Source organism: Polyodon spathula, chromosome 16 (genome assembly GCF_017654505.1).
Source record: "Polyodon spathula isolate WHYD16114869_AA chromosome 16, ASM1765450v1, whole genome shotgun sequence".
Lineage (NCBI taxonomy): Eukaryota > Metazoa > Chordata > Actinopteri > Acipenseriformes > Polyodontidae > Polyodon > Polyodon spathula.
Window position 1 is genome coordinate 14,586,795 of NC_054549.1, and position 65,336 is coordinate 14,652,130.

Genomic DNA, 65,336 nt, shown 5'->3' on the forward strand with positions numbered 1-65,336 from the left:
CGGCCTGACTCCTCTTACCAAAGCGCTTTCTTCGGTTTCTGTGCATGATGCTGTTGAAGTAGTCCCTGCTCTCCGATGATCGCTGCCAGTCTGACAGGACTAGAAAGGCAGGGCTGGGGTGAAGGGCCATCTCTCTGTCCCACACCTGCCCCTAATCCATGGCTTCCACTAGATTCAAAAGGCATAAAGCTACCCGGTATTATTTGTATTTTAAAGTCGCTGCTGCAAAATAACCAGTACCGAGCCTCAGCACCTTGCTTTGTTTACTTTGCACGGCATGACTCGTATGTTGTGACAGCTCATGAGTGATTACCTGTTTTTGCGTTTGAACTTTATATATTTTTAACGTAAATAAATAAAGTTTAATTCGACGAAACGTAAAGCGCAGTAATTAGCTTTGTAGTGCTGCCTTCATTAAGCCCGATTCGCAGGGGACTAAAAACCATCTAATAAACAGGTGGTTTCAGATGTTTTACCGACAACGGTAAAATGCAGTCCCGGGCGAATCGTACATTATTATCCACATAACACCGAATTAAAAAACATGCCCATACAATACCTGAAGCCTACGACAAGCGTTTTTAAAAAAAAAAAAAAAAAAAAAAAAAAAAGCGTCAAAAACATGCGGAGAAAACGAAAGTTCTCTTTAGTATGTGAACCAGTATGGAGATCTAGCGCCCAAACCTCACTCTTGCACTTCACAGCAACAGCGGCTCTCCAATTCCTCTGGGGGTGACGTCTTCACTGCGCGCCCTTCTTTCTGGCATCTCCACGTTGCTATGGGGAGACAAGGCGACGGTTTGTTGGAAACCAGATATATAATGGAAGATATATATATATTTTAAATAAACACACATACAATATATTTGGCAATAAGTTACAGTTAAGGAGATGGAGGGTGAGCAGTTTACATTTAAAACACTTATTTCTTGTCTGTATGTTGTCAACCTCACTTGAATGGAAAGTTAATTTTATTTTGGACACTCAGCGCAGCAATGCTGACTGGTAAAGTTATTTTCTAAAATACAAATATTAAACAACAAAGTCGTCCCACACCTGCCCCTAATCCATGGCTTTGTTTGGGGGGGGGGCATAAAGCGTAATATTATATCCTTAACCATAGGAACCTTTTTACCAAAAATACTAAAAATACTTCTTGTTCTTTCAGTCCCACTTACCTCGCATCAGATCTGTTATTGTATACAAAATATAGGGGATGGAGAGAAATCAGACACCACACAACTTAAGTTAAATTTGTTGTTTATTTGTATTTAACATATAAAAGACGTGCTATGTACACATACAGTATTCTTAAAAACACCTCTCAATTATAGTATTAAGAGTCCATTCGGGTGCATGCCCAGTTCTAAGGATCTGTCGAGCAGCAGGTGTGTGTTCAAAGAGAGCGGGCAATGTGTTGAAAGGAGGGGGTTCTCAGCGGTAACTGTGCTATTGCTCTCAAGGACAGCGGTGTCCTGAATTACTGCTCTGCTTCTGGAAAACAGAGGGGTATTACAAAGGGAGGTTATTACTTTACAAAAACAGACCAGACTTAGAGGTTTACAGTGTCACTAACATAAAATGCCACATTATAAAATTAAATGAACTAAAAACAAAACCACCTTACCAAGATTCTTTCCCACTGGCAAGATATTACTTGATTTTGGTGTGTAATATATATAATTTCTTTTTTATTGGTTTTAAGGAACCACAATAACCAAAGTAAAACATCAACACACTTTGATTATCATCACTAGATACTACCCAAATCAGGGGGTGAAATTGCAGCAATCCACTGCTCCTTTTCTTAAAAAAAAAAAAAAAAAAAAAAAAAGGATTTATCATTCATATAATCAAAACCACTTATTTACAGTTGCTATTCTAGCCATTTAGAATCACTTCAAAAAACAGAAGTCAAAGCTATTGTTTATATTCACTTCTGTGTAAATATATGGTGGGAGACTTAATTTGCAGGTTTTTGTAGCTCAGAAGCTCATTGTTGCACAGCAGCATGGAAGAGAGAGAAAACGCCTCTTACTTGCTGTGAGCCTGCAGGATGAGGGCGCTGGTCGAGCCCACATGGTTTTCAGCGAGGTGCAGAAAAAAAGTTTCACTGGGCAGTCCCAGGGATTTCGCCAGCCGCCGTTCTGCCTTCACACTGCTAGTCTTGGCATAGTCCAGGAAACTGAACCGCCCCTCCCTTGACCAGGCAGGAAAGGAGGAGGAAGAGTTACAGCAGTTCACAAAAAAACACAGGCAGTAGGACCAAGAAAGAAATCCAACCAGCTTCCAAAAACATTGTACCAAGCAAAACAAATGTACGGTTCTACCTTCGACCCAGTATCAGGGTAGCTGGTGGTTCCAATTACTGTGCTCGAGGCCCCATTTTGAGCATTTCCATAATTTGTTCCAATAACCATGTTAAATTAGTATTTTGCAAGAGCACTAAAAGCCATTACATATCTGCTTTGCTACAAGTCTTTTCTGTTGTATAGAACTTGTTGTTTGCAAACAATATCCAGTATCAGGGACAGGGGAGGGTGGTTCAATGTGCTTACTCCTTTTTCCCAGAAATCAACAGCAGGTCGTTGAAGAGATGGAGCTGCATCGGTTTAGTGGCAATTTTGATTCTGGAGCCCCCATTGGCTTCCTCCACCATGACCTGGAGCAGCTCTCCTTGTTGCAACAGACAGCGCCCCCTAGTGATCAATGGGATGGACTGCAGGAAACAAGGCCTGGTCAACTGCATAATCAAAGCAGAATGCCATGCAGTGCAAATACAAGTAGAACCTTCTGTATTAAATAAAATCATTTAAGATTTTCTAGAAACGTTTCAAGCTTGTCGAGATATTGCTACTTGATAGAGGATTAAATACTAATTATACATGTATGCGCAGCATAGTTATGCCAACCAAGTAGTGGTATATACAGTGTTAAATGGATTCAGTATACTCAAATGACAACATGTTGCTCCTTCATCTGGTGGCTTAAATAGTTCCAATATTAACATCATTATCGCTGCAAAGGTGCAATACAGACTGCTCCCCTAGTGGAGCAAGTGAAATACTCATTCTTCGTAGCAGATGCTAATAAAAGTTTGCATGTTCCTAGAGGACTCGAACAACCTGCTGCAAAGACCAATTTGGTGCAGTGGTATTAAAAGGTAGCTTAGCTAGTCAAGAAAATTGTTTGGTTGGAGAATACCCTGACTTTGCAAAACACCATTTGCTGTTCAAGGAGCACCAGCTCCTCCGTCTGCTTCATTCTCCTGACATTGTCATTGCACTCCGACACAATCTAGTGAAAGAAAGGAATGGAGTCAGGACAGACAGAGACACAGTGATCAGGGAACATCAGACTGACTGATGCATGCTGCTGCCGCCGCTGCTGCTGGTCACCTACCTCACCCACAGCCCTGATGGCCCACTTGAGTGATGGGATTACTGGCGACTCAGGATCAGACAACTTCAGGATGCTCTGAAAGACAAGAGCCAGAGTCCACCGCCAGAAAGCAGTGGTTAGCAAGGAGACATGGTAAAAGTAGAAATCGGAGCACGGTACGCTGTGGAAGGCACTTGCCACAGTGGTAGTCCACTTAGCTAAGCAAGGGCGCTGGAACTAGGGGTGCACCCCCTTGGCTTTGCATGGCTCCTGTCATATACAGGGGTTACAGTTTTGTTCAATGGCTTTCAGCACCCCCACTTTAAAAATCATTCCAGTGCCACTGTAGCCAAGTAGCTTTTTTGATTGAGCATTTCAGTCCTGAAAAATCACTTTGCAGATTACACCAAAACCAAGTGGGTGGTTTAAAGGGGGCGGTTTAAGGGGGGGGGGGGTCCTTACTGATTGTAAAACCACACAAACACTCAATAGTGGTACATTTCATTGTTCTAAAAACTTAGTAAATTGAAAACACTGTTCAGACAGGCTTTTGGCTGAACTGTTTAACAGTTCCTTTTAGGATTTCCAAAAGTGAATCTGTAGTCCCTTTGCCTAATGGAAAGCAAAAATTTCACTAAACAAAAAGCAAATACTTTAAGCATCTACAAAGACTTAAATAAAAGGAAGACTACAGATCTGTGCAGTGTTGACAGGGGTGGACTCCCATTGTATAGCAGTTTGACCCATTACAGTTTACACTTGTTGCCTAGAGTTTGTGGCTTATCAAGCTCTTCCTAAAACCGGGAATGGGTAAAACCACGATGCAACAGGAGTCTTATTTCCATGCCTGTGATGATGTTGTTACCTCCAGGACGATCTTGAGCCGAGCGATTCTCTGGAAGGGCAGCACCAGGAAGGACTTGAGCGGCTGCCTCTGACACATAGGCTGCTCCTCCAGCCTCCTCACCACTGTCACAAACTTGACGTTCTCCCGCCTGGGACCACAACACGAGACCATTACAGCAACAGTGGAGGGCATTGGCAGTGGGGGTTTATGGGTAATGGGACTGGCTGAAAGGTTTGTCATTTACTTGTGCCTTTGAGGGCTTCCTTTTCCATGCTTTAAATAAACAAACATTGGGTGGGGGCAGACACTGACTGTATAAGCATACCTGAAGACATTCAATAATATCAATTAATGCTGCACGAACCGAATATTCAGATCAAGCTCCTCACAAGTGAGGATCACTGGTGTTTATTGGACTAAAGCACCAATCCAAATGAAGAAAGCTGTTTGGATTTATGTGGATTGCTGTTCTCCAGAGAGCAAGAAAAGCAGCAGTCAGAAATCCAAGCAGCTGTTTCTTAACTTGTTTCACTTTGAATGGTAAATTATCCCAGTCAACACCAATGACCCTCACCTGATCATCACCCCCTGATTTCTGCACAGAGCTCATCCGAATAAATCAGTCCGTGCAGCACAATCAGTTCTCAAAGCCTTCTCCACTGAAGTCCATCCCAGTGTGATCCGTTACACTGCAAGCAGTAAGCAGGCTGCAAGGCAGTGGGGTCTTACAGCAGGCGCTGGGCCAGGGCCTCCTGGTACATCTGGCTGGTGACGTAGGGGATGTAGACCCTCCTGAAGGCCTCGCTGTGCTTCATGATCAGGTCACTAAGGTCTGTCATGACCAAGCTCTCCTCAAGGCGCTGCTCCAGGTCCAGCAGGAAGCTGCAATTCAACGAGACAAACAGGTATAACCCACGCAGAGTGAAATATCTCATACCATCACCAGAAACAGACTCAGTGCTGAAGGTATATCAGTGTTTCCTTCTACTTAGAAATTGAGTAGTCTTTAAAAACCTCGCTTTGCACCAAAACTTAAAATGACCATCCCCTATATCCAATCTGCTGTATGTAAACCAGGCTATTCAGATTCCTATATGGGGGGGGGGGGGGGGGGGGGGGGGGGGTACTTGCTACAGCAGGTGGAAGAATTGAAACCATAACAATTGGTAGATCCTAATTCATCAAGGTCATGCTCACAAATATGGGCAATTCAGTGCGATTCGGATGTATTGATCGTTTCCTCATCAAGGTACGGTACCTCTCGCTGACGCCCCTCACTTCCAGCAAGTTGGAGAAGAGGGTGTGTCTCTCCATGGAGTGCAAGGTCATAGCCAGCTCCCGCGAGCCCAGGAAGTGACTGACCACCACTGTTAAGCTCTTGAGGTAGGAGGCTTCTAAGGTGATCACTTCAAACATGGCCTGAACAGAGGAATTCAAAATCACCTTCCACAATAAGAGGATCAAAATACACTAAACACTGCATAGCCAAGATTACGGATGGACCAGTTAATGCAAGATACAAAATGCATAAAAATCAGTTCTATGGTATAATTACAATTGCAGTGGCTTGCGAAAGTATTGACCCCTCTTGGCATTTTTCCTATTTTGTTGCCTTACAACCTGGAATTAAAATGGATTTTTTGGGGGGTTGTATCATTTGATTTACACAACATGCCTACCACTTTGAAGATGCAAAATATTTTTTATTGTGAAACAAGAAAGAAAAAAAAAAAAAACAGAAAACTTGAGCATGCATAAGTATTCACCCCCCCCAAACTCAATACTTTGTAGAGCCACCTTTTGCAGCAATTACAGCTGCAAATCTCTTGGGGTATGCATCTATAAGCTTGGCACATCTAGCCACTGGGATTTTTGCCTATTCTTCAAGGCAAAACTGCTCTAGCTCCTTCAAGTTGGATGGGTTCCACTGGTGTACAGCAATCTAAGTCATACCACAGATTCGCAATTGGATTGAGGTCTGGGCTTTGACTAGGCCATTCCAAGACATTTAAATGTTTCCCTTTAAACCACTTGAGTGTTGCTTTAGCAGTATGCTTAGGGTCATTGTCCTGCTGGAAGGTGAACCTCCCAGTCTCAAATCTCTGGAAGACTGAAACAGGTTTCCCTCAAGAATTTCCCTGTATTTAACGCCATCCATCATTCCTTCAATTCTGACCAGTTTCCCAGTCCCTGCCAATGAAAAACATCCCCACAGTATGATGCTGCCACCACCATGCTTCACTGTGGGGATGGTGTTCTCTGGGTGATGAGGTGTTGGGTTTGCGCCAGACAAGGAGTTTTCCTTGATGGCCAAAAAGCTCAATTTTAGCCTCATCTGACCAGAGTACCTTCTTCCATATGTTTGGGGTCTCCCACATGCCTTTTGGCGAACATCAAATATGTTTGCTTATTTTTTTCTTTAAGCAATGGCTTTTTTCTGGCCACTCTTCCGTAAAGCCCAGCTCTGTGGAGTGTACGGCTTAAAGTGGTCCTATGGACAGGTACTCCAATCTCCGCTGTGGAGCTTTGCAGCTCCTTCAGGGTTATTTTTGGTCTCTGTTGCCTCTCCGATTAGTGCCCTCCTTGCCTGGTCCGTGAGTTTTGGTGGGCGGCCGGTCTTGCCACTTTTCTGTGGTTTTTAGAAACAAGTTATTTTTTTCATTTCACTTCACCAATTTGGACTATTGTGTATGTCCATTACATGAAATCCAAATAAAAATCCATTTAATTCCAGGTTGTAAGGCAACAAAATAGGAAAAATGCCAAGGGGGGTCAATACTTTCACAAGCCACTGTACACAGATGTGTCAAGGTTCAAATGACATTAGAATTGCACATTGCAATTGACCTCAGGACAGATCAGCAGTGTGAAAGCGGTGTTGAAGAGCTGGCCGTACCTCCTGTAGCCGTCTCTGCTGCAGGGAGAGCTGGGTCAGCAGGCCAAGGCTCTGCACGTCTGGGAGGTCCTGCCAACAGGAGAAGCTTGAGTCCTTGCGGGTCTGACTGGGAGAGAGCAGGCTAGACAGACAGGCACCCAGCCAGCACATGCTGCTCGGAGACGACTTCATGTCCTCCAGATGCCTGGTCAGCCAGTAGTCCTGGTACAGGGGCTCTGTAGGGGCAAGAGTAGAGAAAAAAATATGGTTAGGGTTTTTGAATTTTATCGTTATGAAGCAGAGTAATCTCATTCCGTTAGACACATTATTAATATACCCCTGCTTAATTCCTATGAAAAGAGAATCCCTTTATTCTTTAAGGAAATGTCTATATTTACAATAGCTGCACAATATTAATAAAGCAATCCAAGGGAGTAGAAACCTTGCCATTATGAAAAAAACAAATTCAAAGTTTTGACCAAAGACAGAAATTAGCATTATTCTACACAGGCTTTGAAAACCCAACAGAAGGGCTCAGGCAAGCCTGTGACTACCACTACAGCTCTGCAAAGGACTCACGTGCATGGATGTACTTAAACTTCTTCCTGGTCCGTTTCTCAAGCAACTCCAGTTCCATTGAAAGGAACGTCTCATCCCTGAAAGAAAGAAGTCATAGAAATGCTATCCTTTGTGTAGGACTATTCAAAGTTTCTACGCATGCAAGATATGTGGTTGCAGAATAACTGGATCTGCTTAATTTGGATTCTCAACTAGGTTTACTACTGAGCTACAAACACCCCACACTGTCCTGACTGACCAGGCATCTGGCAGGGTCAATCCAGAGTCCTGGTCAGGGCTCAAACCTTCAGCAGAGTCCCGATGGCGTGAGAGAGAGGCTTGAGATGGACAGAGACAGGCCTCAGTCCAGTCCCAGTCAGCAGCGATGGATGCCAGAGCAGCACTTATTCTTCCAGGGAGCTCTGTGGTCATGTCTGCTGGAAAGATGTACAGTATAGCTAGTCAGGGATAGGAACTTTCCTTACAGGGTCAAAAATTGCAGCGAGCAAATGTCAATGGCAAAACATTGTCGCAAATGATATTGCTTATTTACATTACTTTGAGTCCAACATGTCAATAAGCAGAGTTAGAAACTCAATGCACAGTCCTGGATTATAGGACTACCTTTGTTTAGGTATTGTATTGAAGACCAGGGCCTGAATCAAATCAATTTTAAATAGTACTGTCATATCTATACTTTAATGGCAAGCAGGCCTCTACTTATTGTACTGCCAATGCGCTCATCACAGCTTCAATAAGTCCCACAGAGTCTGTAGGGTTACCAAAAGGAGTTTTTCAAGCAGCTATAAAAAGTAAGACAGGGATCCGAGTGCACAAACACCCGATCATGTAAAAGTTAATCATGGGGTGTCCCAAAACCCAGTACTGTGCAGGACTAGTGCGAGAGTCAAGCCTCGACGAACCAGGCTTCTTGGCCCTGAAGGAGGGTAGGCCTGGTTTGGGTTCCCCCCCTTAGCCTTCTGGCCACCCTCATCCTGTCTCCTGGCCTGAGGTGGGGCGCTTCACTGCCCCATGACGCTGGGGTGTGTCCAAGGTGGTCCGTTTCTTACAGAACAGGTCCATCGCTGTTGGGAAACACCAACACTACATTTATTACTGTAGGCATTAAAGCATGCATTTAATGTGGAGGACTACTACAAAATTACAGGCTGACAATCTCTCCTCGGATTGGTTAGAAGACGTAAGAAAGCTCAGGCACGTGTCTTTCTGACACTAGCCCTGGGATCCAATTTAAATCTCATCGCAGTTATCCTTATAGCAGCTTAAGAAGAAGCCAACAATAATATAAACAGTGATAAAGTATCCTGATGGGTTTGGACATTATCATTTATAACACTGCTGTTATTTATAAGCTTTGAGAAATTTCAGCAGGAATGCAGAACAGATACCTTAAAGTTCAACTTTAAACAATGTGTGTTTTTGTTTGTTTGGTTTTTACCCTCCACACTTTCCAAATAAATATTTAGCTAAATCTAATATTCTAGGACCTATAAAAACACCTTTTTTAAACAAAACTACAGCAAGAAGACACATTGCAGAAAGTATCCACAAGATATGCATGATGTTCTGAAGCAATAACCAATACCATCCAATTGAATTTGTGGAACATTTTTAAATTCTGCTGACTTAGAATAGATTGTTTTTTTTTTGTGCTGAAATTATTATTATAATTTTTTTAATTAGAAGAACCGTTTTTTATTTGTACCAAGATTGTAAAAAAACAAAGCAAAAACTAAAAATACATATTACTCGACTGCCATATATTGAAGATTACGGGCAAGGAGATAAATAGGATTATTTCCTACCCCATTAAAGCAATAATAATAATAATAATAATAATAATAATAATAAATAAATAATAAATCTAAATAGCAAACGCGATAGTTTATATATTAATACTATACCTTTATTGTTTTGTATATAGATAAGACTTTCTTCACTTTTTAAAGATCACAGTAGACTTTAGCGAAGATAGGTAAATATATCAGTCTCAGTTTTGAGAGTAGGCCCCTGTATTTAATATGTTCTGATTATACACCGCCCTGACCAAAATACTTGATCTCAACAGAGCGCCGCCGGTCGTCAGATTTTCTGATTTGATGAAAGTGTTCAAACGAATACAAAGACCCGCACCAGCCGTGTCTCTCGACTGTTGTTAAAATAGAAAAACGAGTCTCACCCTCCCCCTGAGATTATAAAGCTTAGGCCCAGGTGTACTCAATTAAACATTACACACTTACGATAATTAAAAAAAAAAAAAAAAAAAAAAAAAAAAAAAAAAAAAAAAATAGTAATAATTAGAAAATTGATTAGACCTTTTTTACTTGTTTTCAGCTCTTGGACAGTTGCATATTTCAAGTTAGCTGTAACATTTGATAAGTAACTTGAACTCTGCAGCTGTTTAAGAGCTGAAAACAAGTAAAAAGGTCTAATTAAGCAAATTATCAGTTCAATTAAGGGTCTAGTTAAGTAATTGAGAGCTCGGTTGGAACGAAAACCAGCAGCCACAGGGGGTCCCCAGGACCGAGTTTGAAAAGCCCTTGAATAGGATATATTTTATGCATCTAAAATAGGTCTTTTGTGTGTTTCAGGTTCCTCCATAACATTCCGAGGTTCGCTATATTGAATGAGCAAGCTGCAAATACTGAAGCTGAACATTGAACATTAATAATGGATTGGAACGCATGCATAATTGTCAAGAACAGATTTATCATGCCCACAGAATCGCAAAAACTGTGATGCCTTTAAAGTTCATGCCTTCCTCGGATCTGTTCATGAATTTCAGGAGCTGGGTGCTTTGCTGGTTCATGTTGATTTTGGCAGTGATGGAACACCATATACATTCATGGGTAAAAAGGCATCCTGGCATCTGTCATGTCACCAGAAATTTTACAAATCAAAATTGGAGAGGGCAAGGAATAGGAAGGAGACAACGTGAAGACCCGGGAGCTGCGATAAGAGTTGGTAGCAGCATGCTGTTTGTGCTAATTAGAGATTAAAAATGTGATTTTAATGTCATTCACTCCTGTAAGTAAGTGATATAGGCCTATACATCTGTATGTAAGGATTCAAATTGTTTGCCTTGGGGGTTAAATGTATTATCTGCCCTTAGAACGTCTGGAAGATCCATTTGGAATAATGATTACAGAACCCAGGAGAAACATTCTATTTTATTTACAACAGCTCTTAATATATACATTCAACAATATACAGTAGTATATAATAATACAAAACAATAACTTTCAACCATGCAGAAATGAAAGTGTTACTGAGATGACAGTATTATACACTCATGAGCTGCTGTACACCTCAGTTAGAAAGAGTTGAATTATTAAACTGTAAGAAAAACACACATGCGCGAAGTGTTATTAATTATCATCATGTGATAGAGTAAGTACACATGATGCACCCTGTACCTGAGAAGACACCAGCGGCACTGACAGACACACAGCCGCTATATAGCTATTCTATCAGTGTGTTACATGACTTTAAACGGAGGCTGCAATGTTTGATTGCACAGTCCAAAATGAAAGTGAAATGCTGTTTATGGTTAATATGTTGGATATTTAAGTATATTATTAATATGGCGTGCGCAGACAGGTACATATCCTCGACCTGACAAAAAAAGTCTGGGTTAAGATAATATTATTATTATCTATTTTGGCCCACATGGTACAATAATAAGTTGTCAGAATAACAATGCAGGAGTGGAATTAAGACTCCTATTGTATAGCAGTTTTACCCATTCCAGGTTTTACTACGAGCTTGATCAACCACAGTGTATAGGTAACAAGCTCAGGTGTCTCGTTAAACTCCCAGTAAAACCAGGAATGGTTTAAGCTGCTGTGCAATGGGAGTCTTATACCAGTTTGCATCTAGTACTAGTACAACTAACCCCTTAGTTGGATACCTTAACTTGAAGGTCCTAATTCTATAAATGTAGACAACATTTACTCCCACTGAAAATAAGTTTCCAGTACAAATTTTTTTTTTTTTTTTTTTTTACGAAAAAACTATTTAAAAAAAAAAAAAAAGTGTGAAGTGGAACTGGTTGTACAAAAAATCCAAATTAACATAAAAAAAATAAGTCAAACGTAAAGTCAGACAGGTGGGATTAACACACAGTGCAAACAACCATCCTTCAAGATGAGGTACTCTTTTTTTTTTTTTTTTTTTTTTTTTTTGTAGTTTATTAAAAAAAATTTTAAAAAGCCCACAAAAAATAAAAAGGTCCTGTGCAGTTTGTGGCAACAAATTAAACGTAAACTTTTTTAAGGAACTGGTTATGAGTGTTATATAGATACATGTTGAAGCTGCTGCTGAAGCGGGTTTCAGAACAATGTACAATAACTGGACTATGTATTTTCTGATGCACAGAAGGATAAACTAGTTAAAACTATAGCAAAATTGAACATGATTGTGGGGGGACTGCGTCTTGAAGTGTTTTGCAAAATATATAGTTTCCCTAGAAAACAAAGGACAATGCGGTAGTGTAAAAGCTCCTCCGACATGATCATTACTCCATCCCAGTTCCTATCCTGTTCCATGTGAATCCCCACTACTGCTGTAGTGTTTGCAAGAGAACACCAGGAATACACAACCCCTCATAGTGAACAGGAAAGCGTGTTTAGCTTCCTTCACTTATATTTTGTAACGCATTTCTCTCTGGATTGCCAAGTACCATAACACATTCAAATCTCCTATTGCTTCCCTTCTGTGTGTGTAATGAAAACTAGTATCAGTTTAAACTGGTCACTTCTTATCTGAGTTTCCATTTTAATAACAGGCATTCCTTTTTTTGAATAGGGTCCCAACAGCATGAAATAGTTCTAGTTTAAATAGAATCAATTCAAAAGAAAATAGTGACTAATTTGGGACTTTATCATTTGTGAGTCATATCTCTCACTTGTACCTTCCTGTCCTATTTATATACTAGAAGCCAATTCCTGCTAGCTATGCTTGAGCAGCTTCCTGTACAAAATGCTGCTGGATAGTGATTCAGCAATCACTGTGGTCCTCCTGTTTCAGAAGATCCTCAGCCTCACCGATGGTAGTGTCCAGCTCCAGTTTAGCCTTTTTCTGTTCTATGGGGCAAGTGTGCTGTGATCCTATTGGAATACTTGTTTTTGTATGCAGATCCGTGACCCCCAGCTACAGTCACAGTCCCACAACCTCAAGGCACAGCCTTCCCACTCCCTTACCAGACTCTATGAATCTATGGGCATAGTGTTCTATTCTGTGAAGTATATGATCATCTCAGATGAAAAAGGTTCTATTTTACTGGATTTCTAGTCTGCAGGTTGATCTAGATCTGCTAGTCCGCAGTTTGGCAGGGGTGGGAGGCACTAGAGAAGTTCTGAAACCACATGGCTAGGTTTCAGGGCAGGCATGTTTGGATATCACCCACACCCCTTCCCTCCCTTCAAGGCCAAAGGAGCGCTCCAGGCCCCCCTGCCCCTGGTTAAGGGCAAGTCCTCTGGTTACCCCCTTTCTCAGCACCAGGGGTCTCTCTCTGACCGGCCTCGCTGCAGGCTGTCACTGCGCTGCCACGCACTTCTAATGAGACACAGCGCGTCCCGGCACTTCTTCTGAACCGACGGTTCCACTACCTGCCGCCGTGTCAGTGCCACCTGTGGGAGAGAAAGGGCACTGCGTCTTTAAAGAGTATTAGAGCATCTAGCTGAAAACTACATTTTTTTTTCATTTTCTGTCCTCTTAAAGTACCTTTAGATGACTCTTTCACTCACAAGAGTGGTTCTTATTGCAATTACATTATTTTATTATTTTGGTAAGCCTGTGTTAAGGTTTGACTAGGAGCTCAGAAGCTACTCTTCAGTTCCAGTTGCCTGCCAGAGATATATCTAATGTAGGTTAAATCAATCAAAGTGTCTTTATACTATATTAGTAAGCACTGGCACCATCTCCTGCTCTGCAGTGTATTCCATTGCAAAACAAGAGACCTGATTCAATACATCACTAGATGGCACTGGCTCTTACTTTTGTCAAGACAATCTGGTTCATTTCTATATCTGTCTATGGCTGGCAACTGGAAATGTTACATGCAAATTTAAGAGAAATACAAAACATACCAAACCCCTCTGTTCCCCACCTGAAAGATGTCCTGCCAGGCAGCTTCAAAACTGGCGAGGAATCTATGAAGCTCAGCAAGGCAGCTAAAATACAAAACCCAGGGGGGCAGGTACTGCTTCCGGTCCTCTGCAAACTCCTACAAGGGAAATGCATGTCACTCAGAGGACCTTCACAGCATATACAGTCAACTGCATCAAATCCACCACACTCTTAAAAATATTTAACAGAGAAGGAAATACGACTCCTACTGCACAGCTGTTTCACCCATTTCATGTTTTAATACAAGCTTGATCGACCACAGTGTACAGGTAACAAGCTCAGGTGTATCTCATTAAACGCCCAGTAAAACCAGGAATGGTTCAAACTGCTATGCAGTGGGAGTCTTATTTAACTCCCTGTAATACACTAGTTTGCGTCTCGTACCCTTCAATAGATTAGCCACACTATAGTTAAACTCATAGCAAAGTTTGGAATGGATCAAACTGCTATGCAATGGGAGCCTTAGTTCCATCGTTGTTTAGGATAAGCGGATTATGTATTCTGAACATGAGAAAATTAAATCTTGTTTGGCTCCCAAATAAAATGTACCTTTCTTAATATTTCATAAACAGTGCACTAAAGATGCATGGTCGTCCAGGAGGGAATTTACCTGAATATAGAAGACTTTACTGATATCGCTCTCCTCTATTTTGAATTGAGAGTTCCCCCATAAGCTACACTAAATACTCCTGGAATGAAACTGGAAGCAAGGGATTGCTCAGTTGCTGGGGAACAGGTAGTACTCTTTGAACAGGGAGGCACACTCACAATTATACAGTACTCTTTGTCTGTTTCGATACAAACGGCTGTCACATCGGTCAGCTCACTGCCACCCAGAGAGCGGAAGAAACTGGTCTGGCAATCTTCATGGCAGGTGAACAACTTCCGGTCTGTCAGCACAAGGCAGCATGGGATACAAGGGATGGGCGCTGCACCCTGAGGGATAACCTGCAAAAGTACCAATCAGTGTACTGCATTATATCACGTACAAGGATATAAATCGGAATGAGCCAGATATATCCTGCAAGACACTTTACTCAAGACCCTACTCCAACTTTACAGACTCTATATCACATTGTTATAACAACTTTACACTCTATATATCACATTGTTATAACAACTTTACACTCTATATATCACATTGTTGTAACAACCACAACTAAAGTGTTTTGTTTAAGTTTTTAGACCCAAAAGTGTATAATACTTTGCATGCATGTAACCATGCACAAGTAGTAAGAACACACACAATATCCAAAGTAAGTGAAGACATTCTGTGCTACTATAATATGGTAAGCGCAACAGCATTTCTATTCCCAAACACTACTGGTTGTCACATCTGATCTCCTCACCCCCTTGGACACTGCCTGGCACAGGTACTGCATCCAGTCAGCCATGTCCTCCTCGTTGGCTGCGCTGAGCTCCAAGGCAGGCCGCTCACTCAGGATCACCTGGAAGGAGTGCGGCCGGTCAGTGGTGTTGGACCGCCGGCAGCCCCCACACTGCTCTCCCCTGGACAGACGCACAGACACACCAGCATCAACACCTTTTCAAGTACTTCTCCATTCTCGTTCAAAAGGTACAATGGACTAATCTAAAGCAAGCCAGTAACGGCGAGCCCGTCTTTGTTAGTAGTACTTTTCAATTTGTGCGGCCACAGTTGCAGAGCACTGACGATAGCATTGTCTTTTCTGCCATTGTTTCTGCTGCTGTTTTGTTCTTCTAAATATGTTTTTGTATCCACATAACTTGCACAATACACTATTAGCATGGTGCCAAAAAACAGACATGTACAGTCCATTAATTTTGATCCTATTAAGTTTGTCAAACCTCTCAAAGCTGTACTCTGCAATCTAGGCACGCCTTCCAGTCTTTAGAGGGTAATATTTACAGTACTTGGGAGATTCATCAGTACCCAGGTAGTCTTTAATTGTGTGTGTGTGTGTCTATATATATATATATATAGATATATATATATATATATATATATATATATATATATATATATATATATATATATATATATATATATATATATATATATATATATATATATATATATATATATATATATATATATATATATATATATATATATAATATATGTATATATAATATATATATATATATATATATATAATATACATACATATATATATATATATATATATATATATATATATATATATCTATAATAAATGTGTATAAAATATTCCTTTAGCAGTTTAATCTTCGGTGAGAGTGGAGACTCTGCTATACCCCTCACAGAGTCCGTGTGCTTACCCCATGCTAACAGAGAGCAGAGGAGTCACATCAGTCCGCTCTGGGTACTGGTACAGAATCCCATTGCTGCCAAGGAAAGAAGCACAACGGTCACAGCACATGCAGCCCAGGTGGCACTGAAACACTTGTATTTTATACAACTTCAAGAAAGTGTAAAAGAAAAACATACAGACGTAAACAATTAAAAACACATTTTTTGTGGTGCCCCCGTGTTTTCCCCTAAAAAAAAAATAATAATACTTCCGACATATTCTTGCTTGGTCGGAAGTATCTCCCGTTCTGTTTTGTTTTTACAAAGTGTTTTGAAGCAGTGTGTTGACAGAGTGACAGTGTACCTCAGTACCAGGTAGCAACTCTTCCAGTACTCCTTTCCCAGGTAGGAGGTCCCGGCTTTGTAGTGCAGCACCCCCTCCTTGGTGTGGGTACTCTCACCAGGCACGTAGAGGCCATCCTGGTGTCCTACAGCCACATCCATGGGGTCCTCCCAGTGCACAAGAGCATAGAGCTGGATAGAAACCTCAGTCGCCTGCAACATCATTCTTTTCCAGTTAGCGTCACACATAAGCGATTGCTTGGTTCAGAAGAGAAAAGGAATAGCAGCCTACCTCACACCGAGACTCCTGTGCCACAAACTTGGTGAGTGCCAGTTTTTCCATGGTGGCGTCAGTGAGAATGGAGGGGTAGGGGGGCTCCCGGCAGCCCTTAATCATAGCTGACTTGACAGAAGCCAGGAACCACCTGCAGAGAGTATATCTGACAATTAAACGTCTCTCACCGACTGAGAATGACATCACATTAATGAGTTTAAGGTTGCTGAGCCTAAAATGGATCGGAGCACTCACTCCGTCAGGGACTTGTCAGCTGTGTCGAGCAGAAATTGCCTCCGTCGGTTCGTACAGACCAGGGTGACTGTCTGCTGGTCCATACCTACCTGGGACAGGAGAGCACGGGGGCAAGAAAAAGAAACCAGGTGGAAGTGTTAAGGCATTTTTTGCATGTTTTTTTCATGACAATCACTTTTCATGTGAGTATCATAACAACCGCTACTGCTTAAAGTTTCAACACAGTCAGACCCAAGTGTCTGAACTACTGTGAGCAAGCACCAAAGTTTCTATTATTCTGTTTCAGTCAGGCAACCCCACACCCTTGTACAGAAATAGACTCAACACTTACTGAAATGTAATCAAGCTCGTTGTAGGAAACAGCCTCCTCCACAGTGTAGGGTTTCTCTGCAGCTCCTAGAAATAAAATCATCAAGCGCTTAACCTACTGATACAGATTGCACTGTTTTTCTCCCCAATGTATCTACTGGCAAAAAAGGGCAAACAGCACAGAACCTACTAAAAGACAAAGGGGCCTCCTAGAACATACAAAGATACAAAGATACAAAAACACAAAGACACAAACATACAAAGCCTCCAAGCGGTTTCTCACTACTTCTACAGCGCGGCCATGGATTTGTTTTGAAATAGGAATTCAATAATGAAATTACCTTGCACGGATTTTACCAGATTTGAAATCTTAAATTTCACGGTGGTGTAACAAAGTGTAAACATGTAGTTACAAACGGCAAAATATAAACATTTAAAGCCCCGAAGTTAACAAAAGTATGTGACTAACAAAGTAGAAACGCTAAAAGTCAATGAAACCGAAAACAAAGGATCGCTCTTTGATTGTTGAGTTTCTGTTATACTTATTATTAAAAACAGACTGTTCTGGTTTTAAATGTCATTATATGCAACAGTAACTCAAACTATTCTGAAATGCTGAGCATTAACAGGTCCCACTCTTTAACTAAGCCAGGGGTTGAATGTGCACGGAGCATCCTGCAACTGTCTTTTTCTTCATTGTCTCTGCCGTGTAAATGCCTGTCCATTTTTAGACACAGCTCTTCTCTGCATCCACTTAGTTTGTTGGGACTTACAGACAGTGCTGAGCTAGCCTTGTGAGCAAGCTCCGGCAAAGAAGGACGGGTCTGTAGATGGACAATATATAAAAAAAAATAACGTCACTAAACGTTACTGCTGCGTTTACTTGTTTTTTTGGTCCTGCGTTGCTTTTAATTTCTTGTTCTGTGCGTACTGTTTAGCTTCCATATTCTTTTACAAGATCTGCTGCAGTGAGGATTGTAGCACTTGATTTATATTGGACACTCCTTTTAAAATCCAGCATTACTGCCAGTTGAGAGCCGTAGGTCACAATAAATCCGCCCCAGATGCCTGTGTGTACCAAACAGTGAGTGGGCTGCTGTCAAATCCTATCCACTTTCTGATGATCTTTCTTTTTTAAATTGAAACAAGCTAACAATCACATCAAGTACATATAACTGAAGACTAGAGTTCATGGTGCAGAATGAATTTCACGGTCCGTGTCACATTTTTCACAGCTGTGAAATAGATAAGGCCCTAGTTATGATGTCACATTGATGGGAACTTGTCGCCTGCCAGTAATACAAGTCTACATACAATACACCTTTTTGTAGGTTACCTTTTCTTAGCAGGTAGATATAACAGTCTGTAAGAAGCAGGTAGAGCAGCTGCGTGTTCCCTTCCATGTGTCCTGTACTCATCCTGATCATCTGCAGAGAGGAGAGGAGTCAGGGCAGGGTAGAATACTTACAACAAGGCAGTCAATGTTTCATTTAAAGAGGGAATTCACAGAACATTCAAACTAACCAAGCACCTAAATCATTCAGAAAAAAAAAAAATAATACCTTGAAAAGCTGCTCTTCATTTTCCCGAAAAACATGGATCATTAGCAGCAGGAGGTGATTGTTATCCACCCTGGAGCAGACAACAGACAGGCGCTTAATCAATGATGCTTTTCTGGAGGGCTGCTCTGTTTTATAGTACAGAACAGGTGAAATCAATGATTCAAGTGTGACAGCGTCACCTGAGCTCTGGAATGAAGAGATCAAAGACACTATAGAATAGGCTATAGAATTCTGGTGTTCAACTTACTTGAAATAGAGATAATGGGAAATGGAACGTAAGTGGAGTAACAGAGCGATCGTACACATCCATCCAAAAGGTTATTTATTTCTTTTTTTAAATTAAGCTATTTATTTCAATAAGAAATGTTGAAAACCAGGACCATGGCTCACCTAAACTCAGCTGGATGCATGACCTCTGATGGGCTACTGGGCTCGTCTTCCTCAATCACACAATGTCCTGGGGGTCCCTGGCCAGGGACCGGCATTGGGGAGTCTGGAATGTTGTTGACGGTGTCCAGGTGGGCTCCATTATGAACCGCCTCTTTACCTTCATCCACTCGTCGCTCTTCTAGGGGTCTGGCTGCCTCTCCTGCCTGCACTTCTCCCGCTCCCTCACCTTCATGGCCACCATGAACATGCGGCGGCTGGCCATCCCCTGCAGGGTCATAGTGGCCACCACCTGGGGAAGCAGGGCCTGGACTTTCGGGGGTAAAGCGGTAGAAGTTGTTGGGAGGGGGGGTCTGGAGGAGGTCCTGGTCCAGGGGGAGTAGAGGGGGGTCCGGAGGCTCTCCCCCTGAGCTCTCCCGAAAGGGCTGCTGGCCGTCAGGCTCCTCTGTCCTCCAGCGGTCAGTGTCCAGAGCTCCATTGAGCTGGTCCATCACCTCACGCAGTGGCTGACCCACGCTGTCCATCGAGGTGTCGGTCATCTCTGGCAGACGCAGCCCCTCGTCTCCAACTTCCTCCTCCGCTGGCAGGGCCACGGAGTCCTCTGGGCCCCCCCTCTCCGCCTGGGGCTCCACCGTGTCCCCCGATTCCCACTTCGATAGCTCCTCCTGCCCCCTGCTCTCCGGGCCAGAGCTGCTCATATGATTGCTCACCATCTCCACCTTCCCTCGCTTCTTCTTACAAGGCTTCCTCCTCCTAGCTAGCCTGCAGAGAACAAGATGAGCTTGCTGTAAGATAAGGTGTTGCAGTCACTTCAGATGCAAGCATCAACTTATAAATGTATATGATGCTGTGAGATAAAGATTCCTTTTCACTCTCCAATATTAATTCCATTAAAACAAGTATCAATATATATATAACAACACATATCACCCATCAGAGCTCTCAGTATCATGAAATGGTAGATCAGCAACCATGGTCTACACATCCACAAAATACAGAATATCACGAACATCTCTGTTAGTTTCAGGCAAACCAGACAGGTGATTCCCAAAACACAGACAGGTGAGCCAATGACGTGTCAGTGCCAGCAGCGAGCACGCAGGCAGAACATAAATAACAAAGCCACTCAGAACACCAGATTCCAGTACATCTTATTAGGCCATAAGTCATGTTCATGGTAACAACCAACTGACAAAAAATTCTAAAGATACGGATAACAGGATTAACTATGTACTGCTTTCTGTTTTAGATTAACATTATTATGCACGGCTGATCCTGTCTCAGATTTGCTTTGGGGACCTTGCCCACCCACAGCGCTCACGAGAAGACACTCTTATTCCACAACAGAGATAGGGTGAACTGTACATATGAACCGATAACCTCAAGCTGCTGTATGTTGTGTGCAGTGTGGTGTCCCACCTGATGACCTCCAACTCTGTGCCAGTGCTCTCTGCGTCGTCCCCAGCTGTGTTGCTCCTGTCCCGGGAGGCGTGGTGCACGGGGGTCACCTCCGCGGAAGTGGCTGTGTCTGACTCCTCGTTGAAGGGGTTGTAGCGCAGCGTGGGGCTCCTCACAGCCACCTCCAAGAGGGGAGGCTCACAGGCTGCAGAACGAGGGCAACTGACAGAGTCTGTGAGGTCTTCTGTAGAGAAAGAGCATCACGCAGCAAGACAGACAAGACAGTCAGTCACTGCTACATACAAACACACAACTGCACCACACCGCACCCAGAACAGCATGCTGAGAATTATAAACATAGTGAAAATATGTTGTTTTAAAAAAGGACAAAATAAATGTTTTTACTGCGATCGCTCTCAAATTCTTATGAATTACTGTTAGTAAAGGAAGAAGCATTAATTCCAGCTCATGCATGCATGCATGCGCTGCGCTTTTATCGCTTTTTATCACAGATTTAAAATACCTGATCAGCTATCCGTGATCAACGCTAACAGGAGGCTGACCTGTTGTTTTGGAAAGCTCTGGCACTGTACAGGAAAGTACGTCGGGCCACAAGGTCTTGATAACTTCATGATTACCCCTGAACGTAATTTTTTTTTTTTTTTTTTCAAGTGCACAGAAAATATCTGTATAAGAGCTGCTACCCAAATCAGCCCAGCAGAAACCAACACCAACTACGATCATGATCTCTCATGTATTACTGAAAAGGACTAATGAGAATGTAGCTATGCTACGGGAGGCAGGAACACACTTTTGATAAAGCCTTGTTTGTTACCCCTTTAAAACGAGTAGAACAAAGGCTTTTAATTCCAACTGACCTCTCTTCAAGCAACATTATTACTGGTTCATTTTAGTCTGTGCAGCAACAAGTTTTACAGTAAAGGAGATTGAGAAACCTTGCAACCTGTAGTTCCCAAATCCGTGCCACTCACACACACACACAGTTGCCTCTGCTAGCGATGCCACCTTAACACATGCACTGTGCACCACGCACACACAGGACATTGCAAGCTGGGCATGCAGCAAGCTGAGGGAGGGGAGGTGATGGTAAGAGAGCAGAGTCCCACCTTCCCAGTTTATATTGGGCATTGACTGCGGCGCAGGGAACATGTCTCCGAAATCATAATCTAAAAACAAGGGAGGGACAAAACTGAGCATCAAAATCCGAGGCAGGCATGTAGTGATGGAGGAGGGACCACACAAAACCAGGGCTTGCAGGGTAGAAGGTCCACCATGCTTCAGAAAGGTGTCAAATACACCAGATTACAGGTGTATAATAAAAAGCAGATTACTGTGACCAATAAAATAGCATCTGGTATATCCATGTAGAATACACCATTCAGTAGCTCAGCTGTTGTGAATGCAGGGTACCATTGTCTACTGTACATTCAGTGTTTTCTTGTTAAAAAATACTTAGACAAAGTTTCAAGAAACACGATGAAAGACATTTAATTAATTTATGAATTAATGAATACCCAAACATGTTATAACTAATAATGTACGGGTGACATTAACATCACTGTGTAAAAACTATTAAAAACACATATAGATTGTATTTTTTTTAAAAAGGTGTACTTTAGGAGGCGCAATTTGTATGCACTAAGAACCACAGATATATTGGAGGATTTCAAAGTGTTTTGCCCATCCTCCATCTATAGTCAGCATGAAATGAGAAGAAGAAAATCATGATTGCTGGAATGAAACCATGAATGATGCAAGGTTGGAAGGGGTTTGGGACGGTGTGGAATTCTTCCTCCAGCGTGCTGAACGCTCTCCTCCTTGCGGCTCCTAATCCCCCATGGTTTACAAGCACCACCAAGGAGGTGGTGAGTGGGCTGGAGAGAGATCCCGCATCTTTGGTGTGGATTCAATCAGAAACAACAGCACTGCTTTACTATGACCCAATGGACTGCCCTGTTCTATAATGCTACTTAATCAAACTTTACCCCTATTACATTAGTATTTTATATGTAAAACCTGGAGGTTGGTTTCAAAGGATTGAAGTCAGCTGGGGATTATTAGTGTACTAAAGAATATAAATGACATTTAATACTGCTAGTGAACATGAACATGCTCATAACTGACTATAAGTACAAGTAATGTTTGCATTAAGGAGGATAAAAAAAAATGTGTGTTAAAATGGAAAATATCCTGAATGTTGCCATAGAAGACAGAGAAATAAAAGGAGTCATAAGGCACGGTGCTGGATGTTTCTTGCCTGAATTCCTCTCCACCTAGCCAGGGGGCCGGGTCGCTGTGCACTCACCCTCGCTGGAGGGGGCGATGGCACTGTCATCCCACTCCAGGTTGGTGGAGGTAATGGAGTTGAAGGAGTTGAGGGACAGGCTGTCTGAGCTTGGGAGGCGCTCCTCGAAATCCAGCAGGTTTTGGGGCTTGTAGTAATCGGGCATGTAGGGGGCCAGATCCAGGTATGGGACGTCCTGTAGAGGGGCAGAAGAAGGCATGGCTTAAAGTAACAATTGTGTCTGATTCTGTGCTGTAGATGTACTGTGTCGAAGGACAAGTTGGAATACAGATCTTCTGTGTTCTTCTTCTTATGGAGTTTGGAATGGTTCTGGAAAGTCCTGTGTTTTATAATAATTGAGCTCTCTCAAAAGGGACTGGATTGTGGAAATCAAAGACAAAGACTTAGCACTCAGCAGCAGATGATGAAAGGGTGCAAGGCGAAGCACGTACCAGGTCCAGGTTGAAGCGGATGAACTCCAGTCCAGATACCAGTGTGAGGAAGAGGGTCAGGTGGTCATCGCTGCAGACCAGCGCGTTCCTGAAACACAAACAATGACTTTCTTTCACTTGAACAATCAATCACTGATAAGTGGTTGTCAAAACTGCAGAATACCTGATCATGTGTACAGATCCCGTGCATAGAACATACTGCTCAATTAAAAGAATTAAAACTACTTGATTAGTAGTTCACGGCAACAAAATCTGCTTTTGTGATTTGTACATCTCTTACAACCATGAGACATTTCAGAGGTTGCAGATCCCCTACTTGAACACACTGTGCTGTTGACAGATAGCAGCACCTACTTGAAGTAGTACTTGTGTAGCAGAGTCCGGTTCTCGTGAAAGAGCCGCAGGTAACTCTCCAGGGAGCTCTCACTCAGAGCCAAATAGAGCCAAGCCCGGCCTGAGGGGACACACACAATCTATTCTCAAAAGAGAGGCAAAACAAAAACACACACAATATACAACTCAGGACAAAATACACTTTGAATAAATCAAAGTCTAATCCTCACTGCGGCCCATGTTGGTGGCAATGTGCTGTAGTTCCTCAATCTGCTTGATGGCTTCTCTCCGGGTGAAATGGAGGACGAGCACCCAGTACCCGGATGAGATATCCTGCAACCTGAGGGGGCAAAGGATAGTTAGTTCAGGGTCTAGGAGATGAAGGCAGGGGGTATATAATACACTGACTTAGAGGATTGGATGGTTGTCCAGAGGGTAATGGGCTGAAAACACTGCCACTCATTTCGCTTAGGACCAGATCGCTGACCAGCAGTATAAACCTAATTAAAGTCTATTTTTACAGAATTAATTGTAACAATCACTGTCAATACTTTATAGACTTTTGACTGTAAGACTTAAGCTCTCATTAGGCACCTTTAATACTGCTTGGAGGGTTTTGATACATGAATCAGTCCCATGTCAACAGTTTAAGCTACTTGCTTACTAACTCAAGATGACACACAACCGCATGGATGGCTGTCATGCAAGGCAAGCTGATTGCCATCAGAATTGTCTTCAAAAAGAACCAAAATGCAAAACACAAAGATATTATGAAAGTAACTGCAAAAGCAAAACAAGATGAAGTGACTGAAATCAGTGACTGTCAGTTTGATGGTGTTCCAGTGTAGAGTTCTATCTTTTCCCACAATCCCCAGGACAGCTGACATTACCCATAGAGCAGTGCGTGGTCCAGGTGCTCACACAGTCGTTGTAGCACTCGGTCATGGTTCCGGATGGCTGGGGTCTCATCCTCACAGGCAGCAAAGTAACTCTGCAGCTGCAACGAGCGAAGGGTCAAGCTATGATACAGCACGGACCTCAGACTACTGAACACATCTTTATTGTTTTTTTTTTACAAAATCCTAAAGCCTTAAACTAAGTGTCAGTTTTTTTCCTTTTAAGGCAACAGAAACCACACAGTACATAAGTTTCCGCTGGTAACCATTTCTGCTTGACTAAAATGTTTAGTTAGCCAATTATCAATTATAAAACCAATCATTTTCAGTAAAGGTCTAATTTCGCTGTGTTGTTTTTCTAAAGATATTGAATTACCAAAGCACAAAGACGCTGTAACATTTCTACCATGAAAGCGTATCAGATGGACAGCAAAACAATACTCTAGGTGTGCAAATTATGTATGTTTTAAGCTTTCAGAAAACTTAATCATACCATTTTACAGCCATGAACTGGGAAGCAGACATGTTTCATGTCGTGTCTCATACAAACTTAACAGGTGGGTGTGCCAGAAATGCATTACCTAATATCAGTGTGGTGTAATTATTATTGTTCATGTTCATTATTACTCATCAGTACTTAACATAATTCTATATAAACCAATGCCCCATTTTCAATGGTTTTTACTTTACATCTACCTGTTACAGCACACACTTCTTCAGATTTATCTGTACATAATAGCAGTGCAATAAAATGAAAGCTGAGATGTTTGTACTGCTGACAGCAAGGCAAGCCTGGCAGGGTCTTGTTGTACTGAATGTGAATGCCTGACCTCATGTTTATTCCAAGTGCCTGACAGTCACGTGATCTGGCAGAGAGCTAGAAATACCAAAGAAACAAAATAGCGGTAGTAACAAATGGAAGTGGATGGAGAGACGTGACTAGGCAGGAATCAGCCAGAGATATTGCTAACTCAGAAGCTCCTACAATGTAGCTCAAACAACATGAGCCAGTCACTGGAGCTATTGACTTACTAGGGCTTTTTACAAGTCTTACTTGCACCCAGTCCTGCTTGAGATCTATGCTAAACTAGTCAAGGCAAGATCTTGCCCAACTGGTAATCAATTAAAAGACCTACAGACTCTGTTGTTATTTCAAAATCACAGATTAAACCCCTCTGAAAAGCTTCAAACCTCTTGCGAAGCTTCTTCTATCTATGAACTTTGACCACAGTTTCACTTACCATATCTCAGGAATGCAAAGTTATACTGTTCAGCATTGGCATTAAACAGATACACATCAGTGCAACAAAAAAGCACTGTCGCAGCTGTCATGTGCGTTACAAGACTGTAACACCTCTAAATATTGACACGCTCTGAGAACAGTTGGGGGGGGGGGGGGGGGGGGGGGGTATTTGAACAAGGGGCATGAAAAACCTTGAACTGGCCAATTCTCATTGCATTTAGTTTGCTTTTCTGCTGGACATCAGCTGCAGGGAAGAGGCACAATACTGTCAATATGGTGTGGGGCCATCATGGGCGGCCAGGCTGTTACAGATCCCAGGTGACAAGTTTGCAAGGTATTCTCATTGTTCTGAAAGGATGAGGCTATTCACCAACAGAGTAGTGCTTCTAATCTCTTCTACAGAACAGTGTGTATTCAAAGTTATCAATTTTAAAACTATTAATGATCGAGATACTGTATAATAACAATATGATTCACTGTATTACAAGGTAGCACCAGTTATTTACATGATAAAAAAAAATGCACTTCAGTCAAACTGATAAGGGTCAAGGGCCAAAAATAATGAGCTATTGCTTAGACGTCTTCAAATCTAAAACTAAATGTGCAACACAGCTATCCTGAAGTCTGTCTTTATAATAGCGATACAGATCTAGCAGTACTACTTCATCCAATTCAGTTTGGATGAGCAACTTGTACTGAGCAACGTCTGTGGGTCCTGAAACAGTCCACAATGACCGCTTTATTAATTGTGCAATGCACCTTAGTAAGAATCATTAAGAAAGCCCCGTTTTAAATATCTTTGTGACTGCCTAGTATTAAGTTAAGATGTAGCCGGTTTACAATGTTTAGTAACAGTTTTTAAATTTAAAAGTCTGGGGAATCTGATGACGGTTCGTGTCTGACCCGTTGCTGTGTGACCGATGATGACAGCCCGAGTCACATCAACTGTGACTGGGCCTTGCCTGTGACTACTAACAAAACAAGACAGTTCATCTCCCTGAAAATTAAAACGCATTCTAAGAGTCTGTTCGTTGTTTCTTTTCTTTCGCTGTCACTGCAGGCCCCTGACAGTCAATATATCATGGCCTGGGGTCCTTCTGCACCCCAGGCCCGCACAGCCCCGTTCTTTCCTAATCATTTCTCCCGTGATCTCCTTCACCCCGTTTACTCCTTTGCTTACCTTCTTAACAGACAGAGATATGTTCTCCAGGATTCGGTCCTTCACCTTCAGCTGATCCATTGCTCGAGTTCTCCCGACCCTCCTCTGAGTTGATATATCTGGTAGCTGCAGCCTGTCACCTCGGATGGTCGCTTGTTTCCTTCCACAGCCTCCCGGTCAAGCTGGGAAGAGAGTCGGAGATTCTGTCTGCGAGTCAATCAACCAGCTGACAAGGATATTGTATTCCGCATCAACTGGAGTCTGATCCCAGTATCTCGATCGAGTTCTAGTCTGAGTTTCTTATATAGCCAGGCACAAGTTTTACAGATGTCCTACTAATTTTCCTGCCCAAACTAAAAGTTTTTTTTTTTTTTTTTTTCCTCGCCCGGTACTTAGTTGCTGGATCGGTTCTATTTTTGCCAGTTGACTTGTGGCATTTCCTTATTCTTAAACACCGCTGTACCCACTTCACGTTTCTATTTATTATATCTACTTAAATACCATGCATGGCTGTCTATTATAATTCGCGGTACCTGTCACAAGCTTGGTGACGCTCTCATAATTTGGAATCTGCAGTGCAAGAAACTGCTAGACTAGAACCAAATCTACATACTGTCACAATTGGGGGGGAGGGGGGAAGCTTTGACGAGTTTAACCTGTCCCCCATCTAAAAAAACGATAATCTAAAAGTCCTGTTTAATGCACAGGTAATTGACCCTAAAAAACTGTGCATCCAAGTGTTCTCTATTACCTTGGCACTGACACACTGCAAGATAGGACACCAGGAACCCGTGACAGGACCTGACGTCACCAGCTCATAATAATTCACATCCAGCAGAAGTATTGAAATATGAATGCTTTCGGGAAAGAGAAGTGAAACTTCATCAAAACTAAAACAGCCATTGTGGTTAAATTGAAAGACTTTGAGATAACATGTTCGTGTGAAAATAAACAAAAAATGTAAACAGACAGTTATTTATTACGATGTTATTTTTAAAGATGTAAGTATAGTATTTGAGTGCTACGTGTTTAATGTGTTTAAACCATGTAACAGTTCTAACCATTTGGTGTCCAGTAGAGTAGCCTATACAATGATAGCAGTTATTATTTTTAACATCGAAACACCATTGTAAGAGGAGTTGTAAAACGGCCAGCTGCTATCTTCTGTAAATGGAAACGTGCAATTTCTGATGCATGAGAAGCATAGGAGCAGAAGAGTTGCACACACCAGAGGTGAAAAAAAAATTGCTTAAAATGCTTTTCAGAACTTGATCTCCTGTCTCCCGGAGCGATTTATGAAACGTCCGATAATTCACATTGACAATTGTAATATAGTATTACCTCGTTAATGTTTTAGAACAAGCGTCATATATACAGGAAGTACGAATGAATGCTACAGAGCACGTGTAACATGCATGACTGCAGATATTATTTTGACACAATATATATTTAAAAAAACCCGATTAATTGTAATTCATGCATAGTGAAAGAAAAAAGGCTAATTTGCATCCATTGCATCAAAATTGCCTGTATGAATTTAGGACACTACAGCAAGTACTGCTAGCTGTTTTGAATGAAATCGGGAACCTTCCACTTACTTCCATGTCATAAATTTCTAAAATATCCATGCAGAAGGCATTTAAAGCAAGTGCGTAAACAGCAAGGGGCACAGGACCGTGGGAAACGCTGGATACTGGATGATGATGCCAAAGCTAAACCAGAGATGAACATGAACACTGCTGGTCTGTGGTGTCTTCCAGGTCCTGCCCTAGCATCACATTGTGTGCAGTAACTACTTCTATCGTTGTATTTAGTTTACTTAACTTCTTACTTATTGTGCTAACACATTTGGTTGTTAAAATAAGTAGCAATACAGTATGTCGGGTATATCGGGGTTAACAAAGCTTTTTAAGTCTGCTTTCCTGTGACACCTGATCACTTGTAATGCTACTATGTCACAATTTGAAACAAAATGATTAGGCATTAATTAACTGGAAAAATAAACCGACACATGTTCGTTTTGCACACAAAGACCTGAAAGGATTTTTTCATCTCTGGTGAGTTCAAGTCTTCTATTCATATACAATGTTTTAAAACTTCTTTTAGAATGATATTATGTGGCAACTCAAGCTTAGAACTGCCTTCCTGAACCCCAATCATGAAATAAAGCAGACATTAAATGAAGTGTGCTATCTTGAGATTTTACTAGGGGTGAAATTAACTATTTACTATTTTATCCTCAATTTTCCTTGTAGGGAGCCTTCAGCTGGGTATATTTATTATTGGACCCGTTCAAATAGCCGTATCCAATAAGTGGCACCTACCCAATTATGAGTTATTATTTCATGTACTGTTCAAAGAATGATTAAATAGACAGTGGTTGAGTAATTAAAATGTTTAACCCAAATAATAAAATTAAAAAAAAGAATACATCTGTGGCAGAGCTAAGCTCTGCCCTTTATAAATTGGCAGGGATGGGGTTAAATTTCCCTACCTGCCTGGGTTTATTGTGTTCAGGTGGCTGGGGTTGATTAGTTGATTAGCATAATTAATGATCAGTCAGATTAGTTGATTAGCATAATTAACAATCAATCAGCTCCCAGCCACCTGACATAAAAGGAGGCCTCTGCTTCCCATTAGGGAGGAGGGAGTTGAGGAAGCAGGTTGGTGTTTGTGGTTTTGTGAATTTTTCTAATTCCAGTGAAGGTATTGCCCAGCCTGGAAATCTTTATTTTTTTAAGTTTTGCTTTTTGTTTTATTATTTGTGTTTAAACGTCTTTATTTTCACCCTTGTGCCCCTTTTATTTTGTGTTTTTGTAATTAAAGTATTATTTTTTTGAACTGCAGTTTGTCTCTGGGCCTCTATCCACTCGCCAGCCTGTCGCAACATCCTTATAACAGATGTATTTAATCATTCAGGCTGCGGTGTTGACAATGTAAAGATATTTGTATCTAAAGGAGTGTGAAACTTGAAATCAATTTTGTTATAATCCCAGCACCAGCCACACAGAAGTTATCATAGGTGTTCTTTTTTTTTATGCTGACAAATGAAAAACACAAGATGGTTTAAAATATAAAAAAAAAACAATTTTATTTTGTCATGTATACAAGATCATAGCGAGGATTAAAATGGTCTGATTGACGAACCAATACCTTAAAAAGAAACTGAATGAAAGAAAAAAAAAAACACAAAGTTGGATCAAGCAATTTCGTGTAAAATGACACTAATCCTGATTTATAGGACAGATGAAGCCTGAGTTATAATGCTGAATGGACACGATACACAATGTGCAGCCCTTTGGAAAGCTGGGGTCGTAACATATGCTTTACATGCTCCTCCACTTCAATGGCAATCGTTATGTCTAGTGTCCAGATGGCACATTCTCTGTAAAGCCAGCTGTGATGTCAGAATCAAGTGTGTCGTCCCACTTCCTTGACATTTTCCAATCATTCAGTTTATATGGGAAGCATGACATCAATGTACACATGACTGTGAATTCCAGACTGAGAAACCCTAACAACTTGATCTAGGGTCCCTTCGGCCTTTCCCACATGAAAAACTGTAACAGATCCCTTCCCCTCCCTCTTAAATGCAACTGGCTAAACACACAATGAAGATGACCCAAGAAGAAAAATGTTAAATGGCAGCTAACACTTAAGATGCAAAAGAGTAAACTTCTGACCGGTCAAGAAGTGACAAGCTTCTGATGCATCTGAAGTTGCATTCATGTGTTATTTCTCAGGAGGGGTGGCTCTCTGCATGGTCAGTGTCTCATTTGGAAAAAGTTGGCTGTGATCCTTTGGGTTTAGGCTCACTGCAGCAGTGGGGTTGTCCCAGGGCACCCATTCTGGGTAGATTAAATGGGTACCACGATGCCCCGAGATAGCAAAACAAGGAGGGCCAGTTCAGCATTTCCATGGAATTGCTCCAGGGCCTTCACTGCTTCCTGCACTGTAAAGCCAGCATTTGTAATCCTCTCGATCTGGCCGGCCGGAAAGGAGGCTGTGGGCCCTGGGAGAGAAGAGCTGGTGGGAGGATGTCCAAAAGGACTCGCCTCCATGGTTGGAAGTGGAGCATCTTGGTGCCCTGGAGCTCTTGAGACTGGCAGACCGAAATCAGAGTTCAATGGCACTTCCACCTCAGCCTCCAGGTTTACCAGTACAGCAGCTCTTCCATCTGCAACTCCCCTTTCCTGCCTGCCCTCTGGTGGTATTCTATGAGCATGGCCTTCAGAAGGGGGCACTTCCTGTTCAGATCTTTCAGGCAGGATATCCAAGGTTGGGCCTGACGACGCACAGTCTGCCAGTGAACCCAATGCGTGAACATCCTTTTCTGGGACGTCCGTTTGTTGGCTTCTGTTTGAGGGATCCAGTTCTACCTCAGTAGGTGTTTCTGTAGAGAAGGGACAAGGGAATTCAGTGCCATCAGTTTTGGCAATCACTCCCTCTGTGTCAGCTGTCGCCTCACTTACTCGCTCTGTACTTCCTACGGAGCAGCTTGAGTCGGACACATTCATCCCCTCGGCGTCCTCCCTCTGCAAATCTGTTTTCATCTCTGATACGGGGGAGTGGGAGGCTTGGCGGTTGGCAACCAAAAGTTCATGAAGCTCCAGCAGGGCGGCCGCAAGAGATGGACCACTTTCCTCAGAAAACATGCTGCCCTCTGGCTGATTTCTCTCAGGTAAAGAAGTCGGTAGACTCTCCATTAAGTCTTGAGCATCAGCAGAGCTGTCCTCCACCAAATCACTGTTAGGTAGGGTCAAATTAGACAGACACTCCAGTGCATTTAATTCCGACCCAGAACCTTTGTGGTCAAGGTCGGGTTGCTCAGGGTAGGTCATCCCCAGCTCCATTTCTGTGTTTTCCAGCTGAGTTCCAGGGCTACTGGTACCTCTATTGATTTCTGTTTCTAGCTCTCCTGAAAGGGTCTCAGTTCTCTGCTCGTAGCTTGCAAAGTCCTCAGAAGAACCTTGGCAGTTCTTGGCAAGAGTTACTTCTCCCGCCCCAAACTTACATCCAAGGTCCATCCCTGACTGCTGAATTTTTGGATCTTTGTCATCAGAATCAATCCCTGCTTTTACAGTGGTTTGGTGTCGAGAGTCCACAGACACACAGCTCTGAAAATCAGGCTCATGTGGAAGGCTGACAGTGGACTCATTTGGCAGATCTGTTCCCAGGTCGCTGACAGGCATGTCCTGGGACTTGAGATCTGCAGGAAGTCCCCTAGCCAAGCCCGAGTGCTCTGGAGGTAAATGGTCAACATTTCGAGCCGGGGACTCGTTTTCACAGGAAGGGCTTTGTTCTGGAGGCCCAATGTCTAAGCCAAAGTCCTGCCCTGCGACACAGTCTGACGTGCCAGACGTTTGTTGATGAATAGCAGGAGGACTCAGCTTGTGAATCTGATCTTGGAAACTGTTCTGGCCTGTGTAGCTTGCTGTGTGCTTCTCTTTCAAGCCAGCATTAGGATCAGTGGCTGCACAGAGGTTTTCAGAGAGACCCTGAAATTGGGAGTCATCTGGGGAGGGTTGGCATTCCTTTGCTGTTGGACTGGAGCTCACGATCTGGGGCTGGGAGCTTACAGTGGATTTGTGGGAAGGCAAGGAGGCTGGGGCTGAAGCTGATCGATCGAGGACTTGGCTATTTGGCTGAAAGGCGGGGGGAGGGTATCCCGAGGGACAGTTGGGGAGAAGACAGGGGGGTCTGGATGGGAATGGAGGGGATTCTGGTGAGGTAGTTTTCCCATCTTCTTTTTCTGAAACAATAATAGTTTAAAAGAAGTTAAGTCAATGACTATCATAGGTGTTTTCAGATCAGCTCCCTGACTCATTAACTGGGAATATATACCGATGCATAATTAAGCTGTAACACTATATAAACTTTACAAAAATGCATCCTTATATTTTACTCCCTACTGAGCATCCATTTTGATTAGCATATCTATAACGTATGGAATTCATATTACTCTCTCTACTAGCCAAGAAAGTATTTTTTACAATACATAAGAAACGGAACGAACAAGGAGGAGGCCATTCGGCCCATATATGCTGGTCCGTTTCCTAGTAGCAGATTGATCTTGAAACTTTGTCAAGTTGGGTCTTAAAGGATCCCAGTGATTCAGCATCAACACAAGGAGGTAATCAATCACATGGCAGCACAACTTCATTAATAACACACACACACACAAAAAGACAAATGAAATTTCCATAGAAGCTGCCCTTGAAAGGCTGACACTAACAGGGTCATTTTCAAAACTATGTATGGTAGTAAATACACATTTTTTAAATGTGTACATCTGCTTTCTTTTTGTATTTGTAGTTAAAACTAATGTTCCAAGTAATTTGCACAATGTGTACTTTTTTTATTCAAGGAGTTATTAATAGAAATGTATTTACTTCAAGTTACCAAGTTTTAAAAAAATAACCCCTTATGTCAAGACTGATGGGCCGGAGGACTGCATGAAAATGAACGGCAGATATTGACATCCGACAGTGCAGGTTTACAAGCAAATCAAAATATGAATAATGCCAACAGTCTATAGCTACTTAAAACGGCATATAAAGCAACAAATACCTGCTTGGTGGGCCCTCTCCAGCTGTAGCACGCACACAACATGCATCAGTGTTTCTGATGTTCTGTTTGGATTAGGAAATAAAATTAAAACAAAAAAAAAAAAACACACACCAAAGCAAACTCTGTTAGCAGTCACAAGGCATGCAGCGTGTATTCACAGCGGGACCCAGCTCCAGGGCTTTAGGGTGGTTTTCAAGCTAGAAAGGGACTCAGTCTGCATACCTCCACATGTTTTCAGTTACTGTCTTTGTGTTTGCACAGTGCATCCTGGACCTAGTAACTGATTATTGCCACTATATTCAGGCACCAGCTGGCTGGTTCAAAAACATTTCTTTGCATACTTCAGGATTCGTACACACAGCATACTCCTATAGACCCCGATTAGCCCTAGTAGTATATGGTACCTATGTATGGTTGGCCATGGTGTTATTTTTAACAAATACTATGTAAATATTGGGATCCTTTAAGAATTAAAGCAGGTTTTGAAAGCTGTTGTCACATATGTGCTGAATAGCCATTTTAAGCAATGTAACCACAGGTTATAAGAGATTTGGGATTAAGTATGGCTGAGTTATACCAATGTGCATCCCTGATAGGGCAGACAGGATCCTGCTGTAAACTGAACACTACAAACTCAAGACTTGCATTGTAACGTGTGTGTATAATTAATATATATAATTAGCTAGCTACACCCATTCTGGCATAAGAGCTATAATGTAAAACAAGGGAGCGGTACAATGAAGGTAGAGTTGGGATAGTAAAAACAGAGCCCTCAATCCCACATCAGTTTGAGTCACTTTAGGTTTGAACAGGTTTTAGTATAAACACCTGAACATTAGGAGCCACACCATGCATTTTGCAGAGACCACATGCAACCAATACTAAGCATCCATTGTTCAAAATAAAATAAAAAAAAAAACTCTTCAAATCATTCTCTGTGCATTGCAGAGGTGAAAAAAAGTTATGTTCTCAAAAACAAACCACAGAGTGTTCCCTGAACACAGCAAGCAAATACCGAACAATGGAAACAAAGTATTATTGAAGTAAAACCTGGACTACCGCCATTCAAAAGGAAATGTAACACTGGCTACACTGATAAATCTTTGATTTTTTGCAGCGATGAGGTCTATCTCAAAAAGCTTGAACACTGGGCTAGCCATTTCTGATACTGATCACTTAGTTCATGACAACAAATGTTACATTTTCATAGCAGGGCCCCAGCAGCTCAAACTGCTGTGAAACGGAAGTTGTCAGCTGTGTCTTTGTTAGAGTGTTCCTACCAGACTCCTGGACGGATCTCTCCAGCGCTTCAGCCAGCTCCCGGTCAGCGATCTCGTCTGGCTGGGTGTCCTCTCTGCCTGGTCCATATGCCAGACGGGCACAATCTGGCAGCTCGGACTCGGGCAGAAAGCGGGTCTCTGAGCCTGTGGTGCCAATCAGCACAACGTTCTTCTTCAAGTCTATCGAACACTGCGGAGGAGCACACAGGGGCCAGGGCCACTTACAAAAGGGGGCCTTGTATTCATTGGTTATAACAGAGTTGTGAAACTGCACTAAGGCAGTGTATGAGAGTGGTTTGGGAGATATAGGGCTCTGGTCACACAGCTTTAACCCGTGTCATTTAAAAGAATGTCTTTTCAAAATTTGTTTTTAAGAGAAAAGTTTGATATTCATGAAACTGTTCTTTGCGGTTGTTAACAAAACCATCAATAAGCCCAGAACAATTTCAGGAATACGAAATTTGACTATTACAAAAGAAAACTTTCTTTAAATAACCCATGAGTTAAAGCTTTGTGAATGGCGCCCACAGGCTTTTCATCTGTGTACTACTACAGCACATTATGGTTCAGTGTAATGAAGGCACTATGTAGATGCAATAAAGCGAGTGTGACTTCTCCCAATATTCCCAGATTCTGATTCTCTCAATAAATTGTACTAAAGAACTAAATTTCATCACAATTGGTTCATTGGTTCTCTGTCTACCTGCAAAACTCAAATGTGAAATCACCAGCAGATCACACATCTTTTGTACTTTTTGAAGAAGTAAATAGATAAATGAAAGAGGATTATACATGTTATAAAAACAGAATGACTAAGGAAATACATTGGATTGAGGGCTGAACCAATGGCAGTAGTGTCTCTCCTTAAAACAGATGTCTTTTTGTTCAAACTTCGCTATTCCCTCACCTGATGGCGTTTCAGCATGTCAAGTCCCAGGAGCATATCCATGGGCTGGTCTTCCAGAATCGAGAAGGAACAGGGCAGGAAATCTCCCTCTATCTGAACCTGAGCTGAACCCAAACATCAAACATTAATGCAAAACAGACAGCTTCCATTTTAGAGGAAATGTGTTGTCAAACACTGTTATAGAAATCCAGGTGAGACGGTTCTACCAAGTATATTTGTTTGGTGACCCTACAGAACTACAAATCAGCCAAACGTATCAACTTCTAATGCAAATCGAAGTCACAATGTAGACAGACAAACAGACAGACAGAGATAGACACACACACACCTAGATGGACTCTGCCAATGATTTTCTGTGTGCCCACTCCCTTGGCGATCCCCGCCCATCGCCGGTCCACCAGACGCATGATGTTACACCGCTCAGCACACGCCTGGCTCATGATGGTCATCTGGGCACCTGCCAGGGGAGGAGAGATGACGACAAGCATTCAATAATTAATCCAGCATTTGCAGTTTGTTGTAAGTCTCACATTGAAAGTGTCACCACAGGTAGACCAAATATCCACAAAATCACCATGACTACATCTGTTGCTGTTAACAGTAAACCTACCCGAGTCCACAAAGGCTTTGACTGGGTGCCCGTTGACCTTGCAGTTGATGTAGAGCATCACGACCTGGCCAAAGCTCTCTGGGGCCTCTTCCATGGCAAAGGTCATGTTCTCTTCAATGTTGTGCTGCCTGAAGCAAACACGGTGGACAATTACCGACGAGACAAAAAACCCTAATACACAGTCTGAAGAGACAAGACAACGAGGAAGAAGTAGAAAGGTCCTAGGAAAATCCAATTTGGGAATAGAATCACTTGGGCATAGAGAATATCCTTGCCTATATGCAAAGGCACTGCCCCAGCAAGATCATATTTTAAGAGGTAAAGCGTGAAATCAACGGCTTCCTATAGATTTGTGTACGCTTAAAAATAAATCATAGCTGTCTATAAATCTGTCAATAACTATACCAAAACTATAAATAAAATACTATGCAATTCTATAGGTGACAACAACAACCTGGTGGATTTCTGTAGGTGAAGGGGTTGATGGAACAAAGTGCTATCCTCAAGGTGAAGTTGGGCAGAGCTACTGACTGTGTTAGTGTTTGGTCACAATCTTAATGCTGAATCTGCAATACTGGCAAGTGAGTAAGAGTTATACCCTGATACAGCTCACTGATGTCTTACTTTAAGTGTCTTAAGGAGAGTTCTGCCCTGTCTGACCCATGAGCTCTAAGGTCTCTCAGTACCTGATGTCCTCCTCTATCTTGGCTTGTGCCTCCAGGTCGAAGGGGTCTGCAGTCAGGAGTCGGATCCTCTCCTGCTCTCTGCGTGCTCTCTCTTGCTGCTGCTCCAGCAGCACCTTTGTGAACCTCTCTGTGGAGAAGGAAACAGGACAGACTTGAAAAGGGGAGGGGGACTGGGTCTACGTTCCACATAGCACACTCCACAATCTCCACATTGTCCCTGCACATAGCAAAAACATTGCCTTCCCTTGACCGTAGTTAAAAACTTCTTGTCCACCCCGCACACACTTACTTTTTAAAAAAAAAAAAAAAATCATATTTGTGCCCATTTTTCTTCTAATAAAAAAAGTATAAAAAAAAACTTATATACAACTCATTTTCAGGGATGTTCCAATTTAACAATATTTGGGGATTTTTACACACAGAACCCTTTCCCACCAGTGCTACCCAACACCATACTGGGGCATTGTTTGAGGGAAGACCTGGTCTGATTATAAAAGTACTCTCTCAAATGTACTCAGTAAAACACTAGCTATATTTAGACTTTTAAAAGCAGTGTTAGGCAGGAACACACCCAAATCTCCACTGAGTAGCGCCTCAGCCAGGGGCGGGTTCCTCTCCTTCAGCAGCGACAGCTCGTGAGGGTTGGCCAGCAGCATGTCTCTCAATAGCGCAGGGTCATCCAAACCCTGTTGAGAGGAGCTGGAACTAGGGTTCAGAGAGGGAGGTGGGGGAGGGAGGGGAGACTGCTCCTGCTGCTGCTGCTGTCGTTGACGCTGCCGTTGTGGTGATGGCTGTAGAGCAGAAGTCCCTGGCACACTGATTGAGCTGAAATCAATTCGAGGCAGGTCTATAAAACAAACACCACGAATCAATGACTATCAACAACACAGCAAAAAACTCAACAATATTATTTCATTCTCTTTAATAGTATGGATCCTTAACAGAGCTACAGCAACATTGGGATGAAAGATTACGAAGACTCCCATTGCATATCAGTTTGAGCCATTCCATGTTTTACTGGGAGCTTAGTCAGCCAGTTCACAGTAAAACCTGCTACAGTGTGACTGACTAAGCTTAAGTAGTCAAAACTGCTATGTAATGGGATTTTCTTTTGCATCCTTGCAATTAATCTTTCAGGGTCTGTTTTTATCTGTCTGTGTCCCAGAGAAGAAAAACACAGCATACTTGGAAACTGCGGCTGCGTGGGAGGCCGTCGCTCCTCCTGCCGCAGCACCACCACGTCACCATCCTTCAATCCGTATGATGCCAGAGCAAGCTGAGGGTTCGACAGGGGCTGCTCAGCCAAGGTGATCTAAAACCATGGGGATCAAACCATCAGATTCTGTATACAACAAGCACGTGCATCTCTGTGTACCCTTAAAAAGAAATCTCCTAGTTATCTACAGGAACTGAGAAACGTTTTTCTGTTTAGGCAGGATTAAGCAATATGACAGCAAGTAACCTCCCCTCCCATGTGAGAGGGGCGGCACCCAGCACTGCACGGACAGCAAGAGGCTAAACGACAGAAAACTGAAACCGACACCAAAACTAATTCAGGATAGAATTTGAAAAACAAAATGCCAACACCTTAAGACATAGTGGGGATTGAAAAATGTGAGGCCACTACAACCCTGCCAAGGGCTGGGTCTTGCAGCATCCAATCAATCTAAAAACAAATACTTCATACATTGGTTTATATTTTGCTCCAATATAATATATATATATATATATATATATATATATATATATATATATATATATATATAAGTCCTTGTAGGAAATGAGCTGCTTTAATTCCATTACAGTTATAAATTCAATGTTTAAAAAAATAATAATAATATATCTGACAGTAACCTCAACAATTACAGCCCTTGGGCCAAGTTTTGCATCCAGCTTACTGTACATCACAGTGCGGTGGGCTCATCTCTCGGGATTCATTTGACAGCATCAAAACGTGTTAAGATTGTCCCGCAGTGCAATGAATGAAAATAGACAGCCCTACATCAGAAATGGTTATTTTATTTGTATAGCGCGTGTCAGATTTATCGGGCTGCTTCTGTACAAAAGGAGTGTGGGGTGTGCTCGGGTACGAAACACAAACGCTTAGACTAATGAAAGGCCGCGCTTCCCATTCAAACATGCACTGGAAATAAAGTTAAATTTGCGATTCTCTCTCTCCCGTGTTATACATCCTGTCCAAAGAACTGGTTATTTTTCCATAACAATACAGTCATTTCCTCTATCTTGCTGTGTAGGCGGTGGTTCCATTGTCTAGTATTGCTCGTTAAACATCTCCACAGCCAAGCCAACTTTATTTATAAACAAATTTAAAATCGAATAATATCATACCGCAGGTTAACGCCAGCCCTTCTAGATAATATATAGCAACGGGGAGAGGGAGAGAGAAATAAATATCTATACACAGCGTGTACAAAAAAAAAAATAACTTGGGGGAAGAATAGATAGGTCTGTTGTGGTGTGGGAAGAGGGGGGTTAAAAATGTGGGTACATAACACATGTAAAACTTCATAATTGCAGTCCTGTTGCTGAACTGGATTTCAGGTACTAATTTTGACAACATTGCACTGCTATCGACTGATTGTTTAAAAACAAAACCGTGTTCCAAAATTCAAACATAATAATATTTCACTCCCTATGCTCCGCGTGTATACTGTATTGGTATATCTGGGGATATAGCTGCCCATCGTTGATGCGCTGTGTGTAAAATTCACCTGTATTTCCGAGGCTGGGATTCCCGACTCTAGTTCACACAGCGCCACGAAATCCCGAAGCTCTAGCTCCGCCGAAACCTCCAGGGAAAAGGTGATTTCCGAGCGGTCTCTACGCACACAGAACACCGTCACCAACATCGTGACACCGGGCAGATTCACAGACCCAACCGATCTGCCTTTGGAGCGAAAATAAATGAAGTTTTGTGTTTTGTTTTTCTTCTGCGGTTCTTCGTGACTCCCCCACTCAACACAACCTGCTCTACGGCAGCCGGAAAATACCTCCCCTCCCACGCCACACTGCCGCAAATGAAATGAAATGAAAACCCGGTTTCTGTAACCGGAAAGAGTTGTGACTGACGTGTATTCGGTGCGGCGGGGTATAACGTCATTTACGCGCTGTTGATGGCAAAGGTTTAATGGTCATTATTACACTATGTAACACAATTTTTGTTCCTGGATAGTAAGTGTTATTTCCCAATTGCTTATGCCTCAAAAGTATAGAAAATGGCAAAGCAAAAAAAAAAGCAAAGTTTGTGGGGAATAATAGCCATTTTCTATACTTTTGAGGCATAAGCAATTAGGAAATAACACTTACTACCCAGGAACCAAAAAAAAAAAAGAAAACATTTGTTACACGGTGTTTTCAGTCATTTTACTACGAGTTGACCGTTTGATTAGAAATTGAATTAAATTATAACGCATTTTAAAAACACTATTTCAATGAAAACATGATAAATCACTTGGCTGTAGCAAATCTGGGCAGGCTATTATTAATTTTAAGCTTCCACGTTTCATCCACCCCACTTTTTTTAAGTAACATTTATGCTGTCTGACAGGATCTTCCTTCCCTGTCGACTAAGTTCTTTTTTAAAAAATAAAGCAGTATAGATGTGCTCCTATACCCAACTTTGCTGGAATTTTCAGCTCTGTGCAAATAATACAAGTTCAAGGAATGTCAACATTTATTTGTTCTTATTTAAAATGGACAGGGGGAAAAAAAAAAAAGATGTGGGCTCATACAGTATTAAAAAAAATCAAAACAATTTACAAAAACTTTTCTTTAATCACAGCTGTCTTTTATTATTATCCTCATTTGTAAGTTATGAATTTCTCCAATTCCTCAATGTTATAAAAAAAAAAAATTAAACAAACTGCAGTGCTCATTATAAGCTGCTTCAGCTTTAACAAGCATTTCCCCATGCCAGGGAAAGAGGTCCACTTTTCAAACAGACCCTTTTACAAGGAATGCTTCCACCGACATAGAGCATAGGGAGAACCCTGAACTTAATATCCCACATTAACAGAATTTACACCTAAAACAATATTGATGATCGTAATTAATCCCAACCCTTCACAAAGAATTTAAGAGATCCTCCAAGAAAACACAAGTTGAAGCAGAAGCAGCCTGTATTTCTTGTTGAAAACAGCCCAGCTATGAAGTCAATTCCACCGCTCGTTGCAGAGAGAGCACGGTAGCGGCTAGCAAGTGCAAGGTTTTGCTGTTCCTCCCCATGACACTTACTAGCCACTACCGATTCCTCAGTGCAGCTGCGAGAGGGGATGGGAACCAGCACACCCACTGCCCCTCCAAATCTCTGCATCCAGGCACTACTCAGATTTCTCCTTCTCTTTCATGTGCAGGAAGACAATGCTGAAGATGAAGAGGCCGCCCATCATAGAGAAGACGCTGGCATAGTATGGAAAGGCTGAGGGGATGAAGCGCTCGTACTGGGTGTGCTGCAGGGGGCGCACTGACACCTGAAGGGAGAGTGAAGGCAATTAGAAAGACTGGAATATCACTTTTCATACTTACAAAAAGCTGCAGCATCCAACAAGTGAGTGGGTGATTATCACAGTCCTCTTAGTCTTAGCTGCAGGGACACAAGTTTTGCTCTTGCAATCTGCTTGTCACTTCGGTATTCTAGATGCACTCCCACTACCACCTAGTAAACAGTTATGAATGCACAAGCTCTAGTACAGCTCCAAACAAAGAAAAGCATACAAAAATGGAATTGCCTTTCATTTAATTTTGTTTTCGTATCATGGTAACATTTGACGGGAGGTACTAACAGTATTATATATGTCTATTGACTATTAATCGACTTATATATCAACCTTCTAAAAATATATATTGGAAGGTAAATATATTTAAAACCAGATGGGGCATTGCACCTTTTATATAGCACAAGAAAAAAAAAAAGAAAACCTTCTTCCAGTATACCCGAGAAAAGCTGTTGAAAATCAATAGGTCTTTAGTATTCTCCAATATCACCTGAAGAGAGTGCCACAGTAGACCAGTCTAAGAGTCACAACCCAGGTTAATTCATACAGCTACTGGGGCTCCTTCAGCACTTTAAGTGGTACAGACAAGACCAGTCCCATGTGCTGTTTACCTGTGTTGAGGAGTAGAGGTGAGTGTATCCCAGTCTGTTGTAATCCACTTTAAACTGGAAGACCCCATAGACATCGGGGAGCTTGAACTGTACACTGTACTTCCCACCTATGAAAACAAGGCAGACAATAGTAGGAACCTATGCATCTAACCAGGCAATAATCATCAGGAATTGAGAGTAATTAATAAATGATCTGTAATGTTCTCCACTTGCTAGTAATAATATTTTCACAGTGACTTAGGTTAATGGTCACAGTTCATACTTAGATTTTGAAAGCAGCCAGAATATAACCCTACTGAAAGAGAACCACAGCAATCAAAGCCATTTCCTACCTTTCTTCTTGAGGTAGGTCCTGACGAAAGGATCGATTCGGACAAACTCCAGCTGGATATCATCTCCATCAAAGGGGACCCATTTCCCTTCAGACAGCTTCTCAATCACAATGCTGTACTCCTGTAGAGAGATGGTAAAAGAAAGTATAGATAAGTTACACTGTTCTTACTGTTGTCATCTGTGTCTGACAGAACCCATACCCCTGGCTATAGAAGTGAGTGAAGGTAACTCATTCACGTTATCCACCGTCAAATTTACTTAGAGCCAACACAGTCGTTGCATTCCATTCAATATAATCTCCAATTTGTGTGCTGTAAAAAGGCACTCACCACAAGGTCGGTGATGGTGTAGGCACTGGGGGGTGTGGTCTCCCCGACAGGGTGGTGAGAGACAGCCCCCACTCGCAGCACTCCTTCCTCCTTGAACACCCAGCGCGACAGGGCCACTGCCAGCTCCAGGTTCCCATTCTGGGCGTGCCTGGAAATTCACAAAAGGTGGGTCATCTGCTCAGCAAATCCCGCAAAACCATACTGAAACAAAATTTGCAAAGTACCTCTCTGAGCCCGGCGTGGCCTTCTGCACAGCTGAGCTGAAGAAGGCATCACTGAAGAAATCCAGGGAGCCGCTGAAGACGACGCGGGCGTTGTTGCGTGCTTGAAGGCCAGCGATCAGGAGGTTGTTCTTTCCAACTGCATGAGGATACTGCAAAGTAGACAAAGTCCATCAGCGCTTTTTTTTTTTTTTTGCATGACATTTTCATTGGGTTTATTGTTACATCATCATACTCATCATTCTAAAGTAAAACCTGTACAACATCTCCTTATTTTACAACTACGGCGATATCCTCCTAAATAAAATATCACACGTTACTGCAAAGAAATGTTTAATCAAGTTTCGCAGTTACCTGTGTGATTGGTCGGTCAGGGAAGTAGGAGTATGCGGTTGATGAGCCAGTTAGGATATCCAATACAAGAGGGTTATCTGGGTCTGCCACCATGCTAAAGCAAAAAGGACACACATGGATGAGCTGTCAGCAGTCAGCCACATACACTTTTAAAACAGACTATAAAACACAAAATCAAATGACATTCTAGAAACCCGACTTATTCCTGAAGATGCCTTATTTATTAAACATTCGCTTGACGTGCAAGTCAACCACTGCAACCAGTATTTTCCTAAAAGACAAAATGTCTGGTTTCACTCCGATTACCAGTATTCTTGGACTGCTTTACCTAGGGCTATCAAACTAGCCAAATCTCTTTACAGGTTACAGATGTGTCTAATTATGTTTGTATTAAAGCCTAGAAAATCTCAAACTGCTAAGCTATGCTCTGTACTTTAGGTGCTTTGCATTGAAGCCATGCCTTTAGCAACAATGTCAGCATTTCAAAAAGCAACCCCAGCACACATGCACTCACCCAACCCCCTTGAACAGGATGGGTTTCCCGGTAGGTGGTCCAGTAATGGTGGGAGTCTTCATCAGGCTCTCTGGGTCCGCTACGATCAGGGTGTGCTGTGATGAGGAGAAAAGAAAAAATAATAGCATTTTAATATACTAATACGACAAATCAGCTGGCTCTGTTTATAAGGTTGTGGGCGTGAAACTAGAGATAAATTAGCTAGAAAATTAGGGTTAACAACCAGTTATTCCAATAACCCAGACTCTTCAAGAAAAGCTATGGTTCCACGTGTGGAATTCAGTTCCCTCTGGTTTCTGTGAAACTCTACCCGGAGCCCTGAAACGTACTGCTTTGTTTGTCGCCACATCTATGTTTTACTGTACACTCAGCCCCTCACCTCTCCGGGGTCAGAGATATCATAGTTGTGATGGTCAATGACGGCAGTTTTCTCTTCATCAAACTCAATCCCACACTCACTGCCCAGCTCCCTCAGAGGATCACCTATCAGGAAAAGAGAAGGAAACATCAGTCCCTGTTCACCTAGCCAACTCTGTAGGACCACATTCTAATACTTGTGATAGAGGCAATGCCCTTCTGATGCAGCATGAGGCACAGACTCATATATAGCACTTACCAATGTCTGAACTGGCAGCAACGAGGACATTTCCTCCTCCATCAATGAAGGCAGTGATGGTCTCCACATTTATGTTTCCACCAAAATCTGCAAGCACAAGAAAAGGTGTTAAAATTCCAGGTGACTTGTCAGGTTATCTCACTAATGGAAAGAAACTTAATCTTCAGTGCACATTTTATAACTGAGCTACTCTGTATTACCTCCCCGAATCCAGCCACCCATTGTCACATGCCAAGTTAAATGCACCCGAGACAACAGCTACAATTACATTTTACTACATATTATGCATGACTTTGGGGTAAAAATGATCAACATTTCTGTGGCTAGATCTGATACAACTTCAGCTGTATGCAGGTTATCCCAAAATCAACACTCCACCAAAAGAGGTGGAAACTCAACTGAGCAACACACCCATATATGCCTCTATGTCTAGGCAGGGAGTAAAGGTAAAATGAGAATGAGCAACCAAGCAACGTGCGCCACATTACCCACGCACAGAATCACCCAATTTCATCCTGCGTCTGTCAAACACAGCCTGACTGTCTACCAAGGGAGAATCCCAGCTGCAGGGCTGAGTGTTTGCTGAAGGGAATGCTTACCTTCAACAGATGGGGAAAAGATGATGAGGTGTTCATACAGGAACTGTCCATATTTAATAAGAGAGAGACCAGGATCATCAGCAGTCTTGAAGGAGAGATCAAACCCTCGGTCTGCAAAAGTTTTAAATAGTTCGTGACCAGTTTTTAATACTAACTGAACTATAAAGATGATGCACCCGGGGGGTAATCTGGACATTCAAATATAAAATATTCGTGATTTTCTTCATGGTTTCATAACAATACAACCGATTGTTGTATTATTTATTACTGTATCTGCACCTATTTGCGTTATAAAAAAACAGATCGATGTATTGACGTCTGTACACTGGTAGTCTGTTACATTAGACAGTAGTGATTCATTTGCTTGTTTGTTTGTTTTCCAGTATACATTACATTAGTTTTCAAAATGGATTTGAAATAAACAAATTCAATTTATTTTTGCACATTATATTTCTAAGTTTCCTCGAACGTTCCCTACAACGTTTCCTTACCGGCGAGGCTGCGGAAGAAGACTGAATGTGTGTCCTTAATGTTGACGTTGTCCAGCAGCACCAGAGTCCTGCCATCGGCGAGCGCTCCGTGCAACGTGGCCAGAACCAGGAGAAGGACGAGGTGGAAGTTTGCCCCTAGCTTGTGAAACCGGTGCCGAGCTCCACAGAACCTCCGGCCAGTGGAACCAGACTCTGCAGAACCGAGCCCGCCTCTCATGCACACTCCTGCAGCCGCCATCTTCGAAACGAGCGTACCGTCAGCAAAACCGGGTACCTTTCACCCTACAGCGCTTAGCCAATCAGAAGACGACAAACCACAGGGGCGGGATCTGTTCGTAGGAGACCAGGGACGACAGCATGCAGATCGTAAATACAGTGTGGCAAAGATAGTTTTATAGTGGTCTACACCCAGTGGTTTTTGTCGTTACTGAATGTGAAACTGAATACATTCTGTCTTTTTAATGATTCCACCCCGTTCAAAACATAGGTGAAGTTAATATAAAGACCATTTCCGCATTGGCCAATCAGAGAGCGACAGGTCCTCCAGAAGTTATAGCACTGTCACAAAATCGAGGCTAGTTTCAGACCTCCCATCAAGGAAAGAACCTCTGGAGTGGTTAGGACCGCAGTGGTTGGACATGATCTGATAGGAACCTTAGACTTAGGAACCTTAGACCCTTCTCAGAAGATCAATACTAATCTGTGCCACTCACTAGCAGCGTGCTAGTCGATTAAATTGTTGTATTGAAATAAAAGCATGATTTAAAAAAAAAAAGAATCAACGTAAACTAATTAGTAACAAAGACACAGTGTAATGCACTGAAACAGATATGTATAGCCTCCCTTCGGAATTAATGCAGTCAGCCCACGTGACCGACAGTACACGCAATAGTCGCAGTGATTTAGTTGCTAATGCAACCTTGCTTGAAAACATGACCTTTACTGTTAATAACAATGAATTAGTGCAAGTTCAGATTGTTCTCAATACACAGCCAGCCTATGCATGCTGGAGCATAGCGATGAAATTGGGTGTCACTGTTGGTGCAATCCTGCAGTTCCGCGGTATTAATGTACACGTTACTTACCAACATATTATGCATTGCAGTTTATTTTCTAGAATGTATATGTCATCGGAATATATAAATATTATATGAAGCAGAAGATTAAAACATTTGGTAAAAGAATGGTAAAGTAATGACTGCAGAATCATGTTTTACCACAAGGTGTCAGTCTAGACATAAAAATACTGTCGTGCAGTACTGTACTGTGTTCTGCCTATTCTGTCACATGTCAGTACTACACTTTAAACACCGAAAACATCTGATTTGCTTACTAAATTATAACAGAGCTCGAAGGTGTACTTTATAACCTTCAAAATACGTTTTCTTGTTTTTTGTTTGTTTGTTTGTTTTGCTGTTCCATTACACTTTTATGGCCCAGACCTTGCAGTCATTCTGTGAGGTACTTGTTGCAATTTCTGAAATACAGTGTCTTTTTTTTTTAATTCTTTTTTTTTTAATTATTTATTTATTATTTGTATATGTTTGCTGGATAAGTGCTGGAGCTGCTCCTCAGTTCTAGTTGTCTTCCATAGACACACGTAATGCAGGCTAGATCATCCATAGTTATATTAGTAAGTACTAGCGCCATCTAGTGCACAGCAGTGTATTACCAACAAAATAAAACAAGAAAAATGACTCTGTAGTATTTCTGTGGCAGTACAGCAGGCCGGCACTTACAGGGTTAATATAGAACTGCCATGGAGATGGTTCTTCCCACCACCCACAGCTTAGTCGCAACAGGGAGTGCCTGCATTTTCATCCTCCTGCCAAGTTATATTATGATATATGCTCTTTCTTCAGCCGCAGGTTAAATGCATGTACTTGTAGAGATAGTGAGCCTGCAGAAACTGGCATTAGAAATAGATAAAATCACTGAGGAATGGAAGGCATTAAAGGTTTGGTGCAATATATACAGCTGGTTTCACAGACCTAGATTAGTGCTCGTCTTTGACTCCCTAGTGTTATTTTAGGTAAGGTTATCCAAGATTAGCATAATCAGGGTCTGTTTCAATAACACAGGCAATTTATTAAACACCATAACTTTACTGAAATTGTTTTGTCTATTTATTTATTGCTTTTCGTTCTTGGATATTTGATGAAAGCTTGACATTTTTTTATTTTTACTGTGATCTCTTCTGTGACTGTCTCCATGGCTGTTGTTGTGATGTTTTTCTTTTCAACTCAGTTGCACCATATCAAGCCAAAAACAATATAGTATCATGTCATAGTGTTGCATGTGGATACAGCTGGAGGAATGATCTTTTATACTATAAAAGAAAATACAATAACATTTTCTATATCATCCATAACTTAAAAAAACTAAGAAGAGAAGCATTTCAGCCAGCGCCTACATCAATGTAAATCATACACTCAGACCCTGTAATCTAATCCTAATACCTTTTCTTTTCCACTGGACAACTGAGCTGCTCGGCGTGGTATTGAGAGGTGCTCTGTCTGAATTGAGAATGGCAGAGGTTATGGTTCATATATTACTGAATACAACTGAAATGTACTTGTCTCTCCTTCTCCAGATTCAGATGTGTTGTGAGGCCAGAGTTTCAGTTTAAATAGCCAGTGGAAAACTGCCCATTTGGTGAGGGCTAGGGGTCTAGGAAAAGTGTAATTGATTTTAGAATGATCAGTAATCCGATTCCAAGTTTAGGTAAACCCATTTCTCGACAAACTGTCTTCTTTGGTGTTCTGTGCTATTGTACTAATCTACTGGTGTTCACTTGAGTCTTTCAAGGAAGATCACCCCAATAAACTCCCTCATACAATTTCTAAAAACAATACCTGTAAAATAAACGATAGCATGCCCTCTTATGAAAGCCCATATTTACTCATTTTGATTTCAGATTGCATTTTTCACAGCAGGGTGTGGGGAGGGGTTGGTAAGGTTGGTAAAAGCACAACAGTGATGTTTCGATAAACAAATGTTTCGACAAAGTTACGTTCGTTGAAGTTTGTTCACCTAGGATTAAGTGTTTGAAGTTCCAGATGATTTGAGAACTAGCTGCAAGCATTAAGATAAGTCTTATGATGCAATTTACACCTTGCATGCAGGTGCCAGAGCCAATCTTTTCCTCTGAGCTGTTGGGAGTACGTATATCAAGTGTATGAAAAAGGTTTGTTCACACAGTCTCATCCTGGCACAGCACAGGGAGGAATGTTAATGCAAGAGCCACACCCTGCATTTCACACATTCACAGTACGGTACATTATCCTGTACTGTAAATTCTTTCAAAATGATTGGTTTCCCTTCTTGACTTCATCTGTGCCTCGGCTCGCTAGGTCAGAGCAGCCTCTATAATTACACTGAACACACACATTTTCCAGGAATTTGGGGGATATAAAAATGATGTTTGCTGTAAGCAAATGTTTTAACAGCATTATTTAGGGAGACATGTCCCACACACAAATACACCTCTTGCAAACTTTATTAGGACCTGGGGCTGGTTGCATAAAAAAAAGAAAACCTGGAGTATTATGTTTAAGTGCAACACTGAAGGATACATTTTTCTTTAACTATGGTATTGACTTAAATGTGTTAAGCAGCTTTCTGCAAAACTTAAGGTGTTTTATGCAACTGGCCACTGTGTTTGTTATCGAGGTTGGGAGCCATTTGCCCTGATCAGAGTCTGTACACAATGTGGCATAGACTTCCTGTCATTTTGCCATTGCTGATGCACTCTGATGACTATGTCTTGCAGCTGCGTGCCAGCATGACTAACCTTGGTACTATGGCACATGCTCTGCATTGGATCCACTATCATGCCTCTTTCAAGATGTTTGCCTTTCCCCAATCCTGGTTTGTAATTGTGTTGCCCCCACAGCTTTATAACTCTGCAGGGGCCTCGTGTCACACCACATGGTCAGCCTAATTCTGGGTGATGCCAAATCCAAAACAAATAAAGTGGCCAGGCTCAATGAAACCTTATTTTATAAAAGAATAAACTGGAAAAGTAAGGTCATTTAAACAAAAACTTATTTTCTCCAAAGAACTGTAATTAAAAGGTTCCTGGCTCTATTTAGATAGGCGTGCTACTGATCTAATGTCTTCTAAGGTGACAATAATATTTGCGGTGAAAAAAATCATCACTTTGTGAATCAGCTGATGGTTATGATAATTAGTTCAACCATAGCAGAATAAGCCCCAAAGTTAAATACCATACAAGTAAATGAGTTACATTTACAGTGGCTTCATGAATCATGATGCCAAAAAAAAAAAAAATGGATAACAGTACTATTAGTTTTATCGCGTGAACGAGCATTAGGAATCTGTACCTAACACACTCTACTGCACACTGCCATCATATTCGCTCTGCTGCAGACGGACAACTGAAGTGGATAATAGACCACCGACATTCCAAATATAAAGCAGCTTAACCTTTCTATTTTTTTGGCTGCTCCCTTATTTTATGATGCTCGCTATCATCCCGAGTTGTTCCTATTGCCTAATCCTGGGACCGGGAGCTGATCTTAAATTGCCTGCCATAGATATAGGCTAGATAAACCACAGTGTAGAATCAGCTGCAGCTTGTGATCCTCTACTCTTTCTCTCTCTGATAATTCACTGCTGATGGTACTAACTAATATCACTTTGGGTGAGATTACATTCCATGTGTCTTTGGCACACAACCTGAAAAGCAGCCGAAACCTTAACACAGACAAAAAAAAAAGAAAGCCCAGCAATATTTGGTATGTATTTCAGTATAGCAATTAGAACTATGCTGACAGATTGCAAATGGCATGCAATGACAGGGAGATGGTAACAGGATCATTATCTCTTGTAGTTTCTGCTTCGATCATTAGTTCCCGTGCTTGCTAACTATTCAAGGAAAAAAGTCCCAGATTGAAGCAGAAATAGAGAACATGCATAATAGGATATAAAGTATGCAATAAATTAAATGTCATAACAATGTAGCTAGAAAACACCCCTTCAACCTTGTTGCAGTGCCCCATTATTTTAATTATATAAACAGCAGTAGATCTTAATTCCCTGTCTGTATTATTCCTGCTGGTAAAAGTCTACTACAGTATTTTTGTAGTTTTCCCATGCTTTTCCCATTTGTTATGCTATGCATTTACCATAGTTTACTATTAATATGCTTTACCATACCTCACTTTTTTACTGTGTTTGATTACATGTTGATATGCTTTTAGTGTGGGAAACTTTTCAAAGGGTGATTACAAATGGTAAGAATATTTTAATAAGATTGGGTCTAGTGTTTGGTGGCCAATCAAAGACATGCAAGTGTTATTTTAGGAAAGCAACAGGCTTACTGTTCTGGTTGATTAAGCAAGTGTGTTGTGGGGCTTGCCTTATCCCTTTCCCAAAGTACATTTCTGAAGATGAACACGCCCTTCTTTACTCTAACATATTCAACTGAACATTAATCTTTCCATGTGCACACTATGGAGTGGACGGCTTCAGCAACAGAGATATTGAAACGTTCCTCTTATGGCTTCTGGCTGTGATTGAAGCCAGCAGCACATTAACCGAGAGAGAGAGAGAGGGCAAAAAGTCAACAATGGCGTTTTACATGGAGGACTTAATCCTGGGATTAGGCATGTCACAAAAGCTTGCAGAACTGTCGTAGCGGTGGAGTTTAAATAGAGAAATACCCTTTATTGACTCTGCAGTAGACAGTACAGGCCCGGACACAACTTTTTAAAGTCATAAAACAAAAGTGCACAGCGACAGGGCCTTAGCAACATAAACAGGAAGTGCAAAGTTCAGCCTTGAATCATGCAGTCAGCAGTTCAGGTTTAGCAATTGCTTTGGAATGAGGTTTATAACCCTATAAAAGACGACTGATGTACAGTATACCATTCTAAAAGCATGGCAAAGTATGAGGAGGCAAGGGCATGAAAATTGTAAAAAAAAACAGGCTTTCGCACTTTACTAATGCATTATGGGCCGTATTATCAAAGCCTTTACTCCAGTCTTACACTCCTGTTTTTTGAAAGCGTTCAAAACGTCTGTTCATTTTTCAAAACTAAAAACAAAACAGCAAAGCAAAATAATCTCCATTCTCTTAAGCATTTTGCAGGTTTTTGTTTCTTGTTTGGTAACATTTTGATGATTTGTTTCTGCTTCCCAAAGTTAAAGACTAGAGGACAATATTGCCCTATGCATCCCTAATAGATGATGTAAAATGTATAGAAAAGTCATAAAATAGCAACCGAAAAAACATTTTTAAAAACCAAAACTGATAAGTTCTAGTGTACTCTTTGGCAGAGGGGTGTGCCATCTTTTAGCTGGCTTTAATAAACAACCTGTCACAGATAAAGCCAGGCTTAGCACTGACAGGCCCACAGGCTTGTCTATGCTGCGGCTTTGATAATTGTTCTCATTTAGTCACGAATCTTCATCTCACTGCCAAGCTTTTTAATACAGCAGGCTCAAAACTGAGCACAGACACCCCCTTCAGGTCTAGTGGATACTAACAAGGAAAAACAGGATGTGAGCTGCATCTTGTGTTGTAGGTGTGATTGGATGTTACAGCATTTAATAAACGTAATAATTGTAAACCTCTGTCCATAAAAATGCTGATTTTATTCCTGGTTACTGTTAACATGTACAGTGTCCTTCCTTAGTGGTAACGTGTTTTCCAGAAGTAATGCACATTCCCAGCTACACCCACATGAGTAAAAGCACATGAAGACGAACGGCTGTATGGTTATTTCAATGACCTGCCTGCTGTTGATAAAAGGTATGGTCAGTGGATAGGTTAATAACCCCCATATGCTTGTTTATGATTGAATATCCCTGCTGACTGATATCATGTACAGATGTAGATATATTTTGGGAAGCGCTCATCCAATTAGCACAGCGTTGTTGATTACTGATTTACCTAGGTTAATAGCCGCTAACTCAGTGGTCACTGATTACCCTGCTGGCTGATTAACTTGGATTTCCCTGACATGCATGCATTCTGCAGTTCTGTGTTTTAATGCATTGATGTACCTTATAGCTGTTTGTTTTCTTTAAGACATGCAGAACTACAAAAGCCGGAATGCATTGTGAAATAAAAACCTTTTACAAAGCAAGGAACAGTATCGAGGAATGGTCAGGTTTTTAAATACCTTCAGCCTCTTATTGACAGTATCATGGCAGGAGTTTCTAACATTGTTACATAACCCCTCTAATTAAAAGGCAGACAAATCTAGCTGGTGGTTACAATGTCAAGGATGCTGTTAAAAACAGTTCTCATTCACCAGATCCTTGTTAACGGGTGCATCTGTTGTGTTGACTGATTTAGTTCAGCTGTAAAAATGAATGGTCTCTACCACAAATGACAACAATCAACAGCATCTCTGAAAGAAGCTTGGCCAGCACGAAATAATTCATTTCAACAGTGAATCAAATTGAATCAAAATGTTTCTGAATCTGCACACAGCTTAGCCCAGCATACTCGATTCTAATATCTTTGAATGTATTAACACCATCACTAATCTTGAAATCCTTGAAACATTAACTGCTGATTTCACACACCCCGATTAGCACGAATCTTGGACTTTAGATTCGGTAGTCAAAGATTAGTGCTAATAGTAACCTGCGAAAAATTTTCACTAATTTTCCTTTAGTGTATATACAGTTTATGTATAGCTTATAAACGCAAACATTTGTCGCTGTAAATATGTGGAACGGACAGATTCTGCCCCCTGTTGGTGAGCTGAAATGTGGTTAAAAGCTCTAAAATCACAAATGTAGATTATCCCGGGTCTTTTGCATTGTGGTTAAGATGCTTGCTTGCAGCGTGTGAGGTCTTCGGTTCTTGTTGCATGTGCCTCATGCAATATGAAGTTGCCAGACACATTTTTTCTTTTATAGTAATTCAGCCGTTCAGTTAAAAAAATACAGCGCTCACAGTATATGTGAGTTTTAAGGCAGCCTTCAAAATGATCAGCTCTGAGGTGTATGGTTTAAATTACAGGATGAGTGAGTTGTGGGCAGTTCTGCTAATGCAGCCTGACACTTCCTCCCATGTCAGCTAGTTTGATGGAAAAGCGCCACAGAGCAGTGTTTCTGATCGAATCCCTCCCCTAAAGGTTTAAGAGTCTTTGAACACTATGTCTTTGATGTTGTAATCTTAGATGAGTTTTTTTTTTTTCCCAGCACATTTTTCTGGGAATACGTATGTTTCTTTTTTTAAGGCATTGGCTTTGTGCTTAGGTGTTGGTGTGTGAATTTTCTCAGACACAGTGGGCTTGTGGCAGCAGTACCTGTGCAAGCTGAGTGAGTCAGCAGGTGTGGCGCTCGCTCGCCCATTCACAGGAACAGCAGCTTGAGCTCATGGCCAAGTTCACTTTAAGGATTATCCGCGTGTTCTAAAGGTTGCCTAGGGGACTGTTAAATCCTTGTTGTCTGATAATTGTAGATCTTTTAATGATAGTTCTGGAAGGTATGTATTGCCCGTGTATACCATTCTTTCCATGTTGGGGGTAGTAAGAAGATCTCAAAGCTATAATACCTCTTTTTCACAGTATAACCAAGCCACACCTCCACCGAGCCAGCCCAGCATGGTTCAGGAGGTGTTTCCACTCAACCCAAGCCGTGCAACCGAAGCCACGCACAGTGAACATGAGGAGCTGTAGGTAGATGATGCAGTATTAAGAGACTCTGTATTTGAGTTGAGCATGGCAGATCTAGAGACCGTGCTTGTGTTTTTCTTCATTTTTGTTCTTCATCTATTACTGAATGCCACAGAAATGCACTTTTCTCCTCTCAAACTCGCTGCGTGCCATGCTGTTCATCTTCCTCGAGCGTGCTGACTGACGCAACGTGATGATGAAAATCAGTACCCCTGCTTCTGGCTCAGCTGAGCCAGATTCAGATGTGCTGTGAGTCAAGAGTTTCATGGTTTGATTCTCGATCAGCTTGACAAATAGCCAATGGAAAACCCACGCCCCAGGCCCTCACAGTTCTGATGTGCCAGTGGAAAGCCAGTAATAGCCACAGTAAGGAGACAGCTTTGCCCTCCCTTATAAAAGTGAATTACAATAAATGTTCTGCTAACCCCATGGTCATATTATACATTTATCATGGTTTGCCATGTTTTTTTTAATACGGTTTGCCATAACTGTGGACTTTACAAAGGTCACCTATGCTTTACTTCATTATGTTTTGTTCCACTTTGCTAAGTTTTCACTATAGTAAGGTTTTGTAAGGGCTGTATCAGACAGACAGGCAGCCGTCAGTCCCAACATTATTTTCTCAACCAAAACACTAGACGAGATGGAAAAAGCAATCGCAGGTATGCAAGTGAGTAAGATTGCAGCTTTAAATAATAATTATTGCCCTCTCTGGTCCTGCCACAGCAAGACAACAGGTTATTATTGTCTGATAACACGTTATTTTGAGGTGACTGGCTAATGGTTCACAAAAGGAGGTTTCGCACAGCATTCTTCCGGCCTGATGTAACTATTTGTTCCTTAAACAGGGATTCAGGATTTGAAAGGACATTTGTGAAATGCTTGTCATGCATGCTTACTCAGAGAGGACTTGTATTTATTTTAGCACGGTTTCAGTCAAAGGTCTAGTGGAAAATTCAAGGACATTTTAATACAAGCTTCATACACTGTCCCAACACACCCTGTTTCCTTTTTCAAAATTCAATGGCAAATGCAGAGGCACTACAATGGAGACTGATATGGCAGCACAGAACAGCTACGATAAGTATAAGCTTCGGTGTGCAGTAATATTAAATCATTTCTAACATTTTTGTGCTGTACTTTGTCATATAAATGGTGTGGCACCAATACACCCAGGTTATCCACAGCAATCCCATGAACTAGTATGAACTCCAGTATGCACTATCCCATACGGTGCTCCATTGTCTTTGTAAGGAAGGGGTCTGCTAAGGTTTTGCTATATAATTATACCCAAGGGAATTTTCTGTAAGATGCCAAAGAATAAAATCTGAGCACCTCTCTGAATGATTGCACATCATACGCTGTATCCCTGAAGTGTCAGATTAACAGCACTAGACTAGACTGTGGCTACTTTATTCTTTACCCCTATCACAGAGATAATGAATGGCTTTGAGTGGCTGTCACGGTCCGCAGTTCAAAATGATTTTCCTCCTGAATTGCTTAGTTTCGATTTCTCCACACAGAGCCTTGCAGCGCTCTGTTTGTCCTGCAAAAATCAATACCAGATGGGTTGAATATGTTTCAGATCAGAAGAGAAAGCTTACTAAGCAGGGGAAAAATGCTCTCTTATCCTTTGTACTACAGTACAAGGATCGAGAAAAAAAGACTTGAAAAAAAAGGAGATGCATCTTTTATATATCGCACAGTACATGTCAGAGAAGCTACTTTAATCAGTTACGTTAGGGGCAGACTTTTATACTAAATCTATGGGTCAATATGAATTCATTTTCATCTAAAATCTGGCCCCAGTCAAGCATGTGAAAATATTGATTTACACAAAGAGCATCCATGACTTTAACATTCGGTAGATCTTGGGCTAATATGGGGCTTACTGAAGTACTAATACTGGTTCTTCTCCAGTTTTACTGGGTTTGAATTCACAAAGAACAGAAGCTGTCAAGCTCCTTTTCTGACTATGCCTGGGTATAACCCCTGATATTTTCCTGTGCAATGTATCATTTTTCACCTTTGTCACCTGTTTTTGTTTTTCTTTTAATAAACATGGATCAATAGCCAGGAAATGTAATAGAGCCTTGCTTTATATTCCAAGTGTTTTTAATCATATTAGTGGCTCTACAATCCTGTTCAAACCAGTCAGTTGCTGACCACAATTAATTCACAAACAGTTAGCAATGGTTTTTCTCACAAGCCCTACATAGTGACCTTCCCTACCTTCAGATAAAGTGGTTTAATGCTAGTGTGAATGGGTAATTATCTTATGATTATCTCAGAAGGGCTGGGGGGGGGGGGGGGGGGGGGGTCTGTTTTTTTGTTCCGATGATCCTGGGGATTTTGGTGGTACCCATTGTGCCTGCACAGGATGTGAAGTGGAGGGGTGCAGGAGCTTACAGGAACTTCTCTCACTGGTATAGGAGCAGGCTCTGTTGAGCTAAAAGCATTCCACAAAGTGGAGAAGTTTGCAAAGCCTTTCAATACTATAGAAAATGAAACAGCCTACTTGAAGACATTCTTATCTTGGGGAGATAAAGCCAGCATTACCAATAGGTTACTGAACAAATGATGCATGCAACCTCTATTGAAGAATTTGCTTTTCAGAGAAATACATGCAACTGCTCAATACTCTCTGACCAGCCAGGCTTAAAAGCATGGTAAAGCATAGGCAAGCATTGTAAAGCTTTGAGAGATTTAGTAAAACACATTAAAAAAACATGGAAAGCCATGGCACATTATGGTAAATATATAGTATAACCATGAGAAAACTGCAAAAATACAGACGCATTTACATAAGGGATCAAGCATTCTTCAATATTGTTTCCGCTGTATGTATGTGTGTGTGTGTGTGTGTGTGTGTGTGTGTATATATATATATATATATATATATATATATATATATATATATATATATATATATATGGTTTTATCAGCATAAAATAAATTAATAAATGATTTGCTGAATTTCTGAATGTGGCTTAAAAAATAAAACAAATTGAGTAGCTGTAATTTCTTTCCCCTCTAAAACTGTGGTTTTGTATACGGTTTTCCATCAACTCTCGCTATTGCCAATGTTTCTAAGGGGACAGTCATCACAGTCGCACACTTCTCGTGGTCATTTTTTTAATTACCAGCACACTTCAGAAATTCATAAGAATGGCTGAAAATGACATATTAGTAGAAACAGTTCATAGAAAATAACGATGCAAGCTGTAACAACATTAGACAATGACAGTGAACACCCATATATGATATTAAACAAGTCAGATGTGAACTATTATGACACTGAAGAAGTGCTCATTCAATCCCATTAATGCACAAAGTCCTTCCTGAATGACATCCTGTAAGGCGCTATACCTATGTACATTAGAAGCATGCACATTGCCTGGGTGTAACGTGATCTTCCCAGTGAAATTGTCCTGTCTGGTTATTGCTGTGAAGAGTTCAAACCCTATCCTTGTTTTACATGTCATCTGTTTCATTTCATCTACAAAGGGGGCTGTGAAATAAAGCATGGTTTATGTTCAGTCCAGCTTTTACAAGCAGCCTGTATAACTTCCAAAGATCTCAATAACAACTGCTGATTGTTCGTCTGGTCACAATTCCAGCTTGATACAAACACTCTTAGTTTATATTACATTTCTAAATGTAGGACTTGCTCCTTTTTCATTTTGAAGTGACATTTTAGAATAATCAGCATTTTTCTGGCAAAAGCAAAACGCCTGTGTTTTGGTAATTAGAGGGAAATGTTGGATTCTTGCCAGCACAATATTCCAAATAAATAAAGTTTGGTATTCATTGAACTCATCTTGACTGTCATTAGTCGCCAACAATATCAGACTTGATTTAATTTGTAAAAACTGATTGAAAAACCAGCATACTACACGCCAGCCAAATCACCAGGAAAGTCCATGTATAAGTTTGTTTCACTTCTTTCTGTTACTCTCTGTTCCAAACACTACACGTGTTCCCACTCCTGCACAAACAAAACCCCATTGAAAAACAGACACGCAGCCTCAGGATGGCCGTCCCATTTGCAAGAGACATGTGCCATTTATACTCAGGTGAGCAAAACTATCAATAATTCAATCAGTCAGTACCCAATACGACATTACAAGTGAACTGGATGGAGAAGCTACTAGAAAGTGATAAATCAATTACAAAGTGTTATTCAAGAATATATAAAATGTGCACTAATCAAAATCAAAGTGTCAAATTATAAAAAATGAAATATACTAAATAAATATGTGAAAGATAACAGGGACATTATTGATCAAGTTACACATGTTTTTATATATGTTTCTTCATAAGCTATTCCATTAGGTATCCTGGTAAAGTTATTGCATTTTTAATTGTGACTCTGTTATCCTTATAGAACTAATTATAAATCCAAATATAAAACTATGAAACTGCATGCAATTATGTAATGCATAAAAAGGTGAAAAACGATCTTTCTGACAGTTGTTTTATTTATTTATTTATTTATTTATTTTTAAGTTATTCTAAGGATAGCTGCCCAATAACTACAGTTGAATCCTGGCAATGCTGAAGGGGTTAAGCCAAGTTGATATCTTCTGTGTTTAGTTGCTGTTGAAAAGGTTTCTTTAAGACAGAAGTGTACAGCATTGTGGTCTGTAATGAATAGATACTAGGTGGTCTTTAAAAAGAACCCCCAAATTAGCCTACTTTATCTAACCGCCTCCACACACCCAAACCAATAACCTGCTGCACTCCACTGTAGGTAATTCTGCAGCCTCTCAAGAAATGCTGATAGCTTTTAAACAGAAAGAACTGTTAATGCTAGAATAAATCAATCACTCCTTAAATGTAACCCCATGCTGAAACCTTTTTAAAAGTCAATTTCCCATGCTTTTCCCATGGTTATATTTACCATAGTTAACTCTGGTTAGCCATGTTTTCTTAATAAGCTTTAGCTTACCTCTCTGAGCTTTATGATCGTTACCTAGGCTTTATTGCATTTGGCTATGCTTTGTGCTAAACTTAAAGGCATTTGCAATCAGAAGACAAATCCAGTTTTAAAGTATTTTTTACGAGTGCGAGAATAAACAATAACTAATGTATTTGTATTGTTTAGGGTTATGTATATACATGATCTCAAACCACTCATAGTGGAACAATTTGGGATCCACCTCTTTTATACATTGTAAATGTTATGATTCCAGCAATGAAGTTTGGATTCCAACAAAAAATAGCATCAGTTCAAACAAAAGGTATTATAAAATTAACGTCTCATCGTGGCTGTGAAAGAAAACTTTTTTTTTTTTTTTTTTTTTTTTTTTTGGCCCATCCCCAATAAAAATACAAAAGGTAAATCCCAAGCATGTTCTCTATATAAGAGGAGACTCATTCAGAGCTCCGAATGGGGATTAATGTTTTCTTTTCAGGCTGGGAACAGAGGTTCTGTAAGACAAAGAGCAAATGGAAGGCAGCCTAAATCCACAGTAGAGCGGAGCTCCACAGTTGCCTGAGCCAAATCTGCGTTCTTTGAATCTTTTCAGATTAAATTGCAAGTTGAGACTGAGACCTAGGGCAAAGCCACTGAACAGGTATACAGTTGGGAATATGTCAAAAGGGGGAGGTTGACAAAAACAAAATAACTTTTGACAGACAGACTATGCCAGAAGAGCCAGCCTTTCAATGAGGGTATCAAATATTGTTATGAAGTGCAAGGAAACTGTAAACAAGGCCAGAGCCTCAAAACTGTCCTCCTTTCCTGCCTATGCATGTCTGTGTGCGTCTGCATTCCGATCAGGCTGTGGAAAGGTGGCTTTGATACATGACTGCAGACACTCTCTCTAGCTGGAGCTTCTGTCCTTGCCATTGTTCGGCAAGTTTCAGATGCCTCTTTCATTTTTAGCTGCAGTGAAGGAATATTATTTTCCGCCACATTAAAAAGCGTGCTGTGATAATTGTTTATGGTAACCAACCCTCTCATCGGGCCTGATGGAGGTAGATATTAAATTGCCTTTCAAATGAAAAACAAACCGGGCGTTGTTTGCATAAATATAGAAATATAAAAAGCAGCTGCATCTCACAGACAGGATGCGAGGGAGAGATCAGCCGTCACTTCATTTGGGTTGAGTTAGCTGTATTACCTTCATTAGGATTTGGGGTAGAAAGTACAGTCTTCCATAGTTCCTAACAGGAAAATACCCTTAGAATCTGTGGCAAAGTGGTTTGTAGTGCTCCGGTGTATAGGTGATTTGAGGTGCTCCAACAAAGGACAAACACAAAGTTTACCGGTCAGGTTTCTTTTAATGCCCTTTAAATTATTTTCAAATAATAAAGCTGGCTCTACCCAGCAATGTGTATTGCCAGCAAAAACTGGACTCAAAATAATAAAGCTGGTTCTACCCAGCAATGGGTATTACCAGCTACAAAATAAAGGGGATGCAGTCCCAAAATAATAAACACAAAAAACATGTCTCCAAACTGGGTGCTCTGGTGGAGGTGCGGTGCTCTGAGTGCTGGTGCTCGTGTGCATTCAGGTCCGGGCTTCTCGCTGCAGCTCCAGCTTCGTATCAGCCGTCTGGCAAAACAAACACAATACTACTCAATGAACCCACACTTCATTCAAGGTTCCGTCCTTGTCTCCTCCCATTAACACAAAGGAGCCGATTACGGCGTCACGTCCCCCTAAAGTACCCTAAGCCCCGCCCCCTCCGATAGCTAGTTCAATCACGTCTCCTCCAATTCATGACTGAAACTTCACTCACCGTACTAGGGCGATGACTCCAGGTACCGTAACGCCGCCCTCTTCCTGAATGGCCGGCTCCCGACTGTCCCTGGGATGAACTGCCCAACCATTCAGTAGGAAGCCCGCAGCTCCTGTTGTACAGTGCTCTCACCGGTCGAGAGGGAGATTGTTGATTCGGATTAATTCGCTCTCCGTCACAGAATCCCATTATAGAATCCCATTATAACACAATTGTATCACACCAAAGAAAAAATAAATCAGCTTTACCAGCAATGGCAACACAAGTGCAGTACATATTGTACAGTGGTCCTGATGCTATAGCCCACTGGAACTAATGTGGTACTATAGTACTGCAATGGGCTGCCATTGTGTGTAGCAGCCTAGTTAATGCTGGCTTAAGAAAGATAGTGCATGGATCCAATATCTCTGCTGGACTTTGCACAGTGTACACACTGAAGGTTAAATGTGCTTTTGTGTGACGAAGAATGATGTTTCTAATGACACACCCTTGCATTTACAATTGATTCACAAAGGGAAGGGTGCAGAGTGTGTGACTAAGTGTTCCCTAGGCTTGCTCTCTTTGGATCGGTTACTGTGAGGTATAAAGGGGTACAGACTGAGGGAGAGTTGGGGGGGCTGTGTTACAGTATAGAGGGGTAGAGATTGAGGGAGAGTTGAGGGCTGTGTTACAGTATAGGGAGGTACAGATTGAGGTAGATTTGGGGGCTGTGTTACAGTATAAAGGGGTACAGATTGAGGTAGAGTTGGGGGCTGTGTTACAGTATAGAGGAGTACAGACTGAGGGAGAGTTTGGGGCTTGTTACAGTAAGAGGGGTACAGATTGAGAGAGAGTTGGGGGCTTGTTACAGTAAGAGGGGTACAGATTGAGGGACAGATGGGGGCTTTGTTATTCTGAGGTACAGAGGGGTAGACTGTTACAAGGAAGTATAGCACAGCCACAGACTGAGGGAGAGTTGATGGCATGGTAAACAGACCATGTTTGAAGAAAGACCAGCATTGTATTGTGTGAGTGGCCAAGCAGCGTTTAATGCTCTTAGAACTCCTATTCCAACAGACACACACGCACGTCCTAGAATTCTAGCCAAGGTGCCAGTGTATTGATGCTTAAAGGGGCTTTAGAATAAGGGGCTAAAAGTACCCTTTCTAAATGAACGAGACTCATAAATGTGAGCTTGAAAGTGGAGCTCCCTTTGTTTAAACATGTGGGTCTACCCTGAGACATCCTTCCAAGACTGCTTGTAAACCACAACACAGGGAGCACAAGGATTAGGCCTGAGCCATGTTCCTCCATTTGAGTTTAAGTGAATTAAAAAAAATAAACGATCGATTGATTTAGTGCCTTAATAAATATCATTTTGCTCTTCACATAAGGAAAGATTTACTAAACTTAATCTTCAGCGTGGAGTTTTGTTTTCTTCTTCCGTAAAAAGGATCTGACTTTTAAGAATGAATTAGAAATCAAGGGCCGTATTTTCTAAGCGTTTACTACACTCTATAATTAACTCCCCTTTTTTTTTAAAGAGATAACACCCCTGTTAATTTTACAAAACTAGAACCAAACATATAAGTAATATAATCTAACTTAATTAAAGGCAGGTGGAAACCTTTAGAAAATATGGCCTCAATTTTCTTAACTCTTATAGAATTATGAACATTATCACTGGGGCCCTTATTGAGGTATTGAATATCTTTCGGTTCTTTTTCATTTTTTTATTTTAATAAGGGCCGCTGCATTTCAAGTACAACACCATGAATTGCACACTGTTGCTTTTTTGTAACTAATCCCTTACTCGGCTGTAACCCTCTCCTATGTTTTGGCAGCAATCATAACAACATAGATTTTTAAAATCAATCCCATATGAATTTATAGTCAACAAAATAGCTGAAAGATATAAGAATGGGAGCACTTAGATCAGGTTTCTAGTTTTAATGACTACACATGGTACTACTGGAAGGCTTGTCTATCAATTGTCGATACATGATAATCAGGTTTAAAAGGCTTTATTGGGGAGGACGTGGTATGAGGGGGCGTACAGAACTTATAGTGTAGCTGCTAAGTCTTGCTGACCAGTCTCACTCACGTTTCTCCCTCATTCACACTTCCTGTATCTGATACATAAGTTCAACCCCAGTCAATATGCATGAATTAAGAGTTCTCACAATCTGTAAGTTCACGCATAAGTGCATGCCTTACATCGACATCAGCGACATCATTTGTTACAAAAGGAACATGGAATGAATATGGATAATTAAATCCACGAATTAAAAGGGCTGAATTCAAAATAAATTAAGAAGTGCAGAAGATATTCAGGTGTTATTCCTGTGGTATTCAGTGGGAATGAATTTGCGACCATTATTTGAAAGTGTTACCATCCAAGGTATATGCACTGTGTTCTCTTGGTATCGTTTTCTGACATATACTACCAGGGATAAATGTCTCCTCTTCTGATGCAGCAATGGATTCCTTTGTTGGGGCAGGTTCCTGTGAAGCCTGGCTTGGATAGAATCAGGGCTCAGAGATTGACTGCTGGCTATGGAGTGGGACATGCGGAAACACTGAAGGATATGTGCTCAATTTTCTATCGGATGTTCTGACTGCAGCTGCCCGTGGATCACAGAGCCCAGACAGGCTGGGATGCAGCTTGCATCCAGCCCCTCTCCGCCGCCTTTCCTTTCGGCATTCCTGGGAAGCAGCCCTCCCAGCGCCAGAGGCAGGAAGCCCTTCATCCTGTGTAAACACAGCCAAGACTTTAATGAGAGAACAAACTTCCAGGTGGGAGGTGTGATTGAGTGTGTGGGGGGGGGGGGGACTATGTCTTTGTTACAGGTTTCACACCTTCAGAGCTGCTTGATGGAAGCATAACGGTCTGTTAGTGAAGCGTTAGGCTTAACGGCAGGAGAGGCGGTGCTAAATAGAAACTCTGAATGGTGCATTCCGCTGCCTGTGAGTATCCTCATTAAACATGCGTGTGATTCATGCGGTCAGAGCATGCCAGGAACCGTAAATATGCAAAAAATAGTAAGTTGGCCACAACTTTCCTTAAAGCAGCAGATGTAATCATGTACACCTTGTATTTCAGAGAAGTGGGCCCAACTCCACAAAGCATAATATAAAAGACGTGGGACATATTTTCAAAGGGTTTACTCCAGCGTTTAATTGGCTCGTGCTTTCTGAAAGAGGTAAAACACAAAAAGCAGGCCCAGTTGACTGTCTAACTTGTTTATAATTTTACTAGGTCAGCTGAGTGCTAAGAAAAGGAGTCCCTTCCTAAGCACAGAAGGAATTGGTTTCTTACAGTTGATTATGCCCCATGTGGAGGAATGCCATTCTTATGGATATTGCAGGAGCCCTTTGTAAACAGAAGCTGCTGTTTATGTTTGATTACATGACAAAGCTTCAATGCTCGTATCAGAAATAGAAGCAGGATTTCCTGCCAGATTACTTGTGAACAGCCCAGAGCAACTCATTCTTATTGAGATGTGCGTTCGCAAGCCAGCCATTCATTGCCGTTCATGTTCATTTGCTTCCTCTTTTATTAGATCCTCATTCCCATGTGCGGCTATCAAACAACAAGTTTCATTTTTCTGCAAGGAAGTGGATTGGAAAGCAGGTGGCACGTTCTTTAAATATTCTTGGAACCGCATAATAATCATTGAGCTTTATGTGACTTCTCACTTACTCAAAAATACATTGCGTTTCATTTCTGCCTCTCAGGCTTTCATTCTTTACAAGTTCCTGAGCAAATAACAAACCCTGGCTCCACTGCCTGACCAGTTAGTGTTAATACGAGGGGGGCTGCTGACAGAACAGACGGCAAGTTCTGCATCAAAGCATGTCTGCTACCATACAAGGTGCCCCCATGTGAATGAAACACAAACAGCAAGGCCAGACGTTTTGAAAGAAAGGAAATGCCATTCATTTGAAGAATTCTGCCACAGTGCAAACTAAAACAGCAACATACTGTTTGCAGTGTGTCATCTTCTCTATATGAGCAGACAGTCTGGTATAATACAATATGTGGCGTGCAGCCCTTACTGTTATAAGAGATGTCGGTCCATATTCTCAAAGCGTTAACTCCGGTCTTTAATTTGCAGAGGTAAAACGCCTGTTCATTTTACAAAGCTAGAACCAAAAAACGAAATACTCTATTCCAAGTTCTCTTCACACTAAAGTTTCTAACTTGAACCAGTTTCTTCATCTTGTAGAATCAAAGTTTATATATATAAATGACAGTCAATGACAGTAACTTCGCTTCCAATTGGCTTTTAAAACACTTGATTACCAATAAATGGCAATACATAATTACCATTGA

General features: G+C 41.4%; 5 protein-coding genes across 8 annotated transcripts in view; all 5 read right to left on the reverse strand.

Moving 5' to 3' along the window:
- Positions 1–674, reverse strand: part of LOC121329228 (ciliogenesis and planar polarity effector 2-like) — a 2,466-nt gene extending 1,792 nt beyond the window's left edge. The window contains exon 1 of the mRNA XM_041274706.1: positions 19–674. Within this exon, the coding sequence (XP_041130640.1) occupies positions 19–130 (112 nt within the window). The 5' untranslated portion in view covers positions 131–674. The remainder of the gene's footprint in view (positions 1–18) is intronic.
- A 634-nt stretch (positions 675–1,308) lies between these two features.
- On the reverse strand, positions 1,309–4,680 carry LOC121329328 (rho guanine nucleotide exchange factor 19-like). Of its 2 annotated transcripts, none has more exons than XR_005951761.1 (4): positions 3,403–4,680; positions 2,559–3,297; positions 2,039–2,200; positions 1,309–1,806 (listed from the first exon to the last, which is right to left on the reverse strand). XR_005951761.1 is itself a non-coding variant. In XM_041274884.1 (4 exons), exons 2-4 carry the CDS (start codon positions 2,810–2,812, stop codon positions 1,329–1,331), a joined length of 582 nt encoding a protein of 193 aa, XP_041130818.1. In that variant the 5' UTR covers positions 2,813–3,297; positions 3,403–4,680; the 3' UTR covers positions 1,309–1,328. The 2 variants fall into 2 exon arrangements, 1 of the variants encoding a protein (XP_041130818.1); XM_041274884.1 differs by having other exon boundaries at positions 1,309–1,494.
- A 6,787-nt stretch (positions 4,681–11,467) lies between these two features.
- Positions 11,468–27,770, reverse strand: LOC121328665 (pleckstrin homology domain-containing family M member 2-like). 2 transcript variants are annotated; one of them, XM_041273579.1, is made up of 20 exons: positions 26,999–27,770; positions 24,570–24,676; positions 23,910–24,019; positions 23,701–23,800; positions 23,347–23,434; positions 22,916–23,090; positions 21,717–21,776; positions 20,611–20,833; positions 19,195–19,953; positions 18,805–18,874; positions 18,579–18,669; positions 17,265–17,329; positions 16,934–17,022; positions 16,697–16,829; positions 16,427–16,617; positions 16,092–16,157; positions 15,161–15,320; positions 14,580–14,759; positions 13,792–13,908; positions 11,468–13,312 (listed from the first exon to the last, which is right to left on the reverse strand). In XM_041273579.1, exons 1-20 carry the CDS (start codon positions 27,056–27,058, stop codon positions 13,175–13,177), a joined length of 2,982 nt encoding a protein of 993 aa, XP_041129513.1. In that variant the 5' UTR covers positions 27,059–27,770; the 3' UTR covers positions 11,468–13,174. The 2 variants fall into 2 exon arrangements, with proteins under 2 accessions (XP_041129513.1, XP_041129514.1); XM_041273580.1 differs by lacking the exon at positions 21,717–21,776.
- A 2,284-nt stretch (positions 27,771–30,054) lies between these two features.
- Positions 30,055–40,062, reverse strand: LOC121328830 (protein DDI1 homolog 2-like). Of its 2 annotated transcripts, none has more exons than XM_041273920.1 (9): positions 39,763–40,062; positions 38,216–38,342; positions 37,602–37,877; positions 37,031–37,157; positions 36,345–36,472; positions 36,063–36,191; positions 35,735–35,838; positions 34,828–35,017; positions 30,055–32,729 (listed from the first exon to the last, which is right to left on the reverse strand). In XM_041273920.1, the coding sequence occupies exons 1-9, from the start codon at positions 39,898–39,900 to the stop codon at positions 30,835–30,837; spliced, it is 3,114 nt and encodes a 1,037-aa protein (XP_041129854.1). In that variant the 5' UTR covers positions 39,901–40,062; the 3' UTR covers positions 30,055–30,834. The 2 variants fall into 2 exon arrangements, with proteins under 2 accessions (XP_041129854.1, XP_041129855.1); XM_041273921.1 differs by lacking the exon at positions 30,055–32,729 and adding an exon at positions 33,548–33,609.
- Positions 40,063–40,816: 754 nt separating this feature from the next.
- LOC121329158 (dolichyl-diphosphooligosaccharide--protein glycosyltransferase 48 kDa subunit-like) lies at positions 40,817–45,872 on the reverse strand. Its single transcript, XM_041274554.1, has 11 exons — positions 45,613–45,872; positions 45,122–45,232; positions 44,523–44,609; positions 44,286–44,389; positions 43,907–44,001; positions 43,393–43,486; positions 43,042–43,190; positions 42,818–42,965; positions 42,488–42,608; positions 42,156–42,262; positions 40,817–41,520 (listed from the first exon to the last, which is right to left on the reverse strand). The coding sequence occupies exons 1-11, from the start codon at positions 45,848–45,850 to the stop codon at positions 41,371–41,373; spliced, it is 1,404 nt and encodes a 467-aa protein (XP_041130488.1). The 5' UTR covers positions 45,851–45,872; the 3' UTR covers positions 40,817–41,370.
- Positions 45,873–65,336: the final 19,464 nt, after the last annotated feature.

Excerpts from the sequence above, each read along its gene's own strand:
- LOC121329328 (XM_041274884.1), bottom strand. The coding sequence starts at position 2,812 with ATGATTTTATTTAATACAGAAGGTTCTACTTGTATTTGCACTGCATGG. Across the intron at positions 2,201-2,558 it reads TTGATTTCTGGGAAAAAGGA|GGAGGGGCGGTTCAGTTTCC; the intron begins GTAAGCACATTG and ends TGCCTGGTCAAG. Across the intron at positions 1,495-2,038 it reads ATCCTGCAGGCTCACAGCAA|AAGCAGAGCAGTAATTCAGG; the intron begins GTAAGAGGCGTT and ends TCTGTTTTCCAG.
- LOC121329158 (XM_041274554.1), bottom strand. The coding sequence starts at position 45,850 with ATGGCGGCTGCAGGAGTGTGCATGAGAGGCGGGCTCGGTTCTGCAGAG. Across the intron at positions 44,390-44,522 it reads TGCTGCCAGTTCAGACATTG|GTGATCCTCTGAGGGAGCTG; the intron begins GTAAGTGCTATA and ends TTTTCCTGATAG. Across the intron at positions 42,609-42,817 it reads ACACCATCACCGACCTTGTG|GAGTACAGCATTGTGATTGA; the intron begins GTGAGTGCCTTT and ends ATCTCTCTACAG.
- LOC121328830 (XM_041273920.1), bottom strand. The coding sequence starts at position 39,900 with ATGTTGGTGACGGTGTTCTGTGTGCGTAGAGACCGCTCGGAAATCACC. Across the intron at positions 38,343-39,762 it reads TCCCAGCCTCGGAAATACAG|ATCACCTTGGCTGAGCAGCC; the intron begins GTGAATTTTACA and ends CCATGGTTTTAG. Across the intron at positions 36,192-36,344 it reads CAAAGCCTTTGTGGACTCGG|GTGCCCAGATGACCATCATG; the intron begins GTAGGTTTACTG and ends CTCCCCTGGCAG.
- LOC121328665 (XM_041273579.1), bottom strand. The coding sequence starts at position 27,058 with ATGGATCAGCTGAAGGTGAAGGACCGAATCCTGGAGAACATATCTCTG. Across the intron at positions 19,954-20,610 it reads ACAGAGTTGGAGGTCATCAG|GCTAGCTAGGAGGAGGAAGC; the intron begins GTGGGACACCAC and ends TGTTCTCTGCAG. Across the intron at positions 14,760-15,160 it reads GCCAGGCAGTGTCCAAGGGG|GTTATCCCTCAGGGTGCAGC; the intron begins GTGAGGAGATCA and ends GTACTTTTGCAG.